Genomic DNA, 69,053 nt, shown 5'->3' on the forward strand with positions numbered 1-69,053 from the left:
ACCTCAGTAACTACTAGTGACATATGCCGCAGATTGGCCTTGTAGTGCATCCAACTGCTCCACCTTAGCGAGGTGGTGCAGCTCCCAGAGACCAAACAGACCCAGAGAGGGCAGTCTGCAGATTGTTCCATTTACTGTGAGTGTGGGATTTCTGTATTTCAGTGGAGGGAGGGGTTCTTTCATCTTGCTAAAACGGGTGGCTTAGAGAGGGTGAAACAGAGGTAAGAAGAAAGATACTGGAGGCAAGGCAGAAATGAAAAACAGTATAAGGACACAGTATAAGTACAGATGGATGGATGGATTTACACTCATTCATCCGCCATGTTCCAACAACCTTTGCCTGTCTGTTGGAGCGGCAATGGCCCGTGCGGAGACATCAAGCACATTCCAAGAGTCAGCCCAATTATGGGCAGATGAGGGGCAGTTCTCTTTGTTTAAGAACAAAGCCAGAAGTGACACAACTGGTCTTTAAAGAGAGCTCTCACAGCCGTGGCCTAGGAGTGGGGAGGGGGGCATGGGGAGGGGAGGTGACCAGCTGGTTATAAATATCTATTTGGTCAGTTACTGGAAGGAAAATTTGCAGTTTGTTTGTCATCCACTCATCCAGGTGGTGGGCCTGATGGTTGCAAAACTTCAGAGCCCAGAGAGCAGGAGAAGACAACCTGTCTGAGTTTGACTGTCAGAAAAGAGGAATTGAAATAATTCTTATATAAAAACGACATGTCCTCCTGTTGTGTAACCCTACAAAGACAGTTCTCAGCAGAATCAGATTCCATATCTAACCCAGTATTTATTCTGGTTATGTGTCTTTAATTAAGCAATGGAAAAATACCTACATTAGAATGTTCATGCTATTTTCAAAAGGATATAATCTAGTTTTGGTCTCAAAATTATCTGTTTACTATGGAAATTTCAATAATGACCTTGTATCAGATGGCCAAGAGTCGTTAAGAATCCTATCCTGGTTTTATATATTACATTAGTCTATGTTTTGAGTACTGAATCCTTCTACCAAATGGACAAGAAAGGTGTATGTACTGTGTAAAGCTTCCTTGTTGAAGGGTAAAAACTATGGATGGTCACCATTCAGACAGTACTGGTTTCCATGACGGACAGAAAGTATCAAAATTTTGCTTCCATTCATAAGTTCTATATGTTCAGAACTGAAATGTCAACTGAATCTCATCAGAGTTGCGTCTTGCTGCTTCCACATGATGCCTTCTGAAAATCCAAAGTTCCTCCGGAAGCTGAGTCTTTGTGAGAGAACCACTTTTTTTTTACAACCACATTGCAAGCCTACGGGGGGGTGTGAATTTGATACTAAAAAGACAGAGTTTGGGTGGAGTAACACTTTAATAACGCACATTGTGCAAGTAGTTGTTGATGGTCAGAAGCATGGAGTATTTGGTCTGTAGAGGGGTGGGACGAGCTTAAAGTTAAATTCCCACTCTGCAGTAAATTAGAGCACAGCAGGGTAATGTCTGTTTATTCCAAATACAGCTGCCTGGCCCTCTCTCCTATCCCTCGCTGTCTCTCCCCACAGACCACACCACGGCCCCAGGATCACCTGGACCAGCGGTATACACACACGTTTTTGCCACACTAAATGCGTATTGCGCAAATACATGCACTTGCATCAACAAATAAAAAGGCAGATGAGTACATTTGAGTATAGTCATAGATACAGCAACTCACTCTGAACTGATGCACTTTCATATACAGAAATAAACACATTACAGGTACAGTGACAACAAAAATAGAGATGAATACTTTGTGGCTATTGCTTCAATTTAAATTTTGTTTGGGGAGCTAATGTAAATACCTACGATGTACTTCACATCACACATGTGTTTGCTACATGTCAGTCAGATTCAAAACAAATTTTGGCTGATGTTATGTAGGACTGATCCTATTATTTTGCCCATCCCAGTCACCACCAATGTTTATTAGAAAAATAAACTTACCATTGTCTCTCCTCCAAAAGTAGCAAGCCAGACTGGGATGTTGGTACTCAGTTTAAGATTAATATGGACTTGCTTCCCTCTAGTGGGGTGTCCACTCATTGCCCTTCGTAAGCACCCTCTGTTTGCAAAGGGAATAGCTCATAACTCATCACCTGCAATATAAAACATGTTGACAATAAAAACTTTTTTTCTGAATGTTAACAGAATTTATCAGGAAATAATATGTGTTATCAAAAGGCTTCTCTTTAAAAACGTATGTCAACAAAATGCAAAGTTCAAGTTTTTGCTCTGGAAATGTATGTAAATGATGGTATGTTATTATAGACAATATGCATATTCAAACAAATGATCCGATTTTTTTTCATACAAACCCGAATTGCATGATTGGCCATTAGTAAGATTTCGTCTCCATCTAGCGTACAATCAGAATATTGCAGTTTTATTAACCAGTGAGATAGGGAAAAAAACGAACATGGCGTTCGCGCAATTTCGACGTGCGCGTTCACGAGTGTATCCTGGGATCTATGCGTCAGCTGTCACGCTTACACACGCATACTACAGTTCTGTCTCTATGCAAGATTTGTTTGTCAACGGATGAGTCTGAAATTCCTCCGCTACCGGGAACACTCAAAGAATAGTGACTGCAGTGTTACTTTTATCCAGCCGGACCAAAGCGACTCGAAGACAATAAAGTACTTTGACCAAGGTTAATTTTCCTTAGAGGAAAGGAGAAGTGGTGTATGGGTTTTCCCGTTTTATCGTTGCGGTCTCACTAATACGCAGTCCTCGTCGTATTTCTCCTACCGGCTTCATTAGCTTAGCAAGCTAGCTAGCAAGTCAACAGCTACGGTGCGCTTGCGGAAATGCGCTTGGAGCTTGTCTTGATGTCTTTCATTTAGTTCTTTTCATTTTATTGTTTATCCTAATCTTTTTGTCGTGATACTGATTGATATGTACGGTGGCAGTTGAAGTATATGCGTTATGGCTCTCCTAAGGTGAAATGACAAATGAGGTAGTGCTTCTCTGAGAGTTATGAGCAGTTTCAACATTACACCCAAAACGTCCACATTAGGCTCTTCGTTGAGCAGAGATATTAGGGGTCGAGCGGTCAGTGTTGACACTGACAACAACACCAAGTGGGCTTTGGGAAGCGATGTGTTTTCGTACTGTCACGAGATGAGTTTTATGGACGATTCGGTGCAGGCGGGGATGTCCTCAGTCCAGTCAGGACTGGACGGACACCTGCCACTTTTACATGCGCGACACCAAAGTGCCGAGGACGGCTTGTTGTTTGACCTTAGCTCCCCGGCAAACTACCTCGATACCAGTCCATTGGAGTACAGAGACAACGATGGGAACAATGCTGGTCCGTTGTTCGACAGGAGAAAGAGGTCTCGGTCCAATAGCTCCAGGCATAGATTCAACGAGGTAGTCACGGAGCTAGTTCCTGAGGAAGTTCGGTGGTTCTACAAAGAGGATAAGAAAACATGGAAGCCCTTTGTTGGACATGACTCACTAAAAATTGAGCTAATGTATCGGAAATACTGCGAGCTTAACCCTGGTTCAGTACGCTCTCAGGTTAGCTGCGGAGAGGAGGAGGGCGGGAGTAAAGGTCCGGAGAGCCCAGGACCGAACGGCTCGGTACCAGAGACGAGGACCAACAGTGTGGACGAAGGTCGCGGCTCTCTGGACACATCCACCGTGTCCTCAGATGAGAGGGACCCACAGAGCATTGAAATCAGCGTGGAGCCTGTTTGTGTTCGGGGGGGACTCTATGAGGTTGACATTAAAGACAGGAAATGTTACCCGGTCTACTGGAAGCGTAAGTATGATTTATCTCCTCCACCCACAGACAAGGTGTGTAAAACTATTTTTCCCCAGCATCAGTCACAAATCGAGTAGTTTTTTAAGTTTCCAAGCTGATTTGATTTAAATCCTACACCATTAATTCCTGTTGGGTTCACACACCTCATATATATTTCATACTATGCAGTATAATGCCTGGCACCACACAAGATAACTGATTCATAGCCAATAACCGGTTCCTGTTTAAGTTGAAAAAGTGGTTGTTTTTTTTATTTATTTGGAAGCCTTACTTGCAGAGCCCTGATCTCTTTAATTGAGCAGCTAATTAATCAGCCTGGTCATTTGGAGACAACACAAGAGGCCAGTCTATTGGACTGGACTCTATTGGCTGATCTGCACTAACTAATTCATGGATATTTCCAGGTAATGGAAAGGCAGGGAACAAATGATGGCAGCCATTATAGAGCCTCAGAAACCTGACCTTGATGAAAGGGTTTGTGGGGAGTTGGCTCTTTTTAAGATTAATGTCATCTAATCGTGTGACATTTAGATCAACAGTTACTTTTTGTTTGTTCCCTGAAAGTGTGCTGATTATTCATCCCTCGATGGACTGTTTAACCTTGGCCCAGACCACTGTTAGCGGAGTGTATGTGTGCACCTAAGACTCCAGTGCGTTTCTTTTAAAAGTGATCTCAATACAAGAGGAGACTTGGAAAAACCATTCATAAGCATATAAGTTTCAATGAGAGGGGCTACCACATGTAATGGGAAATGTAATGAAATCCAAGGAGCAAAATGTTCAAACATTTTGAGATTTAACAACTAAGAAATAAAGGTTTTGTAAGCTGATATGGCACGCATTGACTTCATGTTGACAAAGATGGGGAAAAACATCAGTTTTAATCTGGTGGGAGCTTGAAAGTTCAGATAATTTGAGGGAGTAAAAGAAGAAGTAAGAAAGTTTATCTTCCCCGAACAGGCGTGAACCAACCCAACCAGTGAGTGAATAGCATTAACTGGAGTTCTTTATTGTCGCCTTTCTTGTTTTTGTGTCGGTCTTAGCACTTAAATTTAACTGGACAAATGCATGATATTTTCCCTGTGAACCGTCTCACCCTGCACAGAGAAGCCCTGTCTTTTTCCAGCGTGCCTAATTTCAGATCTGCTATTACACTTCTGCTCACCCCCAGAGAATCAAGGCAGAATCGCGTTAATGACGTCTCTCAAGACTGTGATCAAACTTGGCCTCGCTCGGTTAAACACTGAGACTTGGTCCTCCTGGATTTGTCACAGACTTATTTAGTTAAATGGAAATCAGTCCACTGTACATCAGCTCAGGCACCCTCTGAAAGTCCATCAATTGAAGTATTCGAGTGAGTTTTTGTTCAGTGTCACTGAGTAAGTGCTTTAATTTTTTTACAGATCAAGACCATATCCCTGTGATGAGAGGCCAGTGGTTTATCGATGGGACCTGGCTTCCGTTAGAAGAAGAGGAGAGCGACCTAATTGAGCAGGAGCACCTGAACCATTTCCGCGGGCAGCACATGCAGGACACCTTTGAGACGGATTTGGTGGTGAAGACTGTTGATAGCAAAGACGGTGAGCGCGGGGAGGGGCAGGGGTGTAACCTTTTTAAGTTTTAGTGTAGCAGGGTGTCATTAACGTGGAAACTGTATCAGCCTGGAGAAGTTCATACCTTGATTGTAACAAAGTTCGATTGTGAATGTTGTTGTTCCAGAGTCAGAAAGTCAGTCAGTCAAAGAGTCGCTGTTTTCACAAAATAGCCCAAAGACATAAAAGGTGAATTATGAGACTAGGCCCAGCCTGCCATACTATCAGTGCGCAGCCATGAGAAAAGAATGCGACAGGTGCCTCCATTCGTGTGTGTGTGTGTGTAGGTTTTGTCATGTCATCCCTCCAGTGTAAAGCAGGTGCACCTCGTACGTTCTGGCGCATCCCTTTCTGATGGGTTAGCTCGAGCGAAATGCAACAGCCAGTGGCTGTGAATGTCAATAAGAAAGAGGCTCTTTGATTCAGCAGTCTCCGTCAGACAGCTGATCGATGAGATTTTCACTGGTGATGAACGAGTGGGTGTCCGATCGTGGCGGCTAGATATAGCACAACTAAGAAAAAAGATGCAGCAACGGTTAGATTCTCTTAAACTGTTGAAAAAGTTGGAATCTTCTTAAGAAACAAGTCTCTTGTATTGCTTGACTCAATCGCTAAGACAACATGAAGTGTACATATTTTACTATTTAATGAAATGTAACTCCAGAAATGTTTTCTACACTGGTCTGTCGCTGTCATGTATAGCAAAGACGCCGTCTTTCTCCTTATTCAGGCAAAGTCATCAGCAGAGTAGAAGTGTTCACATTAAGTTTGTTTTGCGTTGCCATTATTTGTAATATGTACCGGTACTTGTTGCTCCATTTTCTGCTGGAACCTTCTTCATTTGAATCACACACAAGCAGTTAATAAAGCAGCAAATGAGTCATGGCATACACAGTCACAGAGAAATCCTAGATTTTGTGAGAGGTGTGCATGAATGCAGGGTCACATTTGCACAAATTGGTCTTGTGATCTTTGAAGGTCCCTTCATTGCACAAGACAACGATCACATGACCTCAACTTCTCTGCTGGGAGAGTCATACTTCTGCAAGGGGGAATACTGTTTAACTCCGTCCTTCTTGTGACGTAGAAAGGAAGGTATGGGTTAGGTAAACTTTGTTTGTTGTCACAACCATTTTTTTTAATTTAATGTTAAATAGAGTGGAAACACCCGCCTGCGCACTAAAAAAATCTTTCTGCCTGGGTTTGCATGTATTTGTCCACTTTTATGTTTAGCAGAGGCTCTACGAAAAGCGAGTGATAGATGCTGTTAATTCACCTTCTTTGGGCTGATGTTGCAGGCAGCCTTTGCAGAAGGCTCTATCTTGAAAGTAATCATTTCAAGCACTCAGAGGCATATGAAGGAAACCTTGAACTGCATTACGATTGATAAAGGGTTCTTGAAATGAGTGCACTGAGTCCTTACATTAGTGCAGGACATGTACACTCAGTGTCTCCTCTGCCTACCATTAGTCTTCCCTTCCCACTCTTCTGCTACTAGGGCCAGAACATGAGTGAACACCCTGTTTCTGCTGAGTCTTTGTGAATGATATACATACAAGGAGCGAGACCATTTTTTAAGAAATTACTATAAACATTTTTATATTTGCCATTATCCTCCCAAATGAATTTTTTTTAATGTATCGTTTTGCCTTCTGTCATTTGAGCATGAACAATGTTTGGTCATTTTTCAAGCCTGAGTGTGGGGAATGCCGAATGTAATTTTCAGAGCACTGAGCATATAAAGAAGTATGGTGAGAAACCTTCTCAGAAAAGAGGATTTTCTTCATTAACCTGGGTGCACGGAGCACTGATCCACCGGTAAAAAACATAGGGTGTGGCTTCATCTGTCAGGCTTGAAAGACGTCAAGGAAAAAGCAGGCGGGGTGTAGCGTCACCTTTCAGCATTGTCTGCTTTTTTGATGTAGGCAAGATCAACAGATTTTATTTGCTTGTGCTGTTTATACACCTACGCACTTATTTAAGCAGCACATAATACTTTGAACATGTTTGCTGACTGATACATGCTCAGATGAAATGGAAAAAACAAGCTGTCGGGTGCGATTGTCACAAGGAACCTAAAATGTTTGCTTTTAAATCAGGTAGCAGTTAATGTTACATTGTCCAAGTCTACTGATTGCTTTGAGAAGAGATTATAAGGACAATTATACATAAAGAGGTATCACACAAGTTAAGGTAAAGAAGATCATGTGGACCTCCATATACAGATTTTGTGCATAATATATATCCAAAGCATTGGAAACCACTTACTTGGATTGGATCCATTAGTGCTACCTATAGCTGTCAGAGCAAAACAAACTTACTGTGCACTCAGCACTTCTCTCCTCCTCCACAGCCTTTCACCTCTACCGGGGGAGACGCTGCTGACATTTGCACTCTGGATGTCTGTGTTATCACGGCTTGAATGATGTGGTCAGCTCTGATAGTTGTGGCTTGACAGTTTTGACTAACAAATTCAGAGGAGCGCCTTTTCCTGTCAGTTCGAAGCATCCAACTACTATAGACGCACAATGTCATTACATATTTTCATCACGAACAGTGTCAAGTATAAGCGATATTGGAGATAATCTGTCAGATATTTGTAAGGTCTTTGTTTGGAGTTCTTTTGAGCGTAAGGCCCACTAAATGCTGTCAGCAGTATACAAATGTGTTATGCAAACATTTGCAAAAAGCAAGAGTAAATAGTTGGAGTAACGACCTCGGCAAACATCACTTCTGCAGACTTCTGCTTCTCAGTCATCTAACGTTTATGTAAACCAGTGCTGCATCGGGGCCGTGAACTCATCCAAACCTTTAAAACTTTATTCTTGCCAAGGCATTGAGTCAGGTTATTTCTTGCAGTAAAAAAAAAGACTCTTTGTCTCTTTGTTCAAGATTAATGACAGCAAGTCTATGTGAGTGACACCAGAGAAATGTCCATTACTCACTCTCTGTTGGTTGTTAGTTCTCTCCCGCCTGCCCCCTTTCTACCTGCCTTTTCTGTTCAAATGGAGTGGATATCAGACGAGTGCTAAAACTACATGTCACAAGCGCAAACGCTGTCAAGGTACTGTAAAATGCTAAGTTTCCTCTATACTTGTGGTAGCTCTTTTAGCTTGTAAACTCTCCCTGTAGATTCTAGGTCTCCGTTGGGCTAGATTTTCCTTTCTTTTGTGGTTATAACCTTTAAAATCTCATTCTAAGAACTAGACCTAGGCTCAGTTAGATATTTGTTTAACCTACTTTAACTGGGCCTAGTTGCTAGAACTCCCCTTTTGTGCTGTGACCCAGAGTTTGGTACTACTGTTGCTGCTTTCTGAGGAATTGTGTGTTTCTCCTTGCTGTAATAGTGAGTAGACGACATGGTTCACTCAACTACAAGGGCAAGACCCCTCAGACCGCTGAATGTGGGATTTAAAAAAAGCTCAAACAACCACTCTGCTTTCCTGTTTTTTTTTTTTTTTGTCTTCATACTCCCAACTCTTATCGCCCACTACATCACTCGTTGGTTTCTATCTCCTTTTCCTTCCGTCAGTATTACTGTGGCTTTAATGAACCACCATCAGCAGCTCAACAGTGCGCTTTCTGAACAAAGTTCTCTGTTGAGAACCGAGCACAACTGATGAGCTACACAGAGGAGCCATTGTAGTCCTTTACCATTATAGCCTTTAACATGTCGTGTGCATTCACTCTCTTTGAGGTCCTGTCCTACTTCTGGGGACACTGAATAGAGAGCTGTCAGAGTCTGCATCCTCATCTTTTAGAAAATCCAAGTGGTCATTGACCTTAAGCTCAGTGTGCAAAGTAGACCTCAATGTAGTGTTTTTGTGCGTGTGTATATGTGTGTGTGTGTGTGTATAATGCACCACCTTTCTTTTACTGAGGCAACTACTTCCAGCTCTGAGCTTCTTGATTGATTTACACATAATAAAAACACAATCTTTCCTTCTCCTAACTTCAACAGTTAACTCATGCTCCTTCTATTTTTTTTTTTGCCACATCTCCACTCTTCATGCACTCCTTTTTTTATACTCTTAAACTGTCCATCAGTGTGTCGCTCCGCTATCAAACTAGCTCACTAAACTCTGGATGACTGCCAGCTCCGCCGGACACTTCGATCTTGGTTTCCATCTTTAGCCCCTCCCTTCACACTGCATATTAGCGTAAAACAGGAAGTGTTCTCCGACAGCCTCTGGTCGTCATTCCACCTGCGAAACGAGCCAAATTAAGATTTTCAATGTAGTTTTTTTTTTTTTTGTTCAAGTTGGACCAATACCTCCTGTTTTACCAGCGATTCATCTGCACATAGATCTCATAAAACAGTCTGAAGTGGCCTGCACCTTCTCTGCACAACTGTGTACAAAGTCGGGTGAACGAAGCCGCCTCCCCCTTTTTTTTCCCCGCTCATGTCTTTGGTTTTAAGTGCAAAAGACATATGAAGAAAGATGGCCATTTTAAACTGTTTCAGATGAATCCTGACTAGATGGTGATAGGTTCTCTGCTTAGAAAAGCTTATAGTTACCCTCCTGCTGCTGGTTTGGAGTTTCGTGTGGTGATAAGGGGATAAGTAGGATGTAAGTTTCCTTTAATGTTGAGTTCATTTGACAATCTGCAAAGAGAAATGTAGATATGTGACAGGAGAATTTGCCCATGTTGCCAAAATACTTTACCTTCAAGCAGGTTAATTCGGTTCTTATTGCTGATCAGCGATGGTGAATTAATTTTTTTATTTTATTGTTCTGATATTCACACAGACTGCATTTAGAGTCAATGTGTCTTTTCAATGCAGTAATAAGTGCTCTTATTACCCAAAAGTCATGCTTGTCCACTAAGGAAACCACTCTGCAGAAGATGGGGTTGATTCCACTATGTGACACAAACACACGGGCTCAATTCACATGCCTCTTGTGTCATTATTTAACATGATTCAGAGACGTCTCACCTTGTCCACCTGGACAATATAACATCGAAGAGTTTTTTTGAACAAATATCCAGTTTTTTTTATTTTTTTTCCCCATTGTAATGTTTAGAGTTTCAAGCAACAGACACATGATCTGGAACATGGCGTTTTCACAAGAACCGTACCCTGTTTTTAAGGGTTTTGATCCCCAGAACAAAGAGCCGTGAGTGTGCGCTGGACCATTGCCAACGTCTTCAACAATTTTATCCAAGTCAACTTAACTGGGCGGGGCATTTAAAGGACATACAGCAGAGCTATAAATAACTCCGAGTTAACCACTTCCATTTATTGCTCTTTGCTTTTGTAAGTGTCAAATGGTGTCCTCACAAGCCATAACTCTGCTCTTACTTGCCTTTGTCACTGCATAACGAACCAAGGCCAAAACCTGGAGAAAAACTACACTGAAAGTGCAATCATTTTATGTAAAATCTCCAAATCAGAGACACGTAAGCAGGACGACAAGCAAGAGCTGAAATATGCAATCACGTGGTGTGATGTGTTTTTCTCTCTGCAGATCAATGCTACAAACTGCATTTGATTGAGCTGTTTGGATAGATGTTTTTAGACTTTTGCTCTTTTTGTCCTACTTACAGAATTGTAACCTGGTGTAATTCCACTATGATTTCCATCATTTCGGTTGTTTATTCTCGAACCTCTCTCCTACCTCACCCCTGATTTTCCTTTCTTTTCTACCAAACTACCTAAACCCTGTGCCAATGCCTCCCCATCTTCCCCATTTTTTTTTTTTATTCACTCACTGCTTTCTCACCCCCCCCCCCCCCCCCCCCCCCCCCCCCCCCGCAGCCATTCACAGTCTAAAGCTGAGTCGGACACATGTGGATTGGCACAGCGTGGATGAGGTCTACCTCTACAGCGACGCAACCACTTCCAAAATTGCACGGACCGTCACCCAGAAACTGGGCTTCTCCAAAGGTCTGTAATCACTTATGTGCTCTTTTACTGATATGAAAGATATTTCCCAAGCATGCTGTGGATGTGTGTGTTTTTTATCTACATTAATGTAGTTTGTAGTCTGTTCTGAGAACAGGGCAAATCTTCAATGGCTTATCGGGATTAGATTTAGTTTTACTTCAATATGAGGAAGTCTCTAGCAGTCTATAATGTAACTATTACTGTAACCATTAAGTGTGAAGCCAGCAACTGTATGAATGATATATTACACTCATGTCAGTAATTATAAAATGTATTTATGGGAAATTTCTGAGTCAGAATAACTTCATTGCTTCCCTGTTTCAGTAGGTCCTCGTCTTTCCCCTCTTCTCTTTTTTTTTTCTCTTCTTATTACCGCATTTCCAGAATGAAATCATCTGGTATTAACATCCATTTGCATACGTTTTTTTTTTTTTAACATGGCCTGGCACAGATACTATTTCCAAGACTTATGTTAGACACAGAGTGTGTATAAAAAAAACTACTGCAGCTTGCTGTTGGGCTGACATACGATCAGTCTGAATGACTAGAATCTGGTCCGCAATCTCATAATTGTCTCTGGTACATTTTCATCTTCATCCTACAGATTATATTAAAGAGGAAGAGCTGCTGCTGGTTAACTTAGTCTTCCCTGGCTAACAAATGCTCTGTAAAAGGATCTCTCTTTTCAGACAGCTCATTGGCTCCCATCACCTTTCCATTTAGCACATGACTGGATCAGATTATGGGTTTTAAGTAAGGACACACACTCAGCCCCACAGGCACCTTAGAAGTTCTGCCACGTGGTATCAGGCCAGTCACAGCGGAACTCCCCGTCTCACCTACTGCCCTCGTTGGACTCAACACAGCACTTGACTTTATTCAACAGAAGGCTATTAATAGCTGAGTGACTCTGTTAGAGTGGCCCACAGGATGCTCGATTTGAACGTTTCCTTTTCTCCAAAATGACAAGCGAGCTCCTCACTACTATCAAATAAAGATCCATCCCTTGTCCTCACTCTTGTTTCAGCCTCGAGCAGCGGCACGCGCCTCCATCGGGGTTTCGTTGAGGAGGCCTCACCCGAGGACCGACCCCCTCAGACGACACACATTGTGTTTGTGGTGCACGGGATTGGACAAAAGATGGATCAGGGGCGCATTATTAAAAACACTGGAATGTGAGTCGCAGTTCTTAATAAGACCAGTTGATGTAGAAGTTTGATGATGTGCATATTCTTATTTATGAACAGTCTTGGCTTAAAAAGGGCGCCATTTAATTTCAGCTGCACGTTAAATCCAGTTCCAGTTTTTGTCTCAGTTCAAACTGTTTGTTTTCTCCTCTATTTTCTTCTATTCCTTTCTAGAATCTATCTGCTTTTTACCGCTTCTGTTACTTTTTCTATCAATGTTGCAGACGATAGCATCTTTCTGCTGTAGAGGCTTATGAATTGTCAAACGGGTTCCTCGGTGTGCTCATTTCTCCAGCTTCATTAGTAGTTTCAGACATCAACCTGTCCAACAGGATGCTATTCTAGATGGCATTTTTTGTTAAACACCACTTTGATTTATGCAAGTTGCTTGGTCATGGAATGTACAACTGAAGAATAATGTAAACCCTGCTCCTTTAGAGACTAATAGCGTTTTCTTAAAGCATTAGAATCTCATTGTTTCCCCTCTTTGTTCATCCAAAAACCACCCACAGCTAAAGAATTATAACACTGCACCTGCAGCCTTTCTTTTTTGCCGTTCCTCCCCTCCTCTCTCCATCTTTCCCACTCTTTTTTGTCCTCATCTGCTGTATGGATGCAGTGGCCAAGAAAGCGCCATGTGCCCAAACTTTAGAAACACCCAGAGAAATCCTGCAGCAACCTTGCAAACAAATCCTGTGGTCTGGAGTTGTTCTTACATTGTATAATATGTCTATATATGAAGTACAGAACTAGATTTGACTCGTCTTTTATCGGCCCACATTTTCAGATTGTGCGTTCAAGTGTTACAGAAAAAACAAAGCAAAGTTCAGTTTATTTTGACTTCAGATGGTGGGTTTCTCAGCTTTCAGATAATGAAATCCCATGACCCTCTCCTGCTGACTTCTTTTTGTCTATTAACAGTTTCATGTTTTGACTTGAAACTGATATTTGTGGAGAGTTCCCAGGCACCCAGATAAGGAGGGACAGTGGAAGTGCATTATAGTACATCATTATCTCTTATGTGATAGATTGTGGCACTTTAAATTGTACCACTCTATTGGCTTTGGTCCATGGACCTTGTGCTTCCACTGCAGGAAGTAGTACAGACTGTACAGACCAGAGTCGTGTACATGTCTGTGCCACAGAGTTGGCACTTGATCATTGAACCAGCTTAGGCCGACTAAGCAGTTAAAGTAGACCAAGTCAAGCTGCAGAGCATGTTAAGCCTAACTCCCGTTTTCTGGGGATTACAGCACACACACTTTCCTTAGCCAATAGGAAAGATCAGGCTAACATGTTTAGCCTGTTCCTTGTTTGCTTGATTGTTACGGTTTTGTTTAGACGTGGTTCATTTTCACCTCTGTGCCTTGTAGAGTTTTATCAGCAGCAGGGAAAGAAGAACTTGTTAGCGTTTGGGACATTATTATATCCCAAAGCTCTTGTGGTTGCTGCTTAGAAAGTTGTGTCATGCGGCTCACAGATCTCTAAGTGTTTAAGTTTCCATGCGGATACACTAGATGGTCCAGACAAAACGCGTACGAGGTGCCCCATATACAGACGAGTCGCCTAAAAGCCTCTCAGCCTACATTTACCCATGTCAACAGATCCCTTACCCTCCCGTTCTTTGTGTATTTAGTGTATCCTGCAATCTCATGCAACCCTATTTAGGGCTGCTATCAGTGTAGCCGTTGTGTACATGCTGCACAAGAGAAGCTACTGATGATATTGTTTTTAAAGCTAGCCCAAATAGATACTCTAAATGAATGCAGCTTTTAGTGTGTGACTTTGCCATCAAGTGCTGGATCTCCTCTATTGTCTTTTTAGGTTGAGGGATGGCGTGAGGAAGATGGAGGAGAAGCACTTTTCAGAGCACAACGATGAACATGTGGAATTTCTCCCTGTTGAGTGGCGTTCAAAGCTCGCACTGGATGGAGGTTTTACACTCCTTTTGTTTCCATGCATTGCAGTTTCTGCGTAGTACGAAACAATATGTTGCAATATCTGAATTCACAGAGTTTTAATTTGCACATAGAGGATTGCAGTGTCTGTTTTGTGTGACTGGTGTGTTTCTTTAGATACCGTAGACTCAATCACACCGGACAAAGTAAGAGGACTGAGAGACCTTCTCAACAGCAGTGCGATGGACATCATGTACTATAACAGCCCTCTTTACCGGGACGAGGTGAGAGTCATCCACTTTCAAAAGCTTTTAGAAATATCTCGGGAGCGTCCACTTCTACTTAAAACCTATCCGCTCCCTCTCCCTAGATTACCAAGGGCCTCACACAGGAGCTGAACAAACTCTACTCGCTCTTCTGCTCGCGGAACCCTGAATTTGAGGAAAGGGGCGGCAAAGTGTCCATCGTCTCCCACTCCCTTGGCTGCGTCATCACGTATGACATCATGACCGGATGGGATCCCGTGCACTTCTGTCTGCAGGAGCATTGCGCTGTGGAGGACGAACTGGACTTGCACTGGATGTCCAATGAGGAGAGGCGACTTTTAGGGCAGCTGAGGCTCACCAGGAACAGGTGAGAGTCCGCTAATGTAGATCAATTCAATTTATCTATATATAGCGCCAGATTACAACAATTGTCATCTCAAGGCACTTAAGTAATACAGTCCAATTCAAGCCAATTGGAATTCAATTCATTGTAATCATAATCCAATTAATTCATATAGAGCCAATTCAAAAAATATCTTAGCTAAGGAAACCAACAGATTGCACCGAAACTTGTCTTCAGTCCAATCTCCTGTCCTGAGCGTGCCTGTGGCGACTGTGGAAAGGAACGACTCCCTTTTAACAGGAAGAAACCTCTGGCAGAACCAGACTCAGGAAGGGTGGCCATCCGCCTTGACCAGCTGGGGTTTGAGAAGACAGAAAAGAGGGAAAAGAGGGGGGAAAACACCATAACGCCATTCAAAGGATATCTGTTGGAACAGGGAAACACAAGTTAATAACCACAATAATGTCACATGTACATAAAATCAATTGTGAAATTAAACAGGAGAAAACGAGAGCAAAGTGAGGAAAGGTGTGACAGATGAGATCCCCCAGCAGTCTAAGCCTATAGCAGCCTAAAGCACAGATCAGCGCTTCGGAGGAAACGGCTGAGATGTCAGGAAGGCCTAAGGCATAACTTTTGATATGTTTGAGGTTATTTTTAACTGTGTAAGGATTAACTTGGCAGCAGATTACCAAATGGTTAACAACAGTATGTTTAAGTAGGACAACAGGTTTTTTTTCTTTCTACTTGTCTTGCATCACACTTTGGGTTCAGTATCATTCGCTGTGCTTATTGTGCACCATCATGTTAGTAAGAAGAGGAACTGTTGATCTCAGGAATTGTTTTACCTACTTAAGGGCTGAAAGAGCTTCCTCTGTAACATGAGCTAACGTCTACAGTATAGTAATTATAGCTGCATTGCAACTGATTTCTCAGGCTATATTTAAGAAAAATGACTGCTTTCTTTGACATAATGACAGATGCTGTGGTTTTTATTTATTAAAAAAAATGTATTTTTTCATTAGGTTGCGAGAGCTGGAAAATCAGCTTGTCACACTGGAGGCCTCTAAGCCCTCTGCCCCCCCAGCCCTCAAATTCAAGGTGAGATGTTCGATGTTGGCATGTATTACTTTAATTTGATAAATAACATACATTCAAGGGTAAGAAAAGCTAAAGAGAAAAGATTGTATCTTTGACCCAGCTACAAAAGACCCCCTTGTGGTCAGAAATGGTCATTTCTACTAAGCTTTGCTCCTTTTGTCTCACAGGTGGAGAACTTCTTCTGCATGGGCTCTCCTCTGGCTGTGTTCTTGGCTCTGAGAGGGATCCGCCCTGGTACCAGCTGCCACCAAGACCACATCTTGCCCACCTCCATCTGCAGCCGGCTGTTTAATGTTTTCCATCCCACGGACCCTGTGGTCAGTTTCATTTAATCACCGCGATATTTTCCGGATGTTACAGGAAGTTCAGGTTTTATTTTCCTTGTTGGCTTTTCAAAAAGGGGCAATGTTTGTTTCTTACTCAGCCCACGTGGTTTTTAGGGTGTGCTTTTTCTAGACAGAGTGGCTGTTTTCACAGGACTCTCCATTTCACACAGCAACTCACTCAAACATTTGAACAGAAAACTCGCACCGTCTGTATTCAACAACTTGTTTTCTGCTCTGTTTAGGCTTATAGACTAGAGCCCCTCATCCTCAAACATTACAGCAACATCGCACCTGTGCAGATACACTGGTAAGAAGCTGAATCTTTGAACATTTGATGTCCCCCCCCTTTTATTCCCGCATTAATATTTGAATCTGCATGGGCTGAATGTGTTGGGGTTTCTTTTATTCACCAGGTGTAGCGCTACTAACCCGACATCTTACGATGAAATCCGTCCTACCTTCCTCAACCCAGTCAAAGATCCGATATCCGATACCGAGAGCATTCCCAGCCCGAGTACCTCACCTGTCCTCCCACGCAAGCACTATGGGGAGTCCATTACCAGTCTGGGCAAGGCCAGCATACTCGGTAATTTGTATTTACTCTACAGTGAAGACTCGCACAGCATTAATCACATTAGTCGTCATTGACGGTTTTTAAGGTAATGCGGAGGTACACACTCAATCACCACCTATTGTTAGGAGTTTTACCTCTAAGGCAGTCTCAGTTTGTTTGATTTATCAGTCGCTTTCTGCCAGGTCAGATGAACATGAAAGAATAGACGACTTTGAAGTACCCAAAGAGTTTTAAGAAAAGAATTACAGGAAATATTATAAGATGTTGACTGCTCTTACTTACTTACTTACTTAAAGATAATGAGTTAGTCTTTGGTGAAAATCCAAACTGCTTAAGTAAATTCCATTTTATCCTGTGAACTCAGGGTTTTTCCACCATTACTGAGTCAACAGTGCCATCATGTGGGCAATAAGGACTCTGAACATGTTTTTACTGTCATTATTTTTAACTGTAATTACATCGGTGCATTCGCTTGTTTTTTTTGTTCCTCCTCTGAACCACATTCTAAGTCAATCGCTTCCTTTTATTTCTTCTGAGCTTTTCCATAATCTTTTACTACAGGAGCAGCAAGCATAGGGAAGGGCATAGGAGGCATCCTGTTTTCGCGTTTTTCACGCTCAAACAGCCAGCCCTCGGTGTCTTTAGGACCAGATGGAGGGGCAAATGCTGAGGAAGAAGAGCAGAAGCGCACAGAAAGCCAGTCAGCCTATGGCCTCTCCAGCATGATTCGACCCACTTCCCCCACAGCTGACACATCATGTAAGGTTCCTCACCTTTGCGGCAGCAACGATGCATTTTCATTTGTTGAGTATTAAATTTCAATTCACGGATACGATAATCTGTTTCTGCCTTGCAGTGGAGCTGGAGAGGCGTGTCGACTTTGAGCTCCGGGAGGGTCTGGTGGAGAGCCGCTATTGGTCAGCGGTGACCTCACACACAGGCTACTGGTGCTCACATGACATAGCCCTCTTCTTGTTGACCTTCATATATAAGCAGAAGGCAACACCCTGCCACCCAGCAGAAGATACTCCGGAGCCAGACTGAGACGCTGCATTCGTTAGAACACAAACGGACACCTGAGGGGTGTCACTGAAGACTTTTGTCACATTCAAGACGAGACAAAAGAAGAATGGCTTCCTTCCAATAAACGTCCCTCCTCAAAAAAACTTCTTAAATTCACTAGTAATCACTTTTCCTTTATGTTGTGGTGATTCAGCCCTTTTCACATTTGGGAATTGTTACTGAGGAAATGACTCGAGACCGCATTCCCAAGATGTACGTTTTTGCACGCCCCAAGGGTGCCGGCGTTGGACCGGGAACCCCTGCAGAGGTGCATCCTTCGCCAGTATGACCACAAACTGAACATAAGCATGGAAGAAGCGTCTCGGGAGTCTGATGCATGGAGGTTTTGTACCCAGTGGGAGGGAGCTCTGACTTAATTTCCAACCTTATGTCAAACAAATGCAGCTCGCTGATTACGCATCCATCAGCTCGCCGTTAGCAGCGCGTGAATTCATCTGCTCTCCCACACGCTCCGTCTGGAGCCTTCTGACACTTTTGCTCCACTCAGTGACTGAGGCCTCGAGCTCCGTCACGTTTGATTTGAACCAACTCAACAGCAGCGGGTTTTTTTGTTTGTTTTTGGGGCAAAAATCTTTTCTAACCCAACAGTAACAGCTCCAGTAAATACCCTCATTAGATCCTACGGGACTTCTACCTACAGAGGTGTATTATGACAGGCAGATCAGTGGCCTTTAACAGGGAATAGATAGCTATTTTCTTACAGTGTACGAGTTAATTTACGAGACCAGAGTTCTCACTCGAAACAATCGCACAGTCAGCTGGAATCTAAGCCTCTATATTGATGAATTATGTAGGGATTGTTTTGTTCTTTTTTCTTTGTACCTTTATATTGATGTCCAAATGAAATGGGGTGGTACGAGATGTATTTTTTCTTAAAAAAAAAAAACAAAAACAGGAAGAAATATTTTTCATAGCGATATTTAGACTGTTGTAGATAGCAAACCTGGATCTCATCACCGGGGAAATTGGGATTCAGACCTGTGGCCAAATAACGTTTGTTTCTTGTTCGTTAGCTGCATTAACAAAGCTTCGGCTTATTGTCGAACCTGAAAATGTGATCGAGAGGGTAAATAAAGTAGATTTCCTTTTTAGTGTCAAACCAATGCGATAGATTGCACACAAAAGTTAAATGTACCCTGTTCACCTTTTTTTTTTCTTTATATCTGTGACTAATTCGCACTTTTCCCCTATAAGCAAAGGTCGCCCGTCCGTATATTTGTGTGAAAGGCCAGTTTCTTTACCTTGACAAACCTGTAGTTCCCAGTCGACAAGGCAAACGCATTAACATGCCTGTTGATGTTAAGAGCCTGAGTGACGCTGCTCACGTCGATTTTATTGAAAAAAAAATAATCAAAACCATTCGGATGAGTGGAGACAATAAAACGCTGTTTTCTGGGGGGATTTTTTTTGTTGTTGTTTCGGGTAAAAACACTGCTGGAGCTTACGTTAGTCATACATCCGAGTAATAACTGGGCAGAAATTAGAATGTTTACTTACTTTGCATGATTTCCAGTAAGTAATGAATGAATGTTGGATGGAGAGGTAATGGTGCAGCGTGCCAACACACGTCTAACAGTCTGTTTTATCTGCAGAATCTCACTTTAAATGCATTTACAATGGATGAAGAAACTGGAACTGTCCTTACATGAATACTATCGGTGTCATATTGATTTCTACAGCTTGCTGTAATGTCAGAGTTATCACAGAGCTTCTTTTCATTGGCTGTGGTGCAACATGGAGCTTAATCGTACCACATAAGGGCTGTTGCTCTCTGATCCGTCACTACATGGAATCAGTCCATTGTTGTTTAATGTCTGTGTTGCGTCGCAAAGGCCTATGTACTAAAACCAGACTGCCTTGAGGAGCTACCCGATGGGTAACCAGGGCGATGTTCTGAACCTGGGGCAAACGAGACGGGCCGATGTGGGAACGTTTCCATGTCTGACCTGTTGGATGTTGCACGTTCATCAGCGATGAGTTGCACAGGAGCTTTACTGGAAGCAGCCCAATGTTGTTTTTTTTGTTTTTTTTTTTAGTTTATTCATTATTTTGCTGAGCAGATGTTACAGGGATAGATGCAGAAAGCCGTCACAACATGCAAAAAGGCGGTTTCCCTGCACGGGTGGGTCGTGCGGCGTGGGTTCGGGCACAGCAAACATGTACTGCGAGAGAGTGGTTTGGACCACTGTGACAATAACGGCAGTGTTCCTGTCGCCGTTTGCCATTTGGCCGTGTTTCCAGTCAGCGCGGGAAATGGACACTTTCCATTTCTAGCAGTTTCTGATCCAAGCACAGGCGGTTAAATGGGGTCACTCTGCTGGCCGTTGGACGATATGAAAACTCAATGTACAGCATTTTGACTGATGACGACAGTGTATTTTTCTTGGTAAAGGCGCCATAAGCATCAGGGAAATATCTGTTACGCGTTTTGTAGACTTCACACTCTTTACCATTTGTTTGATGTCATTTTGAAGCCATCGCTGATTACAACAATTCAGCTCACACTGTTCACAAGTCGACAAGGCGTTTACACGCAGTATGTTACCGGACAGGTGGTTTAAAGGAAAATGTGCTTTAAAGGTTACTGTGGATGACTGAAAGTGTTAAACAGGTAACATCTGCTCTAACTTTGAATAGATGTCTGGAAAGGTGTTTGTCCTGAGAGCTGTGCAATAACCCATGCCTGTAATGAATTCTAACTGCCATCCAAAGCACTGTATTTATTTCCTTTTATTAAAGCATTTCCTTTTGAATACAGCCGTTAGATCTCGGGTCTATCATGTTTGACACATTACAGCGAGGAGGGGAGAAAGGTGAAATGGGGTCTTCTGTGGTGTAAAAAGAGAGGATGAAATCAGCAAAGGAAGATGGGCTCCGTGCTCATTTCCAGACTGGGTTTGGAGGACAATGGAGCCGTTTGTTCATCTGAAACTCGGAACAGATTCTTTCCAAGACGCCCCCTGAAGCGAGCAACAAAGCTGATGTATAGTTCCCGAAAAGGGCCGCATTGTAATCCGTCTGCAGTCACTGCTTCCGCGTTGGTTTCTAAGGGCCTTGACGCACGACGGCAACATCTGCAAAGGCGAGGTCCACAGATGGGACCGGATTGATCTGAGCTGAGTCATACATAATGGATAAATCCTTGCAGTTCCGTTTGTGGCCAGAAGAGGTCAGTCAGCTATTGATAACACTGGAACAATGACCCATAGCGACCATCTGTCCCGTGTGTTCTCTCTCATCCTAATTCCACGTATACCGCTCAGCTAATTTAGCAGTTTAGCATATTTTATTGATTTTTTTCTCTTTCTTATCTGAGACAAAATTGGGATTGATCAATCGTTTCTGTATTTCACAACGATTATCTGACATAGAGTGCAAAGAAGTCATCTTAGCTCCATCCACATCACCAAGCAGCCAAGTCTATCTCGCTCTCGCGCTCCTTCTCTGCATCTGACTCAAATGTTTGCTTTGCAATTAAAAGACGGCCTATAAAAGGCAATGTGTCGGCTGCCAGACACCGACTTTAGGGGGTCGGACCAGCAGGGAGAGGGGTTATAAATCGCTTTGATGCCGACCGTGGTCTGAAGGCCCAGATTCCTGAGCTGGAAGATTGGAGCTGAGTGAGTTCACCGGGATCCTGGGCCAGAAACGCAGATGATTCATGGGACGTTGCTGCAGATCTTTTGGCGCGCGTGCTTCTGAGTGCGTGCATCGTGCTGCTGTTTTTGGAAAGACTGAAAACAGCTGCCTTTCTCTCCATTTTCCCTCCCCCGAACTTATGATTTGTGTGATCATTTGGTCGACGCGTAAAATACTATCTTCCATCTGAGGCAGAGACAAATATGAGCAGTAGCTTGCAGACAGTTGTCTTTAGATCCCCATAGATAACTGATGATTTCTAAGAATGTGTCTTTTTTTCCCTCTAACTTTGACCTACATTTAAGACGCGTATAACCCCCCTAAACATGAGATGCAGAACTGCGCAAGACTGTTTTCTCTGTGCCAGCAGGTTCTGTTGGAAATCCCGGTTTTAGACGTTTGAAGCCATAAATCCGTGTGATTGCGCTGATCGTCTCCAGTTGAACTCTCCTTGTAAACATCAAACCTCAGCTCAGAATGCAATGACGGGAGCGCGTTTAACTGTGTCAAAAGTGTTGAACTTTGGAATTCTGTGTCGGTTCAGTTCAGTTCGTGCAGTTACTCACAGCAAGAGAGGGACAGACCCCGGTGTGCCGACGCAAAGCTCGGCAGCACTATTGCCATAAAAGGCAGCCTGTGATCTTTCCTGTGTGTCCATTAAGTCTTCTGCAAGCTGCCGAATTTCCTGCTGTGGAGTTCAGGCAAAATATGCCATATTCTCCTCTGCTTTCACATACACCTACATGTAATGATGTAGGATTTTGTTTTGATTTGTTTTTCCAGTTCAAAATTGTAACAAAGCATCAAAAATGTTGAAACTTTGTTTGGCATAGCACCTCGTCAGCTTTTAAAGAAAATGATGTCCTTGAATTCATCATTTCGCATGAGACCTGCAGCTGCTCGAGTCAACGCGCAGAGAGTATACAGAGTAATAACTCTGTTGGATGCTTTAAATGTTAGGCTTTTCTCGTATCTAAACCACCGGACAACAGGAGTAGTAACAGACAAAACAGGAAAAGCGCACAAAATCACTGATTGCTCTTTGTTCCTGGCGTAAAACAAAAGTCGTGGACGGCAGACGAGCACATTTACACAATGACTGCTCCTCAGCAGGCCCGTGAAGTAGCCTCACCCCTTGATGCATGCATTCAGGTAACCAGTCTATGGCAGATCTCATACTTCATCCTCCAATAAATGTATTTCACTCTTCTTTTCATTTTGTAAACCCAGACCATAAATGCAGGATGATAAAAACAAATAGCAGAATAAAACCATCAAGCAGCACAGATAGTGTTAAGGCACGTCCTCCATTACTTTACAGTATTCAGTACCAGTCAATAAGTTTGGAAACACACGTCTCCACACACTTTGAATGAGTGGTTGTGTCTATTTACACCGTTTATTATCTTATTCTTTGTTCTAGAATTACGCGCGTGCTCTATTTACTGGCAACAGTCTGTTGTGATTATAAAAAGTATGGATCTTTTTTTTTTTTAGACGAAATGATTCACAGTTGTCTCAGTGGTCTCGTCTGTAAAGTGTGTTAGAGGTGACCAGCAGGCGACCAGAAAAGCTCACGGGATGAGAGGGAGAATAAGGACTGGAGCGGTGGTGACGTTACCCGCTGTGGACGGAGGGGAGGGAGAAAGAGGGAGAGCTCGCCTCCATTAAACCAAAGCCTGTTGGAAAACTGTTTGGGATACTTCACTTCTTCAGCCAGGTGCCTTCGTGGATTTCTCTCTGCTTTTATCGCCCAAACTACGTCCTCTACATGAATTAAAGAGGGGTGACTTGTTCTGTGTCGTGTAGTCAACCATTTTAGTGTTTTTTTTCCGTCTTTGTGAAGGTGAGTGTGCACATTTAAATGTTCGCTCGGTTATTCTCTCTGTTTGCGTACAGCTTTTTTCCTTTTCTTGTCACGTTTAACCAAAGTTTGTCCTGTGGACTTTCCTGGTAACATCCACGGGGCCTGTTGTTTATTCCCCACACTCGCTAATTAACTTCTTCCTTTGGCGAACGACTGAGTGAAAATGTGCACGCAGCCGTGGGGGGAAACTGTTGTACGGGCTGTGCTTACATAATTTCCCCGTCAGCCTATTTGTAAGAGTGCCTTTACCGTTATTTATTTTTTTGAACAGGTGAACCAGCACATTTGCAGAGGTAACAGCTGCCAAAGGCCTTTTCTGAACTTGTATCCGCGGTCTGATAGCCTTTGTTCTGCCGGGTTTATTGACCGTTCTGGTCGTCAGGCCAGACAACCCCGGTTCAGAGACTTGACAGATTGAAGCAACAATGCAACTTTTTGGCGGCGACTTGACGCCACCGAGCGAATTGTGTTTCCACCGAGGGAGGCTCGGAAATGAAACGCAGCTTTTGGCGTTGTTGGGAGAAACGCTTTTTGCTTGTTTTCATTCTTACGGTCGTATGAACCAGAGCTCTCCAACATTTGCTTTGGAATCACGAGGAGGATGAAAAATTTAAATGTCAGTCAAAAAACTTTTAAATTCTGGATAAACTACAGTTTACAACCTCTCTTGACACTTAACTAATGTGCCAGACGGTTTATTGTTGATTTTTGAAGTGGCAGCTCCAAAACACCGAATCCGACATTTGCTGTACCGCATCTGGGTTGGACCGTTCCAAAAAAAAAAATAAATAAATAAATTAAAAAAAGCTTTCCTTTCCTCGCAAATGCCCGTGTTGCTGACATGCCATTCATCCAGCGCATAACCCAGCTCTGGTTTTATCCGTTTGATAACCCTGATGACATCACCGTGACGTCAGAGCAACTTCTCATCCTTTGGAAAGAACTCGTGGTGCTGTTCTCTCAGGCTGAGGAGTGTCAGAGATCACAGGTTGTCTCTCTGCAGGGACAGTCAAATATGTATCATATACCGTGTATTGGATATCAGATTGTCTGGAACTTGTGATACGAAACAGTGTCATTTTTATGAACAAATTGTGCGTTTTTAGTACAGGAAAAGCAAGTTGGGTACAGATTTGGAACACTTACACACCAAACCCAACTAAAGTCACATGTCAGACACACATGTCAGTTAAAAAATAACAAACAGGCCTCCATACTTGGTCTATTAAAGTTTTAAAAGTTTCTTCTCAGTGTAGCATGCTAGGAGTTGAGTCATCTTCTGATTTCTCTGTTCAGCAGGATGGCTCTGGATGGGATCCGGATGCCCGACGGCTGCTATGCCGACGGGACGTGGGAGTTGAAGATTCATGTCACCGACCTCCACAGGGACGTGTCTCTGAGGGTCACTGGGGAAATCCACATCGGCGGAGTTATGCTCAAACTCGTGGAGAAACTAGGTATGCGTGCTCAGAGAATCATTCTATCCCAAGTGGAATGAATTGATTGAATGAGTGCTTGGGCTCGGTGGGCTGATGTTGACTTACTGGTGTGAAAGACATGACAGCAGGTAACAAGGAGGCCTCAGATTTGAGCTGCGCTCCAGTTGAAATGGAGGGGGAAATAATAATAACCCATTTTTTGAGAGTTTGTGTGTCAGTGGCTGGTTCGTCTTATCAGTTCATATTGTTTGAGCCTCTTTTTTTTCCAACTTAGAATGAAAGCACATTCTTTTACACAAACTCCAAGCTGTGTCTGAGTAGTGGCCAAAGGCTCAAAAGTATTCCTTTAGCCAGCATGCTGGCAGAGAACGTGTGAAATAACAGGAAGAGGATCTGTTTAGGGACAAGCTGCAATATGTTATTGTTTTAGGAATCAAAATGGTGGCCTTTTTGCTGGCTGCACTTTTCAAAACTTTGCAGATTACCTCATGACTATAAAAGTTGATATTAGTTGCTTGCCATGCATTGAAACGGGGCTTAACGCTCCCAGCAGCATATATGCATTGCCAATTAGCAAGGTATAAAGAAACCATACACAGCTTCCCTCCCCCACTCCAGCATGCACTGTTCTGTAACTGCAGTTATGCACTTGACAAGTTTGGGTGCAAGTAAGCATAAGAGCCCTCTGTCCCAGCCTCTTGAACACTGCCTTGTTTCATGGAGTCTGGAGAAAAGGTCAGCGGCGGTGGCAGTGAGATTTAGGAGTGACAGTTTGTTGTGCGTTGATGGCGCTCAGATGCTCGGAATTCCTGCTGTGCTCCAAGGTTTTATTCCCTGCCTATGGTCCTGTTTTTAGCTCTCCTGTTAGGGCTCCACATAATTGAGGTCTTTGTTCTTTGTGGGTTGTCTGTGCGGAGTAGCATCTATGCTAAATGAGCGCAGTGTTGGTTCCATGTGTGGGCCGACATGAACTCGAGTCACGGCACGTTCTTATTGGTTGTTGGAGTTGCTCTCTGTGGTATGGTGTGAGGAAAGTCTTTCTTATTTTGGCTGGTCTTACTAATAAGTGAGGGATTCATAAATAAAAATTTTTTAAAAAAAGTATTCCATCAAAATTGTATTTCTCTTATATCAAATTGTACTGTGGAACCTGGCTTTTATTATGTGTTTCCACCATTCCTGATGTTCTATTTTGCTTTTCTTGTATGTGCCGCTGCTTTATCACCAACGTGTTGCAATTCCAGCCATGGTTACTGACAGCATTTCTATCTCCACCACTGATCTCACCACAACTACTGCAGTTCATTTGGCCCGCTGAAGTATGCTTGAAGTCAATGGAGGTAGCACAACTGTAGATTGCTCTGTGAGTGTTTCAGAGCATATTTCTGCCTCCTAACGGTTTAGCACTGTAATCATTAACCCATCTACAGCATAGGTTTAACACTCGGTCATGCACTGCAGGTGACTGTATACTGACCCTGCAGCCAGGATTCAGGCAGAATAGGAAGGGTTTTGGTGGCCAAGAACTGGAATGTCGCACAGCAAGACTGAGTGAGCTTAAGGTGAGCCGTCACATTCCCTTTTGCTGCGAGTTCTGGACCCCCCGTGATGGATGCTATGGTTGGTAACCGTGTCAATGATTAATCTGCCCTCTTTCACTCTGAAGGGAAAGTGTCGACCTCTTGCGATTCAGTTTTTTTTGTTTTCGTGAGCAAACGTTGCCGTTTGTTGTGACTGACAGCGAGGCGCGTGCTTGCTCCCACTGAGTGTTTGATCATTTCGTGATCGTGCGTTCCTTCATCATTCCTTCTGTATAACGGAGCAGCGTTTCCATTGGTAGCACTGGTGCATGTGCTGCCGCACGCGAGGCTGCTCGTGCGAGTCGGTGGGTGTGTCTCATCCACATGGATCTTGCGTTCATCGTTCTATTTTTCCCGTGAGCTGCAGGCCTCCTGTCCACACTGCAGGCTCAGATGGCCTTCGATAATGGATTAAATAGAGAAATGCCAGGAAGGCACTTAGGTATTGATCACAATAATGGCCGCTGCTTCCATTTCCCTGCAAAACTCCATGAGAGCACTATTTAAAGCCAAATGATTTACCACCCCCTGGTCCCTTGCTCTTGTAACCCTTTCATCCTTCGGTTGCTTTCCATCATTGCTACCTTTTCTGCCTGTTGTTGACGTTTTTGCCACACTCTTCTCTAAAAGCTGCTCCATTTAGCCGGGAAAACGAGTGCTGTACAAACAGCAGAAGTTTTATTGGATTTAAAGGGATGGTTCCCAAGTTGCACAGCTTTTAGGTCTGATGATCTGCGGCTTTCAGTAAGTGCTACTTAAGAGCAACAAGTGTCAGATAATGGCACAAACTACTCCCATTGAGTAGCATGTGCTCCAAACATGCCCATTTGATATTGTTGAATGTTGCATTCGATTATGCGCCCCCGTTGTCTTGGCTCTGCTTGGTGACACACAAACAGATGAGGGTAGGGGGACTGGATGGAGAATGAAAATGGGACTTTCTCTCTTCGGGCTGTCTTTCCCCATTGTGACGTTAGCCATGCTGCTAGAATTCCATAAAAGTCTTCCATGAAGCAGGAAATGACTTTCAGGGATAGGCATGTGGCTCTCTGGTGGCTGCCGTCATCGCTGGAGTCTCTGCTGCTTGCTTCATCTGCCTCCCGCTCTCTCTGTAAGCCCTCCCTAGTTTCCTCTCTTCCCCGTTCACCCTCCTTTTTTTAGTTTCCATTTCGTTCTAAATATGTTTTTGTGGAAATATTTATCAGAATTTTTTTTGTCTTTTAAGTCTTCCGAACCATGCCTTTTTTAAATTTGACACCATCCACCCCTCCGGCCACATAGCAGGGTTTAATGACCAGTAGGAAACACTGAAGTACACTTTATTATTTTGTGGTTTCTGACCCTGTTCACATACACTGACTGTTCAACGTTCCAGAAATAGAAGTTGAACTGACTAATTGGTCTGGTGGGAGTCTGCTTGTGCGTGTGGTTGTTTCCAGCTTTTCTTTTGGGGGGTGGTCGAGGTTGGAGGTTTGGCTGTTGTTGCCACCAGCCCACCACAGAGAACTTTCCCTGGTTAATGTGTGTTAACCTACATAGCAAGTACGTTGCTGACTGTCAGCATCCTGAATTTGCTTACGTTTTTTTTTTCTTTTTCGGAGGAACTCGGGCATGGAAAGCATTCGTAAGCCAACGCATGAGATGCATTTATGCGTTTCCTTATTATTCGCGTTGTTTCTTTCATGCATTTTATCCTCTCTGACGTAGAGATACCTCCTATTGAAGCTTGCGGTGACCAGAGGAAGATAGCCTCGATTTGACAATGGCGTGCTAGTTTCATTAGGAAACAGACCTGTTTAACACAGGATGCTGAATTTCCTCTGGTCCCCTACCTTCTGTCTGCCTTCCATGCCTGCCGTCCTGCCAACTTGGTCTTAGGGACATTTTTGTCAGGCTGAGGGGACTTTTAAATTTTTTTACACCCGTATCTTAGCTGATGATGGGCATGTTTTCCACACAAGAGCTCCGTCTCCTTCTTCTTAGAACGGGACGCATAGTTCAGACATATTACTAACTACATGTAATGGGACTCATTAGTTGTGACCGTGGAGCCATGCTAAATATCTGGTAGTTTGAAGTGAGAAATGGCCTGGCAGCCTGTGTGATCATCTTACTGTTTAATCTCTCTGACAGGAAGTAGTTAGCCTAAGTGGTGGTCCTGCCCAGGCCAGAGCTTTCCTGTTTCACTGGCAAGATGCTGCTGTGATTGTGCTGCTCGGCACACACACTGCAGATGGGATCTAATGCAGACCAGTGGCCTGTATAACGGCAAGACGGGGTTTAACAGAATCAGATCTAGTCTATATCAGCTTTTCCTTCTTGTACAGTGCATGTTAGCCTCAGAGCTTAGACTTTTACTCAATGAGTTGATTGGCCATCGAACAGAATGGCGTTACAAGTAACGCCAATTTCAATAATCAGTTTTCCGTGTCAGTTTCTAGCAAAGAGTGTGAAGTTTCTCCAAGCTCAAAATATCACATCAAATCCCAATATGCGATGTGTTGCACATTGGGTTTTTTTACGCTGTTTTTTCAAGCTGCGAATACGTCAGCGCTGGTCATAGGAAATTTCATCCATTTTCGTCTCTCCAATTTCGTCTTTTTACCCACGCCTCACGATTTGTAGCCCAAATAATTCCCCAGGAAGATAATCACTCTGTGGAAAAAGTACTTGCATTACTTGCAGCCATAGCAGGGGTAACTTTCTCAGCTGGACACTTTGATAAAGCATGTAAAGGATGCTCGTGTTTGAAAAGTGCAGCAATGTCAAAGTGTCGTATTTGAGATCTTTTGTGTTTTCTTGGATTTGTTGCTGAGTTGGTTAAGGATGAGTGAATTCTATTTGGCCTCGAATACTAGAGCAAACTTTTGTTCGTTCTTCTGAGAATCTGGAGCCCATTGCATTTTGTCCCTTTCACCTTCCTGTAGTGCAAATAGCACGGTGGGTCCGTTTGAAGGAAATGTTAAACCTCCACATTGTTGTAGAACAACAAACCTTTGAGCCAATGGGGTAAACTGATCTCGCGTTTTTTGTGTAGCCTCTCATTCCACATTTCATACCTCCCAGCCTGACAGTCCATATCTTTCCTTTTACAACACAAAGCAGCAGGAGTTTTGTTTTCGTAACCCAAGGAATTGGTTGATATCAGCAGAGAGAAATTGTGGAAATATTTAGGGGGAACCCTGTCACTCTTAATTTCTTTAAGTCCTAATCATTTTATTTGATTACTGAGCAGCTTAGAGAATGCAGAGGTTTTCTCTTTACCGTGCAGGATCACCTCAGGGTTTGTGGAGCTGTTGTAACGGTATCCTGTTGTCCAGCTCACAGAGGTACCAGGGCATCGCCGTCCTGAGGGGACGTCTGGCAGGATGTATACACTGATAGAGCGAGAGATGAATATTGTATATCTGCTCCATTGATCCATTGCAGAGTTTCTTTGTAATGTCATTATTCCACCAGGGCCCTGAACACTTAATTGTATAAAGCTGTGTCAGGGCGGAGAGGGAGTATCCCCACTGCTTTGCTGTGTTGGGATTATGACACAAATGGATACAAACAGTCTCCGAGGAGGCTTCCTTTAATAGCCCTCTGGCCTTTTCTAATGCATTAAATTCAGCTCTGTGGACCCTTTTTATTGTAACAGGCTGGTTGCGCCTAAATTTCCTGTTTAGATTTCGGATTCGCTTTATTCCAAGGGAAAGTGCTTACTGGCTTTCAGTGGTCTAAGAGCCAGGTTCAGACCCACATTTTCATCCAACCTTTTTTGCCTGTCTTTTGCAGTTGCAGTAAAGCCATTCGAAAAGCCATCTGGCTTTTTTTAAGTTGCGAGGAGTAGCAGTTTATCCGTTTTCCCTGTGTTTTTTTTTCTTTTTTTTTCCTGACCCATTCAGGCCTGATGCAACATGTCTGCTTTTACTTTTGAGGCCGGATGAGATGCGAGTGTTGCAACAGTATTTTCAAGACACACGAAAAACCGAAGGGCAAAGCTGGTAGTGTACAACAAAAGCTGAAGGTCGAACCTATCAAATGGTTTTCATTTAATTTCAGAGGCTGGGAAAACTCAATGGGTTGAACACAGAGTTACTGGGCAGAGTTTGAGAGATTAGCTAAAATTGGCGTTATTGAGTCTCTTTACATTGAATGTAATCCTGCATCCTGGGTGATCACCTCTGATGGAATCTCAGTCACCTGCTTTGTATGTAAATAAACGTGTAACCTACGTCACGCTGGCAGCCGAGCAACAAACAGGACATCAGGAGGTCTGATGTTCCTGAAATACCATGAATACCGACTCACCGAATGATCATTACTCAGACAGTAATGGCGGCGGTGGTGGTAGTATTAGTATTATTACACCAGTATAATCGGTAACACATGAGAATGTTCCCTGACTTTTTTTTTTTTTTTTTCTTCAGGCTCAGTGAGTATTGCATATTTAATGCCTGTTTGAAAAAAGTGAAATAAAGAATATGACATGTTTGATGGTCTGTTGGCAGAATGCTGAGCTGTTATATAATAACAGAGTGAAAGCTAACCCCGTTCATCGCAGGCCTGGGAGTTGAAACAGATCACAATGACGGAGTTGGATACAAATGAGTTTCGTTTGCAAAATTGACGTTCGTATCGATGCATTTTTAGAAATTTCTTGTGTAAAAGTGTTCTGCACTGCTGTTTTTTTTTTAAACTCAAATAAAAGTAGAGCAACAAAATGGCTCACGAGAAAACTGACCGACTGTCCATCAAAAACAGCACATTTCCCAGCTTCTTTGGGACTCGAACACACCTGGAATCACGTTATAACTGCAGCATCCGTTTGAACAGTGTGTGTGCTGCGTGTTTAGTATTCAGCATGTTGAAATACTCCGTCTGTATTTTCCGTTTATTCGCATTGCTCAGTCCTCTGTGTTTAGGCAAGAAATGCACAACACCGATGGCTTCATCAATCTGTGAAAGTGACGGGATATCGGTCACTTTTCCTTTTTTATTGTGACAGCTCATGAAGTGCGTGGTTTATAACTAAAGTTTCCCCACAACACCATGTCCTATTGCCATAACAATTCTTTTGAGCAAGCCAAACATGTTGGTTGTTTAAGACATCAGTGGGTGGATTGAAGCAGCTGAAAAACATCTTTAAGCTTATTGAACAGCCACTGTTCTACTCATTAGGGTTTGATTGCAGTGCTCTAACAGTGCAGCTTTTTTTTTCTTCTTTATTTTTCTAAAGTAACAGTTCTTAACTCCAGAAACACGATCTTTTACTTCACCTGAAGACATTTTCTTCACGCCGCAACACAGTCCGCCATAAACGTTCACATCAGGCTAACGGGCCCGTTGCGTCGTATTTAACACGGTGGACGCAGATTGGAGCAGTTGGAAATGGCAGAAGCTTCAGCTGCAGATCGAGCTCTTTTGACCGCAGTTTGCTCTCGTTCATTTGGCTCAAACAGTAGGAAAGTTTGGACGTCGTTGGTATTTATTCAGCGACTTGATCTGTTGGATCTCTCTGAACAGCTTATCGTAACACGGATTCATCTACCGCCGCTACTGTGCTTTTTTATCAGTTGATGTGATTGCTGCTGCTCAGACTGTGCCATTTTGAAAGTGATAACTACTTGTTGGTACATCTAACCTTGTCAGATTGCTGTTGCAAAATGGTACAGAAAAGCACCACGAGGCTCATTCAGATGTGACGGACACTTTCAATTCGTAAGTGTGCCAGAAAGGGGTTTTAATGATTGTTTTCTGCTGTTTATTGTGCCACAGGATTAACTGTTACTCTGTAGTGCCCAGCTTTCAGTTCTCCTGGAGATTCTGTTTCTAATAAAGCACCCGGGTCGTCAGGGTCTCTTCCTTGACATCTCCAGCTGAACAGCGTTGACAATTTGCTTCATGTGACCTCAACGGTGTCCTGAATTGATCACAGTCTGTTATTCTTGTGTCACCAGTACTAAAAACGAGTTTGTCTGCTCCTCTACTGCCACTTCTGTCACTGACATAAACGGGTATCACTTCAGTCTCAGATGCCCTCCCATGTGACTCTTTATCTCGGGTCTGCAGTACAGATACTGCCATCACCTGTCAATCCAGCGCATCACCTGCTGGGTTCTGATTTTGCTAATCTCCAGCGTGAGAATGTATGAGTGACAGAATGCCTCAATGCCGTTTACAGTAGCTCTAATTTAGGGACAGTGCAGAACAGCTGCTTCCTATATCTTTGCTTGTCAATACTGACCTTCACCCCACTTCTTATGTGAATTATATTTAGAAACAGAAGGGCTTTCATGTTGTTGAGTGGAATGAGCTGCATGCGTTTTGCATGCGAGTACGTGAGAGATAAGTCTAAGAAACCCCCGGGCGCTGGTTTTTGTTGTGTATGAAAACAAGTTGTCGCCTTGCACCATCGCCCCTGCGGCGTCGGCCAGTAGTCGCCAAGGAAACGGCATGACCAGTCTCACCCAGCTGTATTGTTTTTATCAGCCGATGGCTGAAAACGAAAAAAAACCTTGAACTGTATGAACATGTTCTGGTTGGTAAAGGGAGAAAACATTATTATTTATAGTGGGGTTTTTTTTGTTGAGAAAAGGCTCACTGTACAGATGCAGCAAAACCCTGAGACCTGCATGATTAATTTCATGGGCCAGGGTTTTGCTTTGCGTGTCACCTGACATTAACTGCCGTGCTAATAAAGATGAGACATTTTTATTTAGTTTTCTGTCAGGTTACGGTCACGTCTGCTGTATAGCTGCACCAATTGGTCGATTAGTTCATCAGTTGATTGACAGAAAAAGAATCAGAAACTGTGAACGTCTCCTGAGTTGTTAATTTTGGATTGTTGTCTTGGTCAGAACTGATTAAGTTGACCTCAAAGCTTGGTGTGTTTTTCATGTATCTGTCTCAGTCAACTAGTGGAAATTCTTACTTTCTCCGTTTTGTTCGCCTTGGCATGCAGCTTATTTGTCATACGCTGGAATAGATGAATTGAAAATGCAGTGTATATTTGTGCTGTTTCACTTGTAGACTTTGATTTTGAATGTTCTCCTCATACTTGCTGCCGTACTGCTTGCTGCATTGTGTCATCGCGTCCCCAGTTAGACCTCCTCCTCTGTCCTCTCCTTGTCCTCTTCAGCTCTCCTCTCCATGCCCTTTCTCTCGTTCCCTTTTTTTTTTTTTCATCCTCTCCAATGTTGCCCTGCCCCCTTCCCCTCACAGAAAGGCCTCCATAAACATAGCTGCCTCCTAATGTAAACACCACAGATACTCTGGCCAGAAAGGGAAAGATGGAGGGAGTGATGTGGAGGAGAGGGAAGGAGGGACACTTCAGTCTTCATTAGAATTCTAATGAAAGCCCTTCAGACTGAATACTTTTTGTACCTTCAGTGAATCATTTCAAGTAAAGATACAGAGTTTGCATGTTTGGGGAAAAGGAAAGCTTACTGGGCTATGGTAGCATTAATCTGTCTTTTTATTTATTTTTCTATTTATTTTTTTGGGTCTTTAAGATTGCATCTTTGGTTTTGGTATCTAGAGCACGAAGCAGAGGAAGCAGCCCTGGTTTAGAGCTGTGGTGGTGAATGAGAAGTTGTCGGTTTGGCAGAATTTCTGAATTAATTTTGCTCGTTAAAGCACAGGCACACACAGCACTGATGTAGTTAATGGATGGATAAGAGGAACATCCGCCTCTCGACAAATACTCCAACCCACACACACAAAAACGCACACGTCTCCGTATCATTTGTCACGTCTTGCGGAGGTCATAAAACATGTTTTCTCATTTTGTTTCCCCTCCCCATGTCTTTTAAGTGCAGCACACACACGCACATTAAGGACTGTGGGTCCACATTTGATGCACCCAATTACTTAGGCCCCCCATTCCACTGGCTGCTGCATTACGTCAGGCTTGGCAGGCTGTATTTTTAGACGGTAGATGCCATCGGCCCCGTCTCATTCGCTCTGTGGATTGGGTTACCACAATATTGCTGAACGAGCCCAGTGGAAGCCTACCCAAGCTGCCTTATCCAATCACAACACATCGAACCACTGCGTAATGATGCAAGTAAGAACAGGGGAAGGCTGTGTTCACTGAGGTTTTGGCGATGGGCAGCGACAAGGAAACGGAGAAGAAGGGTGTATAGGGAGAGCACTCGGGATGAGGATTCATGTCTTTCCATAGATTGTATGCTGGAAATGCTTGCCTGAGTTTGAGGACGTTTCTTTAGAGCACTGGTCTGTGGCGAAGACCTGAGTGCCAAACGTTAATGCTAGCTGTTCTGCATCGTTCGCAGACTCCAGAAATTACAAGGTTGTTGGAGGAAAAACTGTGAGCAGAGTTATGAAAATACACGTTGGATTATTTTCAGTTTTTCTCCCGCCACGCTCTCTCATTATTTCTGCCTTTTAATAGCTGCAGGAAACTTAAAAGGCGTAGTTACGCCGGTGCTAGAAATGAAGTTGCCTTCTGCACAGCTGAGGGATCGGCGTGGAGCGATGACAGCGAGACCCCACGCTGCTAGAGGAACTCGCACAGGGACTCGGAAAGCTTGGAATGTTTTCACTCGAGTTCCAAGTGTTTGCCCCTGGGAGTAAACGGCATAAAACCCAACAGCTTCACAAACAACCAACCCCCTCACCTAGTAAATTCACAAAGCTTTTACACTCCTTCTTAAACTGGTGCTCCCCATCGCAATCAATATGATAATCTCCCCCTCAGCTCAGTTAGCTTTGCTCACATCACAGGAGTCTTGTTTACTTGGTGGAAGCAGGCAGTCTGATGTTTCATTCACTCACCCGCTAATCCTATAGACTCAACCCTGAGACAAGGTTGGCAGAGGAGTGTCAATAATGCATATGTATGCCCCTATGTTAAGTAAAGGTCAGTGAAAACAACAGCGGCCCATGGAAACAGAGCCTCTCAAGGTGGAGGAAATCATGGCAATAAGCTGTTGTTCAGATGGAAGAGGTCCACATAAAGAGAGGGGTATAATATTCAGTTTATAGCGCGGTGTGAAGGGCATCAGCAGAGCTGGTTATGATGGAAAATCAAAACTGTCAGGTTGAGAAGTATCTGTTTTTGTTTCCCCGCTATTTAATGAGGTGATTCCTTATCGTACAACATGCTACCAGCCTCGAATGGAAAAGTAGAGGGAAAAAATGTTTAATGGGCATAGATTATAATTGCCATTATTTGAAACCTGAATATTCCCATATGGTACTATAGCTATACTTGTATCGTTATACCTTGATCGAGGTATATGCCACTGATGCTGCAGTAGTAGAGTTGAACCAGTTCAGATAAAGTGTTTTGATCAAAAGATGACTAAGCAGACGTCTCTCTCTGGGAACAGTGATTCAAAGAGGAGAGAGACCCAGGGTGATACTGAGATTAAGCTGCAGAAGCAATGAAGGCGTATGTGGGCGGGGAGACTGAGACAGAGCTTTAGGAAGTGCCTGCCAGGACTGATGCTTAAGTAATGACATCACTACAAAAAGGATATCTGAAAGTAGAATAATGGGCTAAAACTATAGGCCTGTTTACGGCGTCTTAATTGATTTAATTGAACTCTTTCAGGCGTAGTTTTCTGTCTGAAGTGATTAGCAGTTTAATCAGAACCTCAGTCTGATGACTTTGCAGCTCACATAGAAACCAGGTGATCCGCGAAAGAGAGGCCTTGAGTCGCCTCAAATCCCCGCAGCTTGAAACCAGACACATGCACCATAAGACCACAGGTTGGTCCACATTGTGCAGAGCTCCTCTGGAGCAAAAGCCTGGGAGCTATACAGGGTTTTGGGTGCCTTGTCTCTGTTTAAAAGGATCACAGTGTGACTGTGGAACAAAGAGGGAGGTATGAACCTGATATTCCCCCAGTGTCACACAAACAGCCACCTCTTTCACACAACCCTCTGATCCCTATCGCTTCGACAATGCTGCCTCCCTGCAAACCTTTTCTACCCCCCCGAAATATGCCCTGTGTCCTGAAGAGGACATACTTGATAATTTTATGTCGGTGCAGTCTGATGGGTACAGGCTGGCTGCTCTAATTAAGCTTTGAGTTGTTTTACAGCCTATGTCCTTGAATATAGGACAAAGCAAATTAAATTTTCCTTTCACCTTCCTCACTGTGCCTTTTACTAAAACTCATCCCCTCTTATCTGTTCTCCTTTCTGCTAGATGTGAAGAAGGACTGGTCGGACCATGCCCTGTGGTGGGAGAAGAAGAAGACATGGCTGCTGAAAACCCACTGGACGTTGGACAAGTATGGGATCCAAGCTGATGCCAGGCTGCTCTTCACGCCCCAACACAAACTGCTGCGCCTCCAGCTGCCCAACATGAAGCACATGAAGGTCAAGGTGAACTTCTCAGACCGGGTCTTCAAGGCTGTGTCGGACATCTGCAAAACGTTCAGTGAGTGGAAACACCGACACGTTTACAGGGCATCGCTTAGTTCAAGATGGGTTTTATTTTCAGTGGAGATGTGGAAAACAGTTGAGGATGAGGGGTTACCGACTGGCTGAGCTATTTGAATGCAAGTTTTCTCACGTATGGACTGTTCGATCCAGTCTCCATGGACATCCTGAAGGTACCCACCCTATTAAACTGAAAACAACCTCCGGTGATATTATTTTTGGAAACGCTCTGCCCCAAACTTTGCTAATCATGTCCTTCCTCACGCTTTGTTTTTCTCTGGCAATTTGTTGTGTTTATTAAACAAGTTTAAAACGAAGCAGTCTGGCAGACCAGTCTGAGGATGTGTCCTTGAACCCAGGGGTCTATCTGTCCCAGCGTAGTGTTTAGTATACAGGGATTTTCAGCCTTTCCCAGGCTTAAGATGAAGTACACATTCACATACATGTAAATAACTCGTTTTCTTGCTCGCTCTGTTGCTTAAATACCATCTTTTCTTCTACGTGCTCTAAGGGTCACACACATCCACATTGTGGATATCATGTATCAGTGGCTCCATGCTGATGTGTCAGAGGTCACATGCTGGACCTCAACAACCCCTGACCTGCTAACTCCCACTTTCCGCAGCAGAAACCTCACCCTCCGCCCCTGCCTCTTAGTCACAATCTCCTTTTGGGTTAGTAGATTTGGAGAACACCCCCCCCACACACACACACACCCATAGAAACCCCGCCATAAGACAGGGTCACAGCACACCTGTTGTGTCTTTGTCACAGAACAGTGTGCAGCCACAGAACGGAGACTCCAGCAGCAGTTTTCCTGGTTTCATTTCCGTTTACATGTGGCATTCAACCAGTTCCATGACGTGAAAGAATGAATTACACACACCATTGAGTTTAAATGTAAAAAGAAGCTGTTGGAGGCAGGGAGTTGGGGGGATATAAACGGTACTGCAGTCTTTGTGTCAGCCATGGCTGAACAGTATGACACTTTCAGCTCGGAAGAAATTTTGAACAAAATGCTTTTAGCTGACTTGACACATGGCAGGATGTGGAAGGATGTTGTATGCTGACTGTAGGCGTGATGTGTGTGTGTGTGTGTGTGCTGTTATATTTACACCAGTGTACTTATTTGCTCATTAGTAGTAACAGATAATGACCTGTAACTTTATGACACTCGGCTTGGCCTACTTGCAGACGGTCTGGTCTGGAAGCATTTTTTTCCTTTTCTTCACTGGCTAATTTTGAGTTTGACAATTTCCTGTGAGTCTTTTTCTGCTGACTGCCTGTGAGCTGCAAAGCGTAGAGAATCGGGAGGGGACAGGAAGAGATGAGGGGCTGTCCAACTGGCCTTCGCTCCAGACAGAAGAAAGGGAGGGGCAGAGATACATTAACATAGAAACAGAAAGGAAAAGCTAGTGGGATATTTTTTTTTTCCCCTTTACTGGCAAGAGGTTCAACAGCTGTTGTAGTTCTCATTCTGATTTCTTTGGAGGGTTTTTTGCTCTGTTCATGTCTGGTCAGCTGGCCACAAAGAACCAATGCCCTGTTCCAAAACAATTTCTGAGCTCAGTCCTCTAATGTAGCATTCGGCTGTTGCAGTTCATTTTTCTCATTATGTTTTCGGAGTTTGAGTGATTTTATGCTGTCAGTAGTCTTGTTATCTGAACAAATATGTTATCTTCCAGCTCCTGCTTGGTCTGCTTTTCAGTCTCTGTGAACGCCACATATTGTACAGGGACAAAGCAGAGAAAATCAACATAACACTCCATGTTAAAAGCTTAGATCAAATGATCTACAGCTGTGCTTTTCCCATGTTTGAAGCAGCTGTTTTCTGACCGAGACACAGTCCATCTGGGTTGACTGGGTGAGAAGAGAACTCGGCAAAAGGTTGATTTACTGTAAAATCTCTTAGTTCCACCCCCATTTTGACCTCTAATTCCATTTGGCACCTCTCACATCGTCTGCTACACTTCTTTGTTAATACTTAGGAAGTAGCATAGGGGATTTTCTGCTTTTCGTTTCGAGATCAAATTATTTGAACTTTTCCCATAGTTCCAAACAGTCCCAGAAACCCGTTTCTGTTGTTTGGCTCGGATATGATATTAGTTGTGTACCTATAATGTAACATACATATTTTTTATTTGGTTGATTGTTGTGGTCTTATAGATAATTAAGGGGAAAAAACTATGGCCAAACAACTTCTAATGATCAACAAACAAAGACAAATGGCTTCACATTTTAGCTGGTTTAAAGCCTTAAATGATTGATGCATTGCAAACGTTGTCCTCCCACTCGGAAAAGCCAAATACAGTCATAAGTCACCCTTTGAGCAAGCACAAATAAAAATGCACTCTTTACAACTGACTAACACATGACTGTGGAGCAAAGAGTCTGAGGTGGGGTGAAAAATAGACGCTTCTTTCATCAAAGAACCGCTTCAGGATAACAAGAGTCAGGCTGCTCCACTCAAACGTAATGTGTAAGCAGTCCTTTACTACCGTATGTGCGAAAACAGGCACAGTATTGTTCTGTGGAGCGTGTACTGCTACAGTACAGTGAATCAACTTAAATGACTGGAGAAATGGAGGACCAGGCAGGAAATGAAAGAGACTCCAGTAAGCTCGTGTCTGCACTTCACACTGTAGGACGAGTTTTGACGTTGACGGCTTAGTTCTTTCTCAGGAAAGTGTCGGTTAGACTGCTTTGTCCTCCAGAAATCTTTCTGAATTTGTTTTTTTTTTTGTTGTTTTTTTTGTCCAGCAGATTTATGGTCTGTCAACCTGAGGGCTGCTTGACTGGGCCCAAGTGCGCTGACCACTGTTGTCATAGCATGAAGGGACTGTGGTTTGGCCTAAACTCTGACTCTTAAAGTGAAGCGTGTGATTATCTCTTTTCTTTGGGTGGCTTTTTAGCACCTTGTCAGCCTCATCTGCTCGATAAAACGAACTTCGGTTACTCTCCCCAAGTCGGTGGAATTCAACGAATGTTGTTTGTCCTCAGTGGAAATGGTAAAAGTGATTTGTTTGCTTAATTTGATTTAATGACCTTCACTGTCTTCAGTTTGTTAAAACAACATGTACACAACATGTACATTCTGATCTTTTTCTTTCTCAGATTAAGACCGAATGTTAGTAATTTAGTTTAATTTGTTTATTGCACAGAATTAGAACATAATTTATTGTTTGCGAGTACTAATCAGTCATCCCCCCCCTTCCCAATTGGTATATCTATATTTGTACATAACCAAGGGGGGAAAAGGATGATGAAATCAAACATATTTAAAAAAAAAAAAAAAGTATTTTGTCCATGTAGGGTCTCCCATCGTATGAACGGTAAATTTTAGAGTGGTAAAATTAGACTGTGATGGTGTTTGTGATTCTTTGTGGCTAGCGTTACTCACTGCAGTGAATCATCTGTTCCAAGGAGTAGACCTTCCAAGTCCAGCTGGCTCTTAGTCAACCCCTCTCCTCTGGCTTCATGCCTGGTTCCTGCCAGAAGCCTGAAAGATGGACTATTGGGGTGTTATTGTCCAGGTGTCATTTTTGCTAATGGAACTCGACTAAGCTTTTGTCAGCGCTCTGACCATCATTCACCCCTCCTTCCCCTGACACCATTTTCCAAAGTAGTGTATGCGGAGAATGCGGGAGAGCTAATTTTCTTCGACGATATCGTTCCCTAAGATCATTCCTGGATAATTGCTACGACATACAGTCGGAGTATCGCCAGAGAGTGTCAGCAGAAATCAACTATAAACAACAAAAATAAGGAAAAGACTTTATGAATATTCCAAGATCTGAAGTATTTGCAGAAAAACATAGGCAGAGGCTTAAAATCTAATCTAAGATCAGATTTATAGGCATTCTCTTCTGAGATTCATCATCATGAGAGCATAGTAAAATGCCACATGCTTCTGTATTGCCTCACCAAGACACCCAGTCCTATCCGTGTATTCAGTCATATGCACACTTCACCTCCTCACATAGCTCAGTGGGGCTGAAGCTCAGAAGCACGCCTGGAACTCACATGGCTGTATAAGGGCACAGGGAGTGTGCTACAGGAGAGCGAGAATGAGGGAGGAGGGTGAGCTCCCATCTGGTAGTTCTTAAAACTCCTGGAATGCTTTTGCTTTAGTTACACAAAACCAAACAAGCTTTCTCACCAAGTCGAGACGTTCTCTCGACCCTGCTGTTTATGCTCTCTTCAACACCTTCACGAGCGCCTCGGTCAGTCTTCGACGCCGCTTTCGATAAGTCATCCGTGGAAGAATAAAGAGCGATTTTTATTTCCATGGGCGTGAGAAAACTAACAGCTATGTGGGGAACAAAGTGAAAATAATCGAAAATGTCTTTCTAATATCGGCATGCGCCTTGATTTATTGGGAATCTGTGAGAGAACCAAACTCAGCTGCGAGTGTCCAGATGTGCTTGCCTCTACACATGCTCCATCTATTCTAATCCTGACACTTTCTGGCTGCCTCAATCCCTCCATCAGAACCATCCCATCATTGCTGCTCCTGACTGATGGCTCCCTGGCCCTCAAGTCCAAAGGATGGAGAGAAGGAAAAAGAGTCGGAGGAGAAAGAAGCCAGTTGACAGACTGCTGTTTTAGTCATCATATTTACTGTGGTGTCTTACTGTCTCTTTTGGACCTTGCACACATCTCTTCCATGTCCATACACGCAGAGTAAGAGTGCAGTTGCTCTTTTTTGTTTTGTTTTTAATTCAGAAAACTTCTATAAAAAATGAGTAGATGCTCCTTTGGTAAACTCTGCCTTTATTACGAATCACCAACAGCAACCGAATTCTGTTTTCATGTGTGCTAAAGGAACAGTTAGAAGAAAATGAGTTAACAAAAAAAAAAGGGAGATTGAGGTTGTATCTGCCTTGCCTCAGTAGGAGACTGCAGTTAAAGCGAGATTGTTTTTGGGGGCCCAGAGAAAAGGGATTTCCAATTTTTCCACCATTGGTGTGTGTGCACAGCTGTCTAACGTTTCTCCCAATCTGTCTCCTTCCTTTCTTTTATTCTTTCTTCCATCTGCCTCTCGCTATTTTTGCTTTTTGCCTCGACTTAGCATCCATATTTTTCTGTGCTAGACCGCTTCTCCTCATTGTTTTAGTGCGCTTTGACAGATGAGAGACGTGGTTTATTTAAAACCTGCAGTTGGGGGGAAAAAAAAACACAAACAACTACTTTTTTTTTAGTTTTTTGTTTTTTTTGGTGTGACTTTATGACTTGAAAACCTGCCTCGCTCAGTGTACAGATTGACTCGACTTTGACTGATGTTTATGTGGCGTTACACGTTCATACGCTCTGTCTCACCACAGATATCCGCCACCCGGAGGAGTTGTCTCTACTGCGCAAACCCCGTGATCCTAAGAAGAAAAAGAAAAAGTTGGAGGAGGCAGAGGAGGACGATCTGGAGCTGGAGGGTCCGCTTTTGACTCCTGGATCAGGTGCGACGTGTTAACGTTTCCTCCAGGAATAGCATCAGTTATTCCTGTGTTGTAGAGTGGATAATGAAAATTACCTCTAATTAGATGAAAGGAAATAGATTTGTATTAACCTAAATCTGTGCATTCTGTTTTTTAGGTCCTTGTCAAATTAAGTGAGTTATTGGGTTTAATGACATTTTTTCATTGTGTTTTATAATACTTTTATAGCTCCTCAAGCAGCAGGTTGAACCGCAGGTTCTGCTGGCGCCCGTGGAGCATCTTCCATTCTTTTTTTGTATTTGACTGCACTTGTGGTGGAGAAACCACTAAGATAACTACGGATTGCTTCACCCTGCTTCTAGTTACCAAATATGAATGTGTGAGTTTGAGGCCTGCATGGGATCGACAGCCATGGCTCCCAATTGCTTGGCAGGGAGGACTGAGAATGGCTGAGATTCCACACATAGCTGGTCACGCTGCCATTTTAAACCCAAACCAGGCAACACAAGTGCAGTTATGATGGCCCTCCTCCTTCCTGCTGTGAGTGATGGGAGTTACAAGCATATGAGCAGGGAGGAGTAGAACACAACAGGCTGAACTGCTGTCACTGAGTTAGGATCAAGCAAAAATGCTAACGCTTTAGGACGGGGTGAAAGGGATTCTTTGTGTGATTAGAGTCTCCTCGGCTCACTGTGGGTGGAAAGACTTGAACAATAACTATAAACTTGAACTTGAGTGCTTGTCAACTGGAAGGAATTCTCTAGATGTAGATATTCTTTAGATGTTTTGTCTATTAGCATATGTATCCAAACGGAATGAGCGCTAGAAAATCTAAAAAGCAACCACTTCATGACGGCACTATAATGAGCACACCCAGCGTTGCATCATTCCATTATAAGGGTGGGATTGATTGTTATGGCAGAGATGCATTATGTTCCCAGTGGGTAAATGTAATCACTCTAGGTGGTGCAGAGAAACGGAGTTTCAGCAGAACGTCACCAGCCTCCCTGTTCATTCAATGTAGTCGTGTGTGTGTGTGTGTGTGTGTGTGTGTGCGCGTATCCTCCCTGTTAGATCACATGCTACAGTCAGAGAGAGTAATTCATGGCCAAGTTGTAAGACATTATTCCGTCCCTTGTGGGGAAGAGCTGGCCTCTTGGCCAAGGTCTCCTGATCGAAATCACAAGGCATTGCAGAGAGGCTGAGATGCAATCAGGATTACAGTCTTTTCCTTTCCCCTTTCCCCCGTTGGAGCAATTAGGCAAGGAATCGGTCAATCAACTGAGAATTATTCTGCAGCTATTTGATAATCCATTAATTGTTAACAATCCAAAAATAACACACAGGATGCCCATTCTTAAATGGAAAATACGTTCCCCGTATGTCAGTTTTTAAACATTTTTTGGAGGATTTTAAGTTGTTGGACCTGATCATTTATTCCCAGTTAAAGGCTTGCTACAGTTTCACAGAACCTTAATCTCCATCTTTAAATGTTCCAGGTAGGAAACTCCATGTCCTCGGGTCAGTCTGCTCACTCAGCTGTTGTTATGACTCAGACTAAGAGCCATTATATTGCCCATAATGCCAATCCGTCAAGTCCCACTAGGCCCACCACATTTTGGCGTGCCTGTTCTATATTAAGAATGACAGGCCTCAGACAGCCAACACTTTCTATTTGTGCTGCAGTTTTCTCATGCAGAGCTGGGTTATGTTGACCAACGCCTTGCCTGGGTTTTCAGTCACACATGCTGTGCTGGATGGTTATGAACTGGTGGATGGAATCTCATTTAGACACGCCAGGACAATCTTCCTTTGCAAAGAGGGCAAACAGAGTCATCCACTCTGAGTTGGCAGTTTCTGTAGAAATGTCACAGATCTCCTCATTCCTGTATTCTTCAACTTTTGTCTTCTCTTCTGTTTCCTTCTGTCCTTGATCATTATCTGAAATCTGTCCTCTTTTTGTTTCCATTCTGCTCCTTCCTTCCACTTTTCCCTTTCTTTCTCTGGCTTTCTTTTCCTCCTTTCACCCTAGCCTCTGAGATAATATACATCGGACCTGTCAAAGGTAAGCTCTCCTCTTCCTCTATCCCTTTCTCTTCAGCACTGCTTCTTCACCCTGCTCCCCTCTCCCCCACAGCTGAAGTGTTCAGGTCACATGACATCCAATCCTTTTGGGACTGGCAGCAGAATCACCTGACAGCTCCTCTAGAGGAAGTCAGCTGATGTTGTTTGTCTCATAATAAATGCTTATGCATCCTATTAGAAATTGGCTCAAAGCTCACTTTTCTTAAAGCTACTCCAGGCCTGCTCACTGTACCTGCTGACTGATGTGCAGAGTCACTGTTCAGCCACTGAAAGTTTTGCTCAGAATGGCAGATGGGCGGCAGAATGGCCATAAGTTGACACATTATATTTATATATGCATTCTGGACAAATAGCTTCTTCTTTTTTTTTTTTTTTTTTGCTTTATTTTTGTGTTCGGAATCAGATTTACATGCATTCCATCCTATCTACACACTTCAACTTAAACTCCACACAGACACTTTGTGAAAAATGAATAAATGTATCCACGAGACACTTATTTATTGACAGTTTTCCCATAGTTTACTTTGAGTCCTAAGAGCTGATGGTGGTCCGTCTAACCTCTCTGTGAAGACTCGGTGTGGGAACATTTGGGAGTAAAGTCACGCTAACATTCTTTATGCCTATTTGCCGACATTGGAGTCGGTAAACAGGATGAAGGAGGCACGGTTGTGTGTGCCTTCACGTTCTACAGGGTTCTCTGGATGTTTAACATTCCTCCAGAGACTCTATGGGAGAGGAGAGTTTCTCCCTGACCTGATGAACTCAGCATTAGCAAGAAAACCTTGAGGGAACCACTGGATAACACCCTCCCCCACGTGGAATGAGTGGTCATGGCCTACATCCCGTTCACATGACCTCAGCTCACAAACACAAACATGCACTCACACTAACACAAACCAAACTCACTTCCTTATTTCAAAAGGGATTTAGTGGTTTAGCCAGTGTTGCTTCTTGACCCAGACCCTACAGAGGGAGAGAGGGACTGGAGGGGGGGGGGTGTTGCCAAAAATACTCCATGAGGTCAACCAACAGGAAATGCAAACGGCTTCACTTTGGTGGCTTATGTTTGTTGTCAAAATCTGTGATTGAAACACTAAAGAGAAAGAGCTCACGCCAACATTTGCATTATTTGGAGAACTTGATTACGTTATCATTCAAGTATTTGCTTTCCCATATCGTTGCACTCCCCCTCTCCTGTGGGCAAAGCGTGCCGTATTTTGCTGTGTGCAGTGCATTCTTGCAGGTTTTTTTTTTTTTTGACTGTGCATTAGTAGGTGACCCTTATTTATATTGTGCATAATTTGCATGCTGATCCGCATCCATCACGCCAGCAGCGGGAGGACATTGTTGAAGTCACTCATTTGCAAAGTACTGGCTGGTAGTGACATGGCATTGTTGACCTCTGGCTGAGCTGCAACCCCGTGTGCTTTTTGAGAGGTGTCACCCCTTTTTCCCCATGATGCTATTTTAGCTATGCATTTGTAAATATACACTTAATTGAATTGTGCTAATATAAGGCAACCGATTAGGGGGATAAATCTTCCAATAAGCACTTGCATTTTTGCTGTTGGTATCTTCCATTTTCATCCGTCAGGGAATTAATTGATGCCTGTGTTTTTACAGGGAGCATCTACTCTAGTCCAGGCTTATACAGCAAGACTATGACCCCCACCTACGACTCTAGGGACGGCAGCCCCCTGTCGCCCACCACAGCCTGGTTCGGGGACAGTCCTCTGTCCGAGGGCAATCCCAGCATCCTTGCTGTCAGCCAGCCGATTTCCTCACCAGACATCCTGGTCAAACTCTACAAGCCCCAATCCTTGTTGGACAAAGCCAAGATCAATCAGGGGTGAGACGACGTTTGCTTAGTGGTTTGGCTCAACCGTGGTGGTTGTGGAGTTATTTAGATCTCTGCAGCTGATTGAAACAGTGGAAAGCGACTGCATTTCACCATTATCTCACCAACCGTGTATGTGCTGTCTCTGCAGGTGGTTGGACTCATCCAGGTCTCTCATGGAGCAAGATGTAAAGGAGAATGAGGTGCTGCTCCTGAGGTTTAAATACCACAGTTTCTTTGACCTCAACCCTAAGGTACGTTCCACAGAAAAAGCAGCACAAGTTCACTTTAAAGCCAGCTGGGAGCACCGTATTTAACATCATGCCATACAAATGAAGAAAAGAGAAGGAGATTTTATTTTTTTCTTCTTGTTTTGCACTCATGTTTTATTTAAATGTGCTTTATAAATTAAATGGACACATGGCATATAATGATCTAACTGTAATATGAAACGGTACATATGAAACTGTACTGACCATTAAGGTGTCAGATTTTTGTTTCCTCACTATCTGATGAAAACATATTTAACTTGAATGAATTATTCAGCGCATGCCCTGTTGTCCTGTGTTTTCAGTATGATGCAATCCGGGTAAACCAGCTCTACGAACAGTCCAAGTGGGCCATCCTGCTGGAGGAAATTGAATGCACAGAGGAGGAAATGATGATGTTTGCTGCCCTGCAGGTAAGAAGACCAGGTGTTGTTGTTTTTTGTTTTTTAAGTTCTTGATCGTCCTGTTTCAGCATTCGTGGTGTAACAGTCTGACATTTGAAGAGCCATATGGCCACCAGTTCTGCAACAGCATTCATACTAAAGCTTGGCTGTTGTGTACTGTTGCAGAATGAGTTCACAGGGGCATTATCACAATTGTTCCCTCAGGGATTCTCAGCATATTTTCACATCAATCAACTCCATTTATTCTTTGCTTTGTTCCTAGAAATTATTGTTATTTAGCTTTTGCAAAAAATGAAGACAACAATATGAATTGACAACAATTAACGTAATGAGTTGTGGCATAAATTTTAAAAAAGTGAGAAAACGCCAAGGATTATATACCTATGGATTATAAATACACTGGTTGCGCTCAAGTTTCTAATTTAGGCAAAGAGAAGGAAAAGGAAATAGCAGAACGATAGAAGAGGGACCCATTCTCCATACCAGCTTTATCTCGTTCAAGGTTGTGGAGTGCCGCGGCACATCTTAGCTCCCATTGGGTGATCAGCCATGTTCGCACTAGACGGGCTGCCAGTGAAAGGGGAACAGTTGAGTGATATACAGATGTTAACCCCTTTCAATCCCTCATGTTGCCACGTGTAGTCTGAAGGTAGAGCGCTCGCTATTTCTGACCCTCATAAACTGTGGGTGCCAAGACCTGAGGACGCCACCCTGTTCTCACCCTAAGGGTAATTATAGTGCATCTTGTGCCACAGGATCCCATGTCTTAGTGCAGACCACCCACCCCAGCAAGAAGCAGGTCTCATAGACCTGCTCACATTCCTTTTAAAAGCCCACTGACACTCTTCGGTGTTAGGCGTGTTTTCATTAGACCAGCTATAATTGCACCTGACGGGGCTCTTGTTACTTTTCCCTGACCCGCGTCGGGTGTTTAGACTGGTCAAAGCTCTGTTGCTACCTGTCTTTTAGCACTTTGTTAGCCACGTCTGGGTGTCGCTTGCTTGAGCTCAGGGATTTTGGCTAAGGTTTCACCGTTAAGGGATACGAGGGTCTAAATAAAGAGCAATGATCGTTCAACTCCAGTAAACCGCTGCTGAGTGTTGACATTCCGTCACCTGGATGTTTCCCTTGGCAGTTCGCAGAAATTAGGTAGTCGAGTCAAAAACAGTGACTGACGTCACTGTCTCACACGCAAACAGGAAACCAGCCTCCTAAGGTTGTGGTAAAAAAAAGAAAGAAAGAAAAACAATAAAAACTTGACAGAATGAAGAAGCGGAACATCGAAGTGTCATATCGAGCTCTGTTGTCACAGATCCTGCCAACTCATACCTCTCGTCTTTCTCCTAAATCCCGTTCTGTCGCTCTCACCCTCTCAGCAGCTGTTCATTCATATATTGGTGGGGAGCTGGTGATGAGATATTATAAATAACATTTGTCAACAAGCTGCATTTAGTGCCTGTGACTCACACCAGGGTTTTCTGTAATGACCCTATCCGGATGAATTGATGTTTCCGTTGTTGCAAGAAACGCGTCTGTACCCAGTGTACCCAGTGAAAATGATTTTATTGTGTGTCACAGTTCCAAGGCGTGCTATGAACACATTATCCAAACCACAGTGCTCATTAACCTGGTGGATAAGCATCATTCATTTACTCTGCGTGGTAACTAGTCATCGTCGTCCCATCCTGAAAAAAAGAAAAGACGTACCTGCCAAACTCGACGGTGCACTGGCAGCACATGTTAACAGAAATGGCAACCGATCCTAAAGTATTTATATGGCAATTATCGCAGACCAGATCCCCTTTTAATAGAGGAAGTTGGGGGATTTTTGCATCGGTAGCACGAATCGCAGCAAACTTAATAAAAATCAGCAAAAGTGTGGACCAAGTTGTTGGAGCAAGTTACCGTTGGCAACAAAGTCTACCTACATCTGGTACTCTTCTTACAACCCGAAGTGTGTTTGTTCTTTTTCTTTTCTTTTCTTTTTTTTTTAAATCTCGAGGCCTCTTTAGTTGTTGGTCGAGGGTTTCATGCTTGCAGATGTGCTGTAGAGATGGAACCGTTGGATTCTGTGGGGTTCGCACTTGAAATGATTCGGTGATAAACGTGGTCCTAACTTGGGCATCCTTTTTCTTCCTTTCTTTGGCCAGTACCACATCAACAAGCTCTCGATCATGTCCTCGGACAACCACATGAATAACAGCGAGAAGGAGGTGGATGAGGTGGATGCGGCCCTGTCTGACCTGGAGATCACTTTGGAGGGAGGGAAGACATCCAACACATTGGTATGAGATCGCTAACAGAATCCCCACCACCACGTCAATTTTTTCGGTGTGGGCTAAACGCGCTCATGTCCTTTTGTCCATTTAAAGCATCATTGTGTACATTTTTCTTCCCAATGGTGAAGGCTTGGCACTGTTTTTTTACGCCTTTTTGTTTCAGCAGTATAAAGACACCAGTGGAAATCTACTCAGACAATGCATCGGTGCTAAATTTCACACCGTTATTTATATGGCCTGAATCTGACTAAGAGTTGGGATTGTGAGGGGTTCGACACCACAGACCCAGTAAGGGCTGCATTTGATATATTTATGGTGCCCAACAGCCCAAGCTGGGAATGCTGCTAAGTTTACACAGCTTGGAAAAGGAAACTCTTCAGAAATATTACATAAGAAATGTTGTCTTTAGCACACTCTGCTCCACAGTGACATTGAAAACGTACAAAGTCGAGAATGAGATTATCTTTTGTTTTGTATTTAATGCTTATCCGTGTTCTTATTCTTTTAGATAAAAATCTTCCACACTTGCACTAACAATGGGGTTTTTCCTTTTCCTCCTAGGGTGACATCACATCTATTCCCGAGCTAGCGGACTATGTCAAAGTCTTTAAGTAAGTTAATTTCCAGAACTACCTGATCCCACTACACCATGTGCGCTTCGACTGAATGTAAAGATGTAAAGATCTCGGTCCTATCTAAGAGATTGTGAGACTTAACAGAGCCATGAGGCAATCTTTTCTGGTTCAGTAAGAGAGAATTCTTGCCTGTTTTGCATCAGAGTAATAGGCTGATTGTGTGCCAAAGACTATCTGCTGGGGGTGAGCTTTTAGTTTGGCTTTTTAGAGCTGGACAAAGCGTATTTTGAATCCTATCCATTTTTGGCAAGAAGACTTTGCTGACAGGCAGGTGGCCCCTGGGGAGGTTGTCTCATAAAATGTACAGTATAAACTTGGGGGTGGGGGGGGTGGGATGATATGAAGGGGCATTTCCTGTTTAATAGTTTTCCACAGAGCTGGCTGCTTTCCTATTCACCTCGCTGACTTTGCACTTTTGAATCTCTCTCCTCTCCTCTTTGTGCTCCTTTATAAACTCCCCTCCCCCCAGTCTTCCTGTTCACCACCATTAAAGAAAATGAGCGTTTTTCCATCTGATCTCTGACGTGTCTCTTGTCTGCCTTAAATTTCTAGACCCAAGAAACTGACGCTGAAGGGCTACAAGCAGTACTGGTGCACATTCAAGGACATCACAATTTCTTGTTACAAGAGTAAAGAGGAGTCACACGGGACACCTGCTCACCAGATGAACCTGAGAGGTGCGGACACGCATTACATCGATCTACTAACTCACCAGAAATCTTATGTAATGCTCATGCTCTGCTCAAAGTATTTTATGGGTGTGACCTTTGACGTCTTCTTCCCGTCTGCACTCTGGCGTCTTGTTTAGGTTGCGAGGTAACGCCAGATGTTAATATCTCGGGTCAGAAATTCAACATCAAGTTGCTAATCCCAGTGGCAGATGGCATGAATGAGATCTGGCTTCGGTGCGACACTGTAAGGTTGAAGTTAGCGCACCCTTTATTGTGTTTTCTTTGCCTCTTTCTTTTCCGATGCCTTTATTATGTTTGCCTTTTTTCGTCTCCAGGAGAAACAGTATGCTCACTGGATGGCTGCGTGTCGCTTGGCCTCCAAAGGCAAGACCATGGCCGACAGCTCGTACAACCTGGAGGTCCAGAACATTCTGTCCTTCCTCAAGATGCAGCACATGAACCCTGACCCTCAGTTCATTGAACCAATCACCACTGACATCAACCCGGAGTGTCTGGTGTCGCCACGTTATCTTAAGAAGTACAAGAACAAGCAGGTAAGCCTTGTCATCTGTCTGTTCAACCTAACAAAATACAAGTAGCTATTGTGTCTGTTGTGTATTATACAGGGGGGGCGTGTTTCGTGTTGGAGTTACACGGAGAAGCATGTGATGCTTCTCAGACAGACACCTCCTGACATCAGAGTTGTCTTGCGCTGGAATGTAGGCTCTACACCCCCTTCTTTACTCTCCTCCAGTTCTTCACCCCAGCTCCCTCCAATCGAGGGAAAAGCAGGTCAACGAGCGTCCAAAAGGCTAAAAATGTTTGCTTCAAATCCACTTACGTCAAACTGTAACAACGTTTCTTCTCTGGTTCTCAGTCTGCTTGTAGACAAAAGGCTCGAAGGACAAAGACCTCAGTGATCCCTTATGGATGCGCACTTTATGCAGCAATGAAAACAGTATTAATGCACAGCAGTGTGGAAAGGACGGCAGTATGCCACAGGCGACCTTAATAACCAGGTGTAATATTTGATTGTTAACAATGAGCACATTTCCTTTGAAGCGTTAGGAAGATTCTACAGCATGCTTAGCAGATTTGCATGCAAACAAATAGGCTGCAGTGTCCACACTACAACAGCTGAGTACACAGCTGCCATGGCCATGTTAGTTGGGGATGGGTAATGTAGGCAGCTGCCCCCCCCCCCCCCCCCCCCCCCCCCCCCCCCCCCCCCAAAGCTTGCTTACTCAATCTGGATTTGTTTAAGTTGTTGTAGAAATGTGGAATGTTGCCAGAGGGCTGGAAGGATGTCAGGAAGCGGCTGGTACAGTAAGTGATGACTCAGAAATGGTCTGAACCACAGCCTGAAATATCATGGATGGCTAGAATGAGATGTGGAGACAGATGACAGATAAGAGGAGTAGGAATGGATTTGAAACCAGGAATGTTTGAGAAGGGATTCACCACAAAGTACCAAAGTAGATGTACAGTGATGGAGCGAGCATCAAGGCCTCAGAGTTGAACTCAACAAAAATCCACTCTCGTTCATCCTAGTTTACAGCATTCTTTAAGTTGTTACATAAAAATGAATTTGTATACCCGTGATGATGAGAAAAGGCGTTTTGATGCGTCAGTTCCACTACAGGAAAGACTTGATGCTCTTTGCAATTATGTGGAAGAAAAATGTGTATCGATGTTGGCAATCAGCCACGATGAGTTAGAAAACATCAGTCATCCTTGTTTATTAAATACTATTAGAACAGTAATTATTTAAATGACTTGCAAATTGGCCTCAGCATTAGTCTTTATGCAGCAGAAACTTGTCATGGTGGACCACTGTACAAGCAGAGGGCTGGAAGGATGTGCTTTACTACGGTCCTTCTGAACACACGCTGCACCTGAACGGTTTGATTGAAACGAGCTCTGGTGCGATTTCTCCGTTCGTCAAAGTCCACGTTGCTTCTTATGGTTCAGAATGGGCATCAGAGCCAGCGTTTCCTTTAAAGTTCAACTGTCCTAAAAGTCACAGTTGATCCTGAATGACAGAATAAAGAATGTAGTTGATATAGTTGCAGTTCTCGTTCTTTTAAGAAATGTAAGAAAATACCCTTCAAGCCCTTCTGCATGTGCAGCACATGATGTTTTCTGTACAGACATTCCCAAATCCAGGTCATGTAGTTAAATTGACACAATTTGTCTGGCCAATTTGTCTTCTCCCACAAGGGAGAATCTTTAGTCCACCTTTCCATTCACTTCTGCTGAACTGGCCTCATTCTGTATTTTGTGCTCTATTCAGCCACACCGTTCAATAACTCTTGGTTTCCTTTTCCTCATCAGTTTCAGGGAAAACGATACACGGGTTTCCTGGCTGTATTATGTATTGGGGAATCAGGCTAGCTGTAAGAAATGTTGGCTCCCGTGCGCTACATTAGGCTTTCAGAATCTGTGGGAGCTGCAGATGCAAAGTGTGAAGTGTTATTCTTCTTTTGTCCTGGTTAGGGTAACGAAGCCATCAGCCAAGAAACTGAACTTTCCAGGTTAGAGGCTAACGGGGAACATAAAGCTCAAATTGGAGCCATTTTTCTTCTTCTTCTTCGGATATATATTTTTGTACTGGGAGTATCAGTCCAGCAGGATATGCGTCTGTCTGTGGCGGTTTTTTGGACCAGCTTCCGACACATCAAACCCTTTCTCATCTATGTTTTGTGCAATAATGGTTTACTACATGTGTGTGTCGGTACCCGTGTAGTGGGCGTGGGGCATCAGGAAATGAGCCTTGCTTGGGAATGCTGCGTGGGAAAACTATCTGGGAAAAAAACGGTTAACTCTTTAGTCAGCTGCAACCCCTCCCCATCGCTCCTTAAACTGGACTTCCTGTTGCAAGATCTGACCGAGGAGACTTCCGTGCTAGAGCTTCAAGCGGATGCGTACACAGGATTTTTTTAGATTACATGGACTGCAGTAGTTTCTGGTCCTATTCATGCATTAATACAAAAAAAAAAAAAAATGCACTGGAAAACAACTCCTGTATCTTTGAGAAAGATCTCACTGCTTCCACTGCTGTTGGTACATGTCGCCCTCTTGTGGATGAACGAGCAATAACAGGCTTTGTGATTGTCCTTAACTCTCTGTGGAAGTCTTTAGAAAATAAATAGACCTGAGCGAGACCTGAAATATCCGGCCATGGTGCCTATTTCACTAATGCAGTGCTATACAACAGTTTTATTTATTTTTTCTTCCTCTTTTCTGTTAAAACATGCACATTCTCTGATTGCTGCTGGATTCTCCTGTTTGTGGCAGTATGCTGCATGATGCCTCATCTTTGCAGCCCTTCTTCCAACTATGCTCTTTTATTACAGCTGTGGCATCCTGCATAGTCATTTTTTTTAATTTATATTTAATTTTTTATCTGTCCTCCCTTGACAGTGATCTTAATTGCTTGTTCTCTTTCTCCAAACTGTCCTTTCTCTCTTCTCGTCCGCATCTCTGTCATACCTCTGTATCTTCCCCTCCCCTCCTCCCCTCTTCAGCCAGGCTATATCAGGGACTTGGTAAGTTATGTGTCCACTGGGCGTCTTCAAGTCTTAGATAAGTGCATGATTGTGTTAACGTTTTGTGTCGGGGTCGTCCCGCCTAACAATTAAGAATAACAAGTCATAATCGCTGTCTCGGTAGAGTAGAAAAACGCTTCTGTTTGTTGTTTGTCTTTAGCTGCAGCTTGTTACCGGGGCTGTAAAACTAGGGAGTAACTCATAGAAATACTGAGACAACATTATAGCGTCTGCATAATGCTTTAGTCTCGTTAACTCGCTTCGAAGTCTCTCAGGATTCAGATTAATGAGCGTTCAGACGTGTTTTTGAATTCTATTTTGCCACTTTGATAGAGACTGATTTCTATCCAAGTCTGTATGATATGTAAAGCATAGGCAACAGACTTCTGGAGGTAAGTGATCGGTCACAGCACTGTGAAAGTTTAAGGTATTTCATAGAGATTTTGTCAGCCAGCAGGAGAAAAACTGGATGAATTCAGAATTAGTTGAAAGCTTTAAGTCTATAATTTCTATAAAGGACAGAGAGGGAACACTGCTTCTTCTGGAAATTCTGTCCACTTTGCATCTTTGGGAATTACTTGAATGTATGCATGCACACTCACGTAGTTTGAAAGCTTTTCTGGCTCACTAACCTTAATCTCACCCCTGGAGGAGCTGGCGTTTTATATTTGTTTTGTTTTCTAGCTGCGTGAAATAGCGCTGTGAAGGTTCTCTTGTTATTTGTGGCTCCGTCGTTTCTGATGGCTTCACGGAGTCGGCCACTGCTTGTTTACACATTTGGGGTGTTGCGTGTGGATTTGGGTGTGGTGACGGGATGGGTTTGTTTACGGGCGTGTGGGTTATGACTTCAATGACCGGAGAATATTCAAAGGTCATGTGTGTGCTTGTGTATTTTCCAGATTTCAGCCCGGATTCTTGAAGCCCACCAGAATGTGGCCCAGATGAGTCTCATTGAGGCCAAGATGCGCTTCATCCAGGCATGGCAGTCCCTGCCTGAGTTTGGAATCACTCATTTCCTTGCAAAGTACGGTTTGCTAACTAAAAATCAGAACTAAATCAAATGTCGCTCCCACGCGACCTTAGTTGCGTGTCTTGACAGGTTTACACACTTTTATTTGATTTCACAGTAAAACTGTATCTCTTACTCTTGTGCAGGTTCCAGGGTGGAAAGAAGGAGGAGCTGATTGGAATCACCTACAATCGTTTGATCCGGATGGATGCCCACACAGGAGATGCTATCAAGACCTGGCGCTTCAGCAACATGAAGCAGTGGAATGTTAACTGGGAGATCAAAATGGTAAAGAACCCACAAGAAGTTCTAAATCAGCTTCATCTTATAATGAATAATGACTTTTTTTTTAATGTTTTATTTATTTGTTAACATCGTACGGTCAAACTGAGGGTTTCAAGGTGCCAAAAACCTTTAGCTGATTATTGGAGACCTCAGTTTGAGAGCTGTTTTTATATTAAAAGTCTTCAGGGAAATGCATAATGTCAGCGAACCAACTGCTGTGGTAGAGATCCTGTTGTCTGCGGTACATCGTCAGGATCGTGTACTTATTTTTAGTTTTCACCAAAGTGCGGCTGATGTGCTCTGTGTGCTCAGGTGACGGTGGAATTTGCAGACGAGCCGAGTCTGTCTTTCATCTGTGCCGAGGTGGACTGCAAGGTGGTCCACGAGTTCATCGGCGGTTACATCTTCCTGTCGACTCGCGCCAAGGACCAGAACGAGTCGCTAGATGAGGAAATGTTCTATAAGCTGACCAGCGGCTGGGTCTGAGCGGCCCCGGATCAGCAGGGGTCAGCGATTGTAGGTCAGGGGCCAGGAGGGGAGTGGCTCGGGTGGGAGGTGGAACTGAATGGTATTCGTTTATTTTATTCTGTTTCTCTGTCTTTTTAAGTGTTTGAAACTGTGCTGAAGAGTCCAAAACAGCACCATTATTGCCATGGCTGACACAGTTTTTATTGTTACTGTTTTTGGGGTCTTTGTTTTTTGCATTCATGCTGACAAGGTCATTTATCACTACACTAATCCTCTTGTGGACAGAGTCCACGTGAACTGGTGCGGTTAAGCAGAAGCCTTACACTACCCTGAACCACCACCTCTCTCCTCTCCTCCTGGAACGATGGCCACCAACTTACGTCCTCGACAACCCTTTAATCAAGCATCAGATTTAAACCCAAAGAGTCTTTTTTTTTTTTTTTTTTTTCTTTCTCTTTGCTCTTCTTCTTCTTCTTCTTCCCCACCATTTCTCTTTCACACCTGGACGAAAGGAGCTGGCATCAAACTGTCATTAAACAGTTGGGATGAAAGTGACACCGCTGCTGGCTGTTGCATCTGATTATTTATCGTAAAAGAGGGACTTCATCTGCATCAAAAGGGGATCCGTAACAGCTGTGGCCACTCATTGCAGCCCTACATGTCCATCCTGTCCTCTCTATTAATTGTTTAATCTCTTTGAAGTCACACGTAAGCACTTCTCAGTATGCAGTCCTGTTAATGAATAAGCTGTTGTGAAATTTCCGTTTGCCTCTGATGTGTGTCGTCTGTTCCACAACTGGCGTCCTCCCCGGCGAGTCTCCCCCTTTGAATATGTATCAGTTGACAGATTGTATTAGACTGCGGATGGCGAGCATGTCTGAGAACACCCTACGGTTCAACGCACTGGGATGAGCGCTCTGGGTGATGAGAGCCTCGTTTCCACGCTGATGTAAATGCTCTTTCGGTAAAAAAGTTTCATCTTTAAAAAGTCATTTGGTCTCCCTTAAAGACTAAAAACTTCCGTTTGGGGATGTACTAAAGTAGATTAAAAAACCGTCTCATTCCATTGGCAGGTGTTAATAAGCTTTTAAAAAGAATAAAATTAAAAAAAATAAAAAGTGTGATGCTAACTTTTAAGATGACACATCGATACATTTTTCTTTCAAACTGTAAGCAGCGAGTCTCTTTCATCTTATAACTGCTGGGCGCACAGTGATGTGCCAAAGAGCAGTATTAATTTGCCAGACCTGCCTGTTTTTTTGTTTTTTTTTTTGGCCCCAGTTTTAAGCAGCCACTCAACCGCATGCTCGACTATAGCGACCGGAGATTTGAAACCACAGATGTGTCATTTGCGAAGTCTTTTACACCAGAAGGGACGCTATCACAATCCCTTGTTAGCACCTCCTACACTAACGCAACTCTGTTTCTCACACCATATAGTATTATATCGTTGTTATGAATACACACCAGCAAAAGGTCACAGATTTAAAAAAACTAAATAAATAAAATGAATATGCAATTATTTTCTGTTTTTTTTTTTTTTTAATTGTTATTTTTTTATTTTATTTTTGGGGGCTCTGTCCTTAGTATGAAGGATATATAAATGAAGTATTACTTTTTTGTAACTAATGTAAAAACACAAACATTTTATAGAGTTGTACAGTTGTTTTCTGCTTTGGAGGGGATTTGGAGGTTTTTTCCTTTCAGGGAAAGGGGGTAAGCCATCTGTCAACATGTGTCGTCTTCAGAGTTGTGCCTGCGTATGTTGTAGTTTAACTGACTGGTTTTTTTGTTCGTTCAGATGAAGTTATATATGAATATGTATGAAGATGACACTAGTCTCAAACTCCAGGCTTGGTTAAGTTGTTTGTCGATATTTTCCCCCTCTAAATTATAGATTTATACACGGTTCAACCCTGTTATTCTTGCATTCGTGCGTAGTTTTGTTGAATTTTGTGCCGTCTCTTCTAATGCGCCACAGATTTTTTATCTAATTTTTTTTTTAAAAACTGACAGTGATTCCTCATCTGTGCTGCTGCTTTGTTTGGCGTAGCGCTTTTTAAAACGCTTCACTTAATTGCCTTCTTTTTTTTGTCACGAGTGAAGTACGCCATTTTTCTCATGAAATCACATGAAGGAAACCCTGGAGTTTGAGACAAATTAGTAAACAAATTTAACTGTTAAGATAAAGTCAAGCCCTTTTATCTATTTTTTTTCCTTCCGTCTCTGATGTTGTTTGCCTCCAGTGTCCGGAGCAGCGGTGCATGTCCTGCTGTTTTTCTGACTGTAAAAATGCATTTATTTTAAAAAAAATAATAAAGTAATTTTTATTTAAACTGATTGCAGTCCGACCCTGATTTGGAAAAAAAAATGTGTGTGTGTATATATATATATATATATGTGTGTGTGTATATTTATATATATGTATATGTATATGTATATATGTATATATATATATGTATATGTGTATATATATGTATATATAAAAATCAATAATTCAGTCAGGCATTGAAAGAAATAAGTGTTATTGTTATTCTGTGGCTGGAGTTATTATTGTGTAACTTTCTTTTACAGTGGAGCTGAGGAAGCCTCTGGCTGAGCACATTGGATCGTTTCAACACTGTTATATAGTGTATGTGCAGTACTGTCCATTATGTAAATCACCTTTTAGTTTTTTTTTTGTCCCCGGAACAGTTTGCCTTTATACAGCCCCACATCACCACACTCCCACCACCGTGCTTCACTGTGAGGACAAAGCATTCACTCAGGCAGTCCCGGACAGTTTGGTGCGAAAACTGCCAAATTTAGCTCCATCTCATCTGATTGAAGATGTGTGTTCCCTGTATTCATCAGGATTTATTTCTTTTAACAAAACTTAGTCTTGCAGATTGGAGCCTGAAACCAAAAAGTGTTTTTTTTTTTTTTTTCTTTCTTTCATGGACGCCATTCCCTGGGGGTGGAAGCGTACTCGTGCTTTCGAAACACTGAATTCCACTGATAACCTCTGTGGCATGTCAGGAACGCTTGCATATCTCATTTCAGGGTTAAACTGTAACGTGGTACTATCCATGGAGTCACTTCAGGAGGATGGCCAGTACTGCTCTAACTAGATGTTCAATTCTAAGCAGAAGTCTTAAGCCACCCCTCATTCCTTTAATTATTGCCAGGAAATCAGGAATAGACACACAAAAATACAGTAAATAAGGCAAAAACAGGAATTCTAAAAAAAACCCCATGATTGTCAGCCTGAATCCTCAGACACATTTTCTTGTACTTTCTTTTAGTTGTCTTCAGGAAATGTTCTGCAGTCTTCTTGAAGGACATTCCAAAGTTCTTCCTTGGATGTTGGCTGCCTTTTGTTCCGTTCTCTGAGATGCATTACATAACATGCTGAGAATAAAAAAAACATAATTTTTTTATACTTATCGGACTTTTTTCAAATATTTAACCCAAAGAAATTGGAACAAATGAGGGGTCTTTGTCACAGCTTGATAGTAACAGATAGCCTAAAGACACAGTTTTAAATGGGTTCATTGCTAAGTTGTCTGTTCTGTATAAATCCATGTTAGGCCTTTACATGCTGCGTCTTCATTGTCATCGTTCTGTGACACACATGAAGTTGTAGGTGCATTTAACTGTGCGCTCGCTCGCAAACGATGTTAGCATGTTTAAGTTGCTGCCAGCTATTGCACGAATACATTTGTGTATAAATGGCAGCTTAACATGGTGTGCCTGTTCACTTATGAGCTGGTTGTGTGGATCAATGTCACTGACTGATGGATTAAACTGTGAAAATGCAGAGCTGTGCAGCCGGTGTGGCAAAAGTAAATCAGCTTCAGATGTGGGGCTACATTTTATGTATGTCACACACTGTGGAACCCTACAAAATGAAGCCTCCTGAGTTAACACTATGATGTAGAATGCATCTAAAATTCAAATAACTTTTACTTCCCTAAATCTTCGTGATAATGTACCGAGTATATTTGTCCACTAGAGGGCAGTGTAGCAATAGAAAGGATTACTGCTCTCCACCTCCTGCGACAGATTTATGTCTGTGCATTCAAACCTGCTTACTGCATCCTAGCAAAAAACAAGGGGCAGATTGAGGGGGAGACTGGATAGAGAATGTCTGCCGACAGTCTGTCTATTCGCCGGTTTTTACTCATTCCTCTCCAGTTGACAGAGCTTACCTCCGTCTGTCCATTGCTGAGCAGCTGGGCTATGAAGGTGTTAGTGGTGAGTGGGGAGCTTCAATCACTAACTGATGTTCACAATAGCATCAGACTTGTGGAATGTCATCACATTGGTTCAATAAGGAAAGCTATAGAAAGACTTTAAAGATGATGATTTAAAAAAAATGAATAAACAACTGATGTCCCCTGAAGATAACACAATTGCAGCAAATTTCTTTTCATCTAGTGTCATTCGGGTGTGGCAGTATTTCTGGGTCCACTTATTTGAGAGACTTTATTGTCATTGAAATTTGTGCTTTTAAGTCTGATGATCTTAAAAACCTGCAAAACCTGTAAGACCTGTAAGCTCCCCACACCCAATATCAGAATGAGAACAATGCACTGAAGAGCAGCCTGTTGCTGTGGAAAATTGGTCTTAATCCAAACCTTAAACTGTCACATTTGCCTCATTTCACTTCCAAAAAACCATCTGAAGCACTCAGCCACTCAGAGCTCATTTTTAGATGGGATCTAGATGGGAAGAATGCCTCAATTGAACTACTGTGTCTTTCTGCCTTTCTTTGAAGCCTCTGATATTCCCTATATTTAGCTCAATACTCTAGTGGGATCTAGCACATTGTCCTCAGAGTTTGTTTGGGAAGTAAAGACATCTTGACGATGACTCCACCCACTGACGTGGAATTCCTGAGCCCCCCCCCCCAAGGGACGATGCTGGGTGGATGAAGTCCTTTATGTGAGAGAAGAAAATGTGGGAAGAGACTTGAAGTTGACATTTCGAGGTTGTGCTACTCGTGAACAATTCTTACTATTGCAGGAAGTGCAAACATAAAAGAAGTAGCACAATAGAAGGAAAGAAGTAGCACCTGTTGCCGTTTGAACAGAAACTTGGTAGTTGAAACGACTGCATAGTTCAGTTACAGGCAGGAGCGGTGCTGCTTTCTGGTGGCTCATTACCGTTTAACGTCAGTCTGAATGTCATGGAGCTCTCTGTCTGGGAAAGTGTTTCTGACATTCACTCCTTTTGCCTGCAGTCAACCGAGTGCTATGGATAATGTCAGCCGACACAGCCAGTGTGCTGATAAGTTGGTATCAGCCGACCTCTGTAGTGTGCTTGAGGAAAACACTTTTCTTGTCAGACAAGTATTTTGACCTTCTATCAATCAATTGGATTTTTAAGATGTCACTGTCAAAGGAAATTTGCGGAGGTTTAAAGTCTTAATACCATAAGAGAACTGTCCATTGTTTCGGTCCACACTCAAATATCTGAGCAACTGTTCCGAGCCACAGCTTCAAATTTTGCAGAGACATTCGTGATCCCTGTATGATGCTTTTATGAGCTTCTGCTAAGCTCTGACCTTTCTTCTGAAGCCAACATGTGGTTCGGTGTGAAACATTTTGTAAAGTTTTGTATCGATTGCATTGCCATTTGGTACATTAATGTTCCCCCTGGAGAGCCCTTTTGACAGCTGTTTTTCTCTACCATCTTCGGGTCTAAATAATACCAAAACCTTTCAGCCTTTCACTGTTATAGTTGACATATAACCATGACATGTTACATGTTTACATCGCTGAGCCACTATGAATACAGACTATTTTTTGTCAAAGGTTCAATGTTATTACAGCATAAATCAATACATATGATGTTTGTACCAGAGATCACAATTTCTCTACCACTGTTTTTTCTTTTCTTTTTATATGAGCTGCTCTGTTCATTGCTTTAACAGTCCTTCATGGTTATTGCTTATGAGTCCCTGCTTTGCAGTGTTCAAGCTTATCCTCCACTGAATACACTAAGTTCTCTGGCTTGAAAATCTCCCATAAAATGAAGGATGAGACCCCAATTACACCGGTTTTCCCTAAACAACTTTAGGGTGGGCGTTCTCCCTTTGTTGTGGTGTCAGAGTCCGATGCTGTTGTTTACGCTTTGCATATATCCAACCTTTAAGTTTTGCTATGCTATTTTTTTTTTTATTTCATTTAGCTGTGATAGTAACAGATTTTTCAAAGAGTTTTTAAATTTCCAGCACATTTGAGAGCCTTGGATATTCATGTTTGTAAACCAACATGTGGCAAGTGGCATTAAAAAGGAACGAGGTAGTAACTCATGCAATGGGACATAGGATCAATGTAATGCTCAAAGCAACTCAAAAATGAAAAAAATCCTATCAGCCATAAACAGTAAAAAGTGTTCAAGTAAAGTAGGTTTCGTCATTCTGTCAAATTTCTTTCCACTTCTTTTTATCATTTTCACTATAATATAAAACGTTACCACACTGAGTCTCACGTGTTTGATTAGTATAGAGTTTCAAACATGAAAGTATCTGCATATATCATTCCCATTATCTCGGATGGTTCAGGTCATGAAAAAAGGCTCAGTCTGGGCTAAACACTAATGAGAGCCAAGACTCTTATCTTGATGTCATTGGTTTCCCTCCAAAGCTGCTAAATTGAGTTTATAGGCTCTGTAGCAAACATGTGTTCTGGGTAAAGATCTTTGTTGTTCAAAGTCTGACACACCAATTCAAAAAGCCTATAGAGTCATCTTTGGTTTTTTTGGCCAGCTGATTCATCTGGACATGGTCAGCGTGGTACTGGTGTGTTCCAGCAGATATTTATGGCTGTCAAGAGATCTGAGGACTTTTCAGAGGATTTTCTGATGATTTTACAAAGGGGAGTTTATGCATTTGTCTTTAATGCTTTAAGTCGTCTCATTAATGTCCACAGACGAAAACATCACTACAGCGCATAACATCTGGTTGAGCAACATCTCATCTGCAGGATGAGCGCTGGAAGTGGAAGTTCACCTCCTTCTCAGTCTCTCTATGAGTCCAGTAACACATGCAGTTACAGAAATTATAAGCATGTCATTAAATCCTCGGAGCTGATCCAGAGGGTGTCCACTAAATTGATGAGGTCATGTCACATGGTGTTTATTGAGATGAGATGGGCCTCGTTGTGAGCCAAGACGCTTGCTTCATTGGTTTCTTCAGCAAGCAAGAATCGCATGATAATGCATGCATATACAAGCAGAAGCAGAAAGGCTTTTTGTGACGGAAAAATGTGACGGCTAAAGCTACTTGATGTCTTTTTGCGTTTAAGTTTATGAGACATTTCAAGTTGGATCTCATCCCAAGCTGTTTGCTGTGGGAGTCTTTTCCAGAGTAATTCATTTGTACTCCTGGGACCTTTTTGGCTTTTAACCGCTGCAGCACAAAATTGGGTAATTTGCATTGCCTCGTGCACTCGTGCAACCTGTTTTCTTGGGCTAAAACTTGTTTTGCAGCTGAGTTAATCCAATTTAAAAGGCTGTTTTTGTTAGGGAATACATTCGGAATGAACCTGCTGGGGTCAGGTTGCTTTATTTTTTTTCTGTCCATGGTGGTGAAATGCTCCTGTCTTTGCCTGGAGCATGATGGGAGCATGATGGGAGCATGTGTCTGCTTGACAAGGAGAAGACACATGTTTCTTCAGAGATATTATGCTGGAAATCTAATATAGCATGAATCAAAACTAGTTGTGCTTATTTCTTTTTTGGCTTTTCTAAAATGAAGACATTATCAGTATCTTATGAATTATTGGTCTTGGAAATTAAAAAACCTTTTGGCTATATTTTAGGACCTCACTGATGGCTTTGTTCTCTTTTTTTAAGACCTGTGTGTGAATAAGTTAATTTAAATGAGTTCATCTCAAAGTCTCAGCGGCCCCGTGTCTATTTCTGTGTCTCCACCTGATCTCCCTCGGTGTTATGGACATGACACCTCTTGTCGTGCTGAGAGTACAGGCTAAATTGAACCTGTACAATAAAACTGGAATCATTGCTCTTTGTTGTCCAGAGGGCCCCGTTCATTGATCGTCTTAATGAGATGCTTTTGTTTGCTATGAAAGGATGAGCTGGAGGTAGGATGGATATCTGGCAAACACAGGCAGAGGACAAAGAAACTGCAAGAGAGGGGAGAAAGAGGCACCTAAAATCTTGGTCAATGAAGGCGAAAAAGGGAAGTGACTTACTATGTACATGCTGCTCTATTCACTGTGGCTGCTAACTTATAAGTATGGCACCAGGTGGAAAGATTTATGACACAATTAAAGCTGTAAAGAGAGACAAAAAAGGAAATATTTATGATTTCTTGCATGCGATTTTCTTTTTAAAATGCCACAGAAACACACAAGCGCACATTCCTGCCACTCAGCTGTCAGGCTGCTGTGATAGAGATGGATTTGGTTCGTGGCGTTTAATGATGTGTGGCTCCATTACAGAGCCCAGAAAGTTATTCTGCAATCTGATTGTATCCCACCCCAGAGAATACATTGTCATTTTAAATGGATTGTCTTTCTGCAAATACTTTTTTTGTCTTTTCACTCTGCTGCCAATGGGCAAAATGAGTCCTAAAGCGTCGCAGCGATGCAGGATTTGAGGTGAGGCAAAATGGAAACAACTGACACTCAAGTTCCATTCCGTGTTTCCTTTTCACAAAAGTGGTCTTAGAATAAGAAGCTGCATGGTTCACTCTGTACTTACTCTTTCCATCTTGACTTCATGCTCATAACAGTCAAAATGCAGAGAAGGAGAGCAAAGAGAACCAACAGTGCAAATGGAAAAAACGACACAAATGATGGCGCTTTGAAATGCAAAGTTGAGATATCTCCGTTCCTGACACATTGAAGCCCTTTTGCATATCGAGCACAGTGACTCTATCCATTCACTGATCTTCAAAGGTATCGTGGATGATGGGATTCAGTACCTGTCAGTCAATTACTCAATAAACTGAGGAGAAGAAAACAAAAATTGTGGCGTTTAATCCCGAGAGTTTAGTCGCATGAATTGGAGAAAAATAGAATAATGTGGACCATATTAAACCTTCCCGCTTCACTCATAATCCAACAGTCTGAATTTAATCACATGTTGGTTTTTGTTTGTTTGTTTAAAATGGATTAAACTACCAAGCTATTTTTAAATTTATAATATTCACTGAAGAGAAAAGGCTCCTATGAAGGATGTAAATATGAAAGCCATTTCTTGTGGGTGGCCTGGCATTCAGAGGACGGATGGCTAATATCTGCCTCCAATCCAATTAAAGTCGCCTTCTTCAGCAAAGGAATATTCTTCTGACTGTTGTCAAGAATGATGTGAGCATGAGCAATTAAATGGACGGCTGATGGGACGATTCTAAAGAAGTCACAAGTCTGTCCGTGCCAGCAGTGGCTGAAAGGTCAAACAGATAATTCCCATAATCTGACAGATCTTCAAGACAAATCAGAAAACTCTCTTTGACAACCATTGCATACTGGAACAACAGTATGCCTTAGAAGGATGCAACAGAAACGAGGTGCTGCGCAACATAGTTTTCTGGTTAAAGTTCATTTGTAGCTCCATGCAACTCAAAGTGTATTCAACTCAGAATATAACATAAAGACGGGCAAAAATCAGATAGAAAAGGCGAGACAGTAACACTAGAGATTTTTATCAAAAACAACACCGAGGCCAACTCTATGGTTGAGCTCATCTGTGTATAATGTGATTAGTTAGACCACATGTAAGAGGTATTTTATCAGGCACTGGCAGCTCAAATCAATACCAGGTCTGAGCACAGAACATTTTCTTATTTCACACCACTTAAAGATTATCAAAGCCGATCATTACACTTGAACTGACACAGTAAAGTGAGGCCCGCGCGAGGAGTTCACACGTGCAAACATTTTATAGCTTCATAAGTGAAAGCTTAGCAAGCACCTCCCCTTAACACATGATAATAGAGACAAAAGAGCATGTTGAATGTTTTCTACTTATAAATGCAAAGATTTCAAAGAAAGGAACAGAGCAGCTTAATACTTGTTTTTCTCTCCTGTGAGCTCTTGGCTCTGAAACCACTGTCAGGGTCTGATGTGTGTTTCATGCTTCACACTTTGAGGCGTAAGCAACAAAACCGCATGAATTCAGTGTTTGATTAGTGCAGCAGAGACACAGAGGGGGAAAAAAATGGAGAAGAAGAGTCTGCTTGAGAGTGTGTGAGTGAATGGAAGCCATCTGGCCATGTGGGGATGAGATGAGATGAGAGGCAGCCAGTAGTTGGAGCGAAGGGGTTCCTCGCACCGTTCCATTCCTCTTTCGTCAGATCCACGTGTTTTACCCTTGACTGAGGCGCCTCGCTCTTCGCGGATGAGCCAGCCCGCACAGCTCCTGGTGAGACGTCTCAGGCTGAAAGGATGTTTATGTTTTCTGGGATTCTGGCAGGAGGAGGGATGGGGAGGTGTGAAATGAGAGGGGCGACAAAGGATGTAGCCAAGATAGAAGGAGAACCAGACAGCTCTGGAAGAAGCGTTTACCTCCTTTAGAAGTGCTCTATTAATGGATGAAGTAGTGACGAATCAGCAACTATTAACCTCTTATGGATTTAGTGGCAGGTCCATCATTACAAGCTTATGGTATGAGGCCATGTATAGTCCAGATATGTATCTTTTAAATAAGATTAATTGAATTGTAGAGAAATACTGGGTAATGAAATGATGTACAGATCCACAAGACCTTTCCAAGAAATTTAATGTAAACAGAGGGAATCAATAGATTTATTTATTTAACCGATCGTGAGGGAATAAATTGATGTGTGTTGCGCTGGTTCAATAATGCGTCTAAAACTGAGAATAGAATTACGATTTGACTTAATATAAGAGAGTGACAGGGCTGATAAAGCAATGTGCCAGAGCTGCAGTTTTTCATATTTGTATATGGAATGTAACTGTACAAAATAAAGACAAAAACACATTTAAAAATATTCTAAATGATAATTACACATTACACAACGAAGTACAAGTCAGGGCTGGGTTACTGGGAAATATCAGAGCATCATTAATTGTGGACAATTCACTAAAGATATGGAAGAAGGTCCTCTGGACTGAAATTAAACTTATGGGCCAACATATAAAGCAGCATGTTTAGCACAAACCCAACACTTCTCAACACCCCATGAACACCATCCTCGCAGGGAAGCATGGTGATTGTAGCATCATACTGTGGGGACTATTTTTCATCAGCAACACTGGGAAACTGGTCAGAATTGAGGAAATGATGGATGGTGCTGAATACACAGAATGTTTTTTTTTAGGAAAACACATTTTGGTCTTTCAGAGATTTGTAGAGATCCCAGTGGCTAGATGTGGCAAGCTCCATCCATCCATCCATCATCTGCCGCTTATCCGGGGGTCGGGTCGCGGGGGCAGCAGCTTGAGCAGAGAAACCCAGACGTCTCTGTCCCCGGCCACTTCTTCCAGCTCTTCCGGGGGGACCCCGAGGCGTTCCCAGGCCAGCCGAGAGACATAGTCTCTCCAGCGTGTCCTGGGTCTTCCCCGGGGTCTCCTCCCAGTGGGACGTGCCCGGAACACCTCCCCAGGGAGGCGCCCAGGGGGCATCCTAACCAGATGCCCGAGCCACCTCATCTGACTCCTCTCAATGCGGAGGAGCAGCGGTTCTACTCCGAGCCCCTCCCGGATGACTGAGCTTCTCACCCTATCTCTAAGGGAGAGCCCAGACACCCTGCGGAGGAAACCCATTTCGGCCGCTTGTATTCGCGATCTTGTTCTTTCGGTCACTACCCACAACTCGTGACCATAGGTGAGGATGGGAACGTAGATTGACCAGTAAGTAGAGAGCTTCGCCTTCTGGCTCAGCTCCCTCTTCACAACGACGGGTCGGTGCAGAGCCCGCAACACTGCAGACGCCGCACCGATCCGCCCGTCAATCTCCCGCTCCATTCGTCCCTCACTCGTGAACAAGACCCCGAGATACTTGAACTCCTCCACTTGGGGAAGGATCTCATTCCCGACCCGGAGAGAGCATTCCGTGGCAAGCTCATAGAGACATAACTTAAGAGAATTGCAGCTCTAACTGCTGCAAAAGGTACCCCTACAAATTACTGCAAAGTAGTATTTTGATGAATTTATATGAATTTTGTGTTTCCAAGAGTCCAGAAGTTCCCCCCCCAGCCACGTTGATGAAGCCGCTTTTGTCAGTGCATCAAAAACCGTTTTTTCTCACTTCAAATAACTTGCTCGAATAGCTGTGATTGCTCAATTTTCCACCACTGTTTCCTTCCCCTAAGGCTGCCAGTGTTACGACGCATCCCAGAAACTGCAAAACCACTCAAACGCAACCGTGAGGGTGTTCCAGCCTCCGTGCTGTGTGGCATGCTTCCAAAGAGCTAACCTCAGCATTGAATTGAGCAATGAGCAGAGGCAAAAAATTCAACATGTTTATTAGGCAATCAGTCTTCCAGACTGTTGTTGAGACTGGTAGTGCCATACAAAACCAGAGTTTTGCCTCATTCATCGGAACAAACTACTGGCCAGCTTTCCCTGGAGAGATTCAGCTGCCTTAGATCCCAAATGTACCAGAAGGAAACACCTTTTTAACCCTCTCAGATTTTGTGTTTGCACGTGAGCGTCTTCACTCCCCTCTCATTTTCCATCCACCTGGAAAGAGTGAGTCATTGCTGTGAAAATGTTTCACGTACCTAGTGGAGTGCAGAGGTACAGTTCAGCATTACAGTGTCACAGAAAACTTCTTGTTGCTGTCCCTCAGGCCTCGTGTGCCGGAGCGGTTAAACAGATACAGATACAGATTTATTTTCAACTGCAGAGCCTCGGTAAATCAGAGTGGATCGTCTGAAGCTAAGCGTAGTCTCAGCTTGTCTCAAAGGGCTGAGCAAAAAGAAAGTAATAGAGTAAAATGAAAATAAAGTTCGATCTTAGATTCTTGATATGAAATACTTGCACGTGCTGCAGATGGTTGAACAGCTCGCTTTATGGAATCACAAAACCTGACAGTGTAATCCGAGCCCAGGAAGGTTTAAGCAACATTCATATTTGATTATTGGTGGGCCATCTGGCAAGAGAAATCCATCTGTCTATTAGCTTTAGCTGTTGTTGACGTGATGGTAAATACATTGTATTCATCAAGGACAATGGGCTCA

The 69,053-nt window shown here is 43.0% G+C and overlaps 2 protein-coding genes across 6 annotated transcripts; both read left to right on the forward strand.

Annotated features, from left to right (window-relative positions):
- The first annotated feature begins 2,498 nt into the window (after positions 1–2,498).
- On the forward strand, positions 2,499–20,806 carry ddhd1a (DDHD domain containing 1a). 2 transcript variants are annotated; one of them, XM_072365003.1, is made up of 14 exons: positions 2,499–3,786; positions 5,193–5,369; positions 8,344–8,445; positions 11,143–11,271; positions 12,299–12,446; positions 14,283–14,392; positions 14,534–14,640; positions 14,727–14,989; positions 15,991–16,066; positions 16,234–16,383; positions 16,635–16,699; positions 16,806–16,978; positions 17,528–17,725; positions 17,823–20,806. In XM_072365003.1, the coding sequence occupies exons 1-14, from the start codon at positions 2,997–2,999 to the stop codon at positions 18,008–18,010; spliced, it is 2,676 nt and encodes an 891-aa protein (XP_072221104.1). In that variant the 5' UTR covers positions 2,499–2,996; the 3' UTR covers positions 18,011–20,806. The 2 variants fall into 2 exon arrangements, with proteins under 2 accessions (XP_072221104.1, XP_072221105.1); XM_072365004.1 differs by lacking the exon at positions 8,344–8,445 and having other exon boundaries at positions 2,500–3,786.
- Positions 20,807–23,311: 2,505 nt separating this feature from the next.
- Positions 23,312–58,233, forward strand: fermt2 (FERM domain containing kindlin 2). 4 transcript variants are annotated; one of them, XM_072364893.1, is made up of 17 exons: positions 23,312–23,534; positions 24,855–25,012; positions 36,740–36,973; positions 42,300–42,428; positions 44,440–44,472; positions 46,116–46,341; positions 46,481–46,583; positions 46,904–47,011; positions 49,153–49,287; positions 49,843–49,892; positions 50,469–50,593; positions 50,725–50,831; positions 50,923–51,141; positions 54,115–54,135; positions 55,035–55,159; positions 55,291–55,432; positions 55,742–58,233. In XM_072364893.1, exons 2-17 carry the CDS (start codon positions 24,856–24,858, stop codon positions 55,913–55,915), a joined length of 2,088 nt encoding a protein of 695 aa, XP_072220994.1. In that variant the 5' UTR covers positions 23,312–23,534; position 24,855; the 3' UTR covers positions 55,916–58,233. The 4 variants fall into 4 exon arrangements, with proteins under 4 accessions (XP_072220994.1, XP_072220995.1, XP_072220996.1 ...); XM_072364894.1 differs by lacking the exon at positions 54,115–54,135 and having other exon boundaries at positions 23,313–23,534; XM_072364895.1 differs by lacking the exon at positions 44,440–44,472 and having other exon boundaries at positions 23,313–23,534.
- Positions 58,234–69,053: the final 10,820 nt, after the last annotated feature.

Source organism: Leuresthes tenuis, unplaced genomic scaffold (assembly GCF_036924035.1).
Source record: "Leuresthes tenuis unplaced genomic scaffold, fLeuTen1.0.hap1 SCAF_15, whole genome shotgun sequence".
Lineage (NCBI taxonomy): Eukaryota > Metazoa > Chordata > Actinopteri > Atheriniformes > Atherinopsidae > Leuresthes > Leuresthes tenuis.

Bases quoted from the DNA above. Each gene is read 5' to 3' on its own strand.
- ddhd1a (XM_072365003.1), top strand. From the start codon at position 2,997: ATGAGCAGTTTCAACATTACACCCAAAACGTCCACATTAGGCTCTTCG. The intron at 14,990-15,990 runs GTGAGAGTCCGC...TTTTTTCATTAG, and splicing joins CTGAGGCTCACCAGGAACAG to GTTGCGAGAGCTGGAAAATC. The intron at 16,979-17,527 runs GTAATTTGTATT...CTTTTACTACAG, and splicing joins GGGCAAGGCCAGCATACTCG to GAGCAGCAAGCATAGGGAAG.
- fermt2 (XM_072364893.1), top strand. From the start codon at position 24,856: ATGGCTCTGGATGGGATCCGGATGCCCGACGGCTGCTATGCCGACGGG. The intron at 47,012-49,152 runs GTAAGAAGACCA...TTCTTTGGCCAG, and splicing joins TGATGTTTGCTGCCCTGCAG to TACCACATCAACAAGCTCTC. The intron at 54,136-55,034 runs GTAAGTTATGTG...TGTATTTTCCAG, and splicing joins CAGGCTATATCAGGGACTTG to ATTTCAGCCCGGATTCTTGA.